This window comes from Molothrus aeneus, chromosome 2 (assembly GCF_037042795.1).
Source record: "Molothrus aeneus isolate 106 chromosome 2, BPBGC_Maene_1.0, whole genome shotgun sequence".
Taxonomy (NCBI): Eukaryota; Metazoa; Chordata; class Aves; order Passeriformes; family Icteridae; genus Molothrus; species Molothrus aeneus.
The window spans coordinates 27,580,996-27,649,689 of record NC_089647.1 but is presented as its reverse complement, the minus strand read 5'-3'; the positions used below and the strand labels follow the sequence as shown (position 1 = coordinate 27,649,689).

At 50.1% G+C, this 68,694-nt stretch overlaps 3 protein-coding genes and 1 long non-coding RNA gene across 15 annotated transcripts; 3 read left to right on the top strand and 1 right to left on the bottom strand.

Annotated features, from left to right (window-relative positions):
- Nucleotides 1-3,213: 3,213 nt before the first annotated feature.
- COPS7A (COP9 signalosome subunit 7A) lies at nt 3,214-6,467 on the bottom strand. Its single transcript, XM_066569791.1, has 8 exons — nt 6,267-6,467; nt 6,103-6,178; nt 5,494-5,582; nt 5,217-5,419; nt 4,646-4,751; nt 4,142-4,293; nt 3,961-4,026; nt 3,214-3,819 (listed from the first exon to the last, which is right to left on the bottom strand). The coding sequence occupies exons 1-7, from the start codon at nt 6,426-6,428 to the stop codon at nt 3,987-3,989; spliced, it is 828 nt and encodes a 275-aa protein (XP_066425888.1). The 5' UTR covers nt 6,429-6,467; the 3' UTR covers nt 3,214-3,819; nt 3,961-3,986.
- Nucleotides 6,468-14,338: 7,871 nt separating this feature from the next.
- Nucleotides 14,339-27,103, top strand: PIANP (PILR alpha associated neural protein). Of its 4 annotated transcripts, XM_066572176.1 has the most exons (7): nt 14,339-14,435; nt 14,744-14,923; nt 21,203-21,271; nt 21,411-22,000; nt 22,146-22,227; nt 22,463-22,690; nt 22,844-27,103. In XM_066572176.1, exons 3-7 carry the CDS (start codon nt 21,255-21,257, stop codon nt 22,863-22,865), a joined length of 939 nt encoding a protein of 312 aa, XP_066428273.1. In that variant the 5' UTR covers nt 14,339-14,435; nt 14,744-14,923; nt 21,203-21,254; the 3' UTR covers nt 22,866-27,103. The 4 variants fall into 4 exon arrangements, with proteins under 4 accessions (XP_066428273.1, XP_066428274.1, XP_066428277.1 ...); XM_066572177.1 differs by lacking the exon at nt 14,339-14,435 and having other exon boundaries at nt 14,650-14,923; nt 21,414-22,000; XM_066572180.1 differs by lacking the exon at nt 14,339-14,435 and having other exon boundaries at nt 14,650-14,923; nt 21,203-21,299; nt 21,414-22,000.
- A 12,048-nt stretch (nt 27,104-39,151) lies between these two features.
- LOC136569389 (uncharacterized) lies at nt 39,152-44,145 on the top strand. The gene is made up of 3 exons (XR_010785342.1): nt 39,152-39,251; nt 39,780-39,888; nt 43,819-44,145. It is a non-coding gene; the product is annotated as an uncharacterized lncRNA (long non-coding RNA).
- A 1,471-nt stretch (nt 44,146-45,616) lies between these two features.
- ZNF384 (zinc finger protein 384) lies at nt 45,617-68,221 on the top strand. 9 transcript variants are annotated; one of them, XM_066572172.1, is made up of 10 exons: nt 45,617-45,724; nt 46,113-46,182; nt 49,957-50,027; nt 50,167-50,407; nt 50,745-51,066; nt 63,128-63,352; nt 64,002-64,184; nt 64,970-65,048; nt 65,885-66,043; nt 66,203-68,221. In XM_066572172.1, the coding sequence occupies exons 3-10, from the start codon at nt 49,962-49,964 to the stop codon at nt 66,476-66,478; spliced, it is 1,551 nt and encodes a 516-aa protein (XP_066428269.1). In that variant the 5' UTR covers nt 45,617-45,724; nt 46,113-46,182; nt 49,957-49,961; the 3' UTR covers nt 66,479-68,221. The 9 variants fall into 9 exon arrangements, with proteins under 9 accessions (XP_066428269.1, XP_066428266.1, XP_066428271.1 ...); XM_066572169.1 differs by having other exon boundaries at nt 45,618-45,724; nt 46,113-46,161; XM_066572174.1 differs by having other exon boundaries at nt 45,618-45,724; nt 49,961-50,027.
- The last annotated feature ends 473 nt before the right edge of the window (nt 68,222-68,694 follow it).

The following is a 68,694-nucleotide window of genomic DNA, read 5'->3' as shown; positions in this document are numbered from 1 at the left end:
GACCATCTCTAACTCCAGAGTACCTCAGCCAGAGCAGTGCAGGATGGGGAGTACCTTAGAGAAGTCCTGCAGGGTGTCTGCCCAGCTGTGACACTTCTCCCCACCCTCCAGGTACAGCTGGGCACTGCTGCAGAAGCCAAGCTGCTGGCAGCAGCTGCCCAGCACCTTCACCACCTTCAAGAAGGGGAGCAGCAAGCTCCCCAGAGGAAATTGTGTCCCAAGAGTGCAATAATTACCAACATTAACACCAATCCCTGGTTACCTCTTGCCACGGGGCAGCTGGAGGTGGCTGCCAAAAGTTGGACATCAGTGATAGAGCAGTTCAGGTCCTCTCCTACCTCCTCCCTTTTCTGAACCCATGTGAAAGCCCCATGCAGGTACTCAAAGAGAGTTTGCAATGAATCACTGTGCAAGAGCTGTTAGACTTTCTGTGCTGGGGATGGCAGATCTCCTGCTCCTCATTTTGGGATGGACATTTCTCTGTACCCTCTTCTACAGCCCCCTAAACCTGATTCCTTTGCAGGGCTTAATGTGTCCAGATATTTCTGTTCTTCTCTACTCAGGTCTTTTTGGAAAAAAATGGGTTAAAACGTAAAGACATTTTAAAATGAAAACTTATAATGCTCAGTACTTACCTCACTCTTGCCATCTTCAAAGTGATTTATAAATGTTAACTAATTAATTAATCTTCACATCTTCTCCAACTGAAATTCAGAGTCACGGCTGAAGCGAGCAGAAAAACAGAACCTGTGGTTTTCAGGTGAAGGGCAAAGGCAAACCTATGCTCCTGCCCTCTGTTTGCCATCCAGCAAGGCAATTTGCAGCAATACTTTCATTCTGCACTGCAACCCTCTCATTTATTTTTCAGTCCTACCAAAGGTCTGAAGTAATCTTATGTGCTACCTCCAGGTTTCCTTTTCTTAATGGAGGTCTTAAAAGGTGCTTCCTTTGAAAAGTAAACAAAATGGAAGACTTTCAGAGCTGTGTTTAATCCCAAACTCTCCTAAAATCCATAACACAGCCAGCCTTGAGAGGGGGATACAGGCAAATAGGAAGGGGGAGCAAAGCCAGTATATGGCAAATGCTGCTCCCAGAGGATGAGCTGACCCTGGGACATGGTGGGGAGGCCATGGCTGTCAAATAACAAAGTTATGGCACAAGGACAGAGCCAGACTTGTGCCAGCTGGGACTGAGCTGTGAGGATCCAAGTCTGGGGCTTCAGTACAGCCTGGAGTGGTGAGCCCCACCAGTCCCACGCTGGTCCACACACTGGCTGCTGCCACCCACGTGGGAATTGGTGCTCCCAAGGCTGATGGCAGTGAGTGGCACAGAGCTCCGGCACTGCTCTGCCCGGCCTTTGCTGCACAGGGCGTCACACAAGCGCTGTCACACACAACCAGCCTGCAACTCTCAGTGCTGCCTTCCAACTCCACTCCTGGGCTCTGCAGCCTGGATTTAAACTGGATTCAGGGCATTGAAACTTGTGTCTAAAAGCCACAGTTTGGTTAAAGATAGCAAAGCCCAACAGACCAGAGAGGAGATGAGACACTCGGGGCAAGGAGCTGTTACAGCTGCTCCTCCTGAGCAGCAGTTTCTTGTGGGACACAAATATCCTCCTGCAGTACTGGTAACTTCAGCTCTCCCTGGAGGTGACACTGCTCCAGCCCAGCTCCCGCTGGACGCCAGCCAGTGGCTGTTAGGACACGTGCTGTGTCCGGCTGCTCAGCTCCATCCAAGCCCATTCTCATCACACCCCAATGGCTTTGCAAGCAGCAAATCCTTCAAAGGGTGTGAGGTGCCAGACATCTGGCAGGTGCTTGACAGTATCTCCTCAGCTCCAGAGCAGCCCTTCCCAGGGAGCTGAAGATCCGATACATATGGACATTTTTGTTCCTGCAGACAATCACAAATGCAGCGAGTGCCGTGCCTCTGCTCCCTGACAGAGACAGATGAAGGTGATGTGACGCAGAAGGAAAAAGGCTCAGGTGATTTAAACAAAAGCTGGAAGCTTTGTCACAATCCCTCCCAACAATTTATGGAGTACAGGATTCATCAGGGAGACTCCCAAATTCGTTAGGCCTCTCTAGGTGGGCATACACAACCCAGGCCCAGCTATCCCCTCATGTGCTCCAGCAGCCAGATCTGTGTCTCCCATCTGGACACCTTCGTACCAAAACTCTCCCACTTGGCACTTCTGGGCCAGGCAACTACAGCCAAGGTGCTTGATGCCTCGTGCAACAGAAGGGGGGAAGGTGTGGGGCTGCCTGAGCTCTTGGGAGATGCCAGCCAGTGAGAGCCATCACCCCAGGAGAGCTGGCATATCCTGTCCCCACCAGAGCCAGCTGGTATGCCCAGCCCTGCGACCACACACAGAGGAGCAAACAAAGCTGCTGGGAAGTTTTAGGAGTTCATGGCTTCGGGTGACAGGGCTTTCCCACTGACAGTCAGGGCTGTATTACAGCAGCCTGGAATTAGCAAAGCAGGGATATTGCATTGAACCTGCATTTTGTGGGGTTTGAGATCTGAGATGGCACCTTGTTACCACCGAAACAGGCACAGACTCACCCCCCTCCCCTTCACACCTACATTGCCTTGGCTCCAGCTCTCACCTGTCTGCACAGGGAGCTGACCCAGGAGAAAACCCACCCCAGCCAGTGAACCCAACAAGGCCCCATAGAGACAAAACTTCCAGTTTCCCTTCACTGGATTATTTTTTTTCCATGGTTTGCTCACACACAGGAACACAGGTTCAGGGAATCAAATTTTAGTCTTGGCACAAGGCACAGAACCAAGCGGGGGTGGGAGTCATGGTGTCAATTTACATTTACATCAGCTACATGTCATGGAGAGGCAGTGTGACACTGACACCCGTCTGACTCGGCTCCAAGCCAGCCCTGAGGAGGCATCCTTTGAAGAATCTGAGTTAGGTTTTTTCCTGGGCATCTCACAGGAGTCACTTTCACTGATTTGGATTTTTTTTTCCAACCAGACATCACCACCACCCGAGAACAGCTTGTGCAGCATCTATCCTGTGAGAACTCACACATGTGGGCATTGACTCTGTTACCTCCACCTGTCAGGCAAGTCCCGGGATCACAAGACACACAGTATTGACACAAATAAGGACTTTTTCTTCAGTGTCTGCACTTTCCTCTGAGACTACCTGAAAATCACCTTTTGAAGAGTCTAGAGGAAAATCAACCACACAAGGAACACTTTAAATAAGATTTATGATTCATTTCTGTTTTATGGACTCTCATCCCAATAGAGATACTACCTTTGAGAAGGGAACCTTTGAGAGGATATTCCACCCCAAAATGGGACAAAGGCTCTTAATGTCACAACTTATTTTGGAACCTCAAGAACTGGTGTACAATGCAAAGAGATGCCACCCACAGGAGCGCAGGTTTGTATAGGTATGTCCATAGATCTATATTTTTATTGTTTTCTATATATTTATAATATATTTATATATTTTTTTAAAAGAATCCCTTCAAAAACTACCCTCCCACCTAGCAAAACAAAGATTAAACAATCAAAGACAGTGTCCTGGAGCAAAGTATCCCAGGGGGTCTCATGGAGCCAGAACAACTGCTGCGCACCAGCACCCTCTTCCCAAGCTTTTTGATGCCCTGGGGGTGCCAAGGTGACTTTCACACCTTTATGGCTCCTGAAATTGGCCTGTCAAAAGACAGGGAGAGAGAAAGAGAGAAACACGTGGCTGTGGCGACGGGGGCTTGAGCGGTTGGGGAAACAGTAATGCGTACAACCTGAAGCTCAGAGTGTGAAATGCTGCGATGAAAAGGAGGGAGACGCTGCCTGCAAGGTTGGGAAAGGAGAAAGAAAAGAGAACAAACATGCAAGAGAGTTAGGTGGCAAGATGGATCTCGGAGAAGAGCTCAGAAGCATCACACTTGGGAACCCTGCTACCCCTCCATCCCCCAAATCTCTTCCTCTCACCCTCCCAGTTGTGAAGAGAGATCCAGCTAGTTTGACTTAGACCAAATCTTCGTGCTGCCCCGGAGCCTGTGGGCACAGGGAAAAAAAAAGAAAAATAAAAGTTCAAAGTGGTTCATATCTCACTTCCTTCCTAAGTGCACAGAGAAAGAAGTGCACTGATGTTCCCCCACACACTGCTCACCCCTTGGCTTTGGAGGTTTTCTTGCTCGCCTGGCGCTGGTTGGTGCCAGGGGCCGGCTCCCGGAGCTCCGTGAGGTGCTGCTCTGGGTCCTGGGACGTGGCTGCTGCAGCGGCTGCTGTCGTCACTTTAATGGTCTTCTTCAGGTTTGCCACCTGCAACAGCAGCAAAGCAAGAGCCAATGGGTTTCCCAAAGCTGGAGATTTTTTGGCTATGGATTTTTTTAGTTGCCCTCTGATTTTTTTTTAAATTTCTTTCTAAAGGAAGCCCTGGAGCTAAGAGCTGCAAGCTCCCATCAAGCAAAAGAGCCAACATCTGTCCAGGCCCCTGCACTGCAGAGGAGTATTAAGCTGATTTAGGACTCTTCTTCAGGCACAAGTCCCTGGGGGGTCTGGCCTGGGGAAAAGGCAATGCCTCACTTCAGCAAAGACTGTAACAACCACAGCATAGTGGCTCTAGCTATTTTAAGGCAGGGGCCTTTGGCTGCTCCCTGCTGCAGGCACTCACCTCGCTCTCGATCTGCTGCTTCAGGGCCAGCTGCTGCTCCTTGTGCTGGTTGGCCCGGCTGACCTGCTCCTCAATGCCCGACAGCACAACCTCGCAGCCCTGGCACCTGGAGAGGAGACACACCACTGAACAGGCCAGGGAATTGGCACGGCACAGACACAAACGTGACAGACAGCAGATTTCAACTCCAAAAACACTGGGAAGTGACAGCTATGCCAGGCAGGGAAGATACAGGGGCAGGAGTCTGATGTAATAATGCAGGAATTATGTCATTATCTGGGAGGGGGACACGTAACAAAGCCATGCTGGGTTAAGAACTACAGATAAACACTCAGGAAGCCTCCTGCCAGCAGCCAGCGCTGTGCAAAGGCTGCTGCGTCCCCATCAGCCCTCCAGACACAAACAGGGAATTATTTTTGGAAAATTACTTTCCATTGGAGTATGGGAAAGGGGATCGAGTAGGTCACCTCCCAACGCCACCCACCCTTAGCAACACACAAATGATCCAGGGAAGCCACCGGCTACTCCTGCAATCTTTTTGGGGTGTTAGTACTGGGGGCTTCCTCCTCACCACTCCTGCAATGTGCGGGTGATGGTGCTAAGCTCCTCCCTCCGGATGTCCCTCCCAATGCTGTAATCCACCTCCAGGCGCTGGTTCCGTTGATCCAAGCTCCCTCGCAGCACATCTGCATACACAGCCTCAATCACCAGGTCCTCCAGCTGCCGCACATTCTTCAGCTGCAACTGCTCCAGCAGCACTGAGTAGGGGATGCACTGTGGAAACATGATGGTAACTAGCACCAGACAATCCCAGTGGGAGGAGAATTCAGGAAAAACAGGGCCACTACCTTGATCTTGGCAGCCAGAGTGACGACTGACAGGTGCCTCAGTTTGTTCTTCTGGGCCTCTGTCAAGGGAGGGAGGTTTGCTGCTTCAGCTATCGTCAGGGGAAAGAATGGGATATTAGAATTTATGCCTCGTTTCCCAGTTCTGCACAGAAGCATCTGTACCACACCCGTCTCTTAAGACGTCTGCACACCAATCCCCCAAGTGGTGCTTCGTCTTGCCAAGCCGTCCCCATCAATTCTCAGCTCAAAAGACCTTTTCTGGGCAGCCTTTCTTCCTGCCACCCTCAACTCAGCCTTTCGAGCTGTCCCATGGTTATTTATGCGGGTCTGCACATCCCAATGGATATCCAAGTCTCTCCCCGGCCCCTCACAAACGCCTCTGTCAGGATGCTCTTTGCCAGGTGGCAAATGGCAGCGTCAATCTCCGCCAGGTACCCCGCGAGTCTGGGGGCCAAAGCACAACCGGGCGTGTGTCGGGCCGGGGGCTCAGCCCTGGCTGCACGGGGGTGCTGCCGGGGCAGGGAGGCCCCCTGCGCCCCGGCTCCCCGCGCGTTTCCCGCCCCGCGGGATCCCCACCCCCGGGCCGGGGGGCTCGGGACCCGGCCTCACCCAGGTAATCCGCGTAGGTGCCATAGGCGAAGATGGTGAGGAGGCGGAACACGGGGGAGAACTCGCTATCGGCCAGCTGCGGGGACACAGGGTCAGGCGGCGCCGCCAGGCCGCGGGCAGGGCCGGGCCGGGCCCGGCGGGGCCCCGGGGCGGGCGGCTCTCACCTCGCGGACGGCGGGCATGTCCAGCAGCTCCCCGAACACGTAGATGCCCGGGGCCTCCAGCACCTGGTGGATCAGGCTGGCGAGCGCGGCGCCGCGGGCCGCCTTGGCCAGCAGCAGGAACTGCTCCTGGCTCTGCCCCGTCACCTTGCCCTCGGCCGCCATGGCGGGGCCCGGCCCGGCCCGCCCGGCCCGGCCCGGCCCGGCCGCTCGCTCGCCCCCCGCAGCCCCGGCCCGGCCGCTCCCGGCCGGCCCCGCGCACCCGCCCCACACCGCCGGCGCACGGCGGCCGCTTCCGCGTGTGACGCGCACCCACCGCCCATTGGCGGAGCCGGCGGCTTGTCCCGCCCCCGCCGCTTCCCCATTGGCCGGGCCGGGCGCCGCGCGGCGGCGCAGTCCCGCCGCCAGGGCGCCCCCCGCTGGCGGGGCTGAGCGCTGCCGGCCGCGGCGGCGCCTCGTTCCTCCGCCGCATCCTCCGGCTAGCCCGGGCCATTCCCGGCCAGCCCGGGCCACTCCCAGTCTCCCTTGTCACCCTGCCATGGCAGCGTTCATGTCCCCGGGCCAGCACAGGCTGCGGTCTGCCTGGGCACACAGCGGCCACCGGCTGGTCTCCAGCCTTGGCCCTGCTGGTCCCAGGCACCAGCCAGCTCTCAGCTCCTTTCTGCACTGTTCTCATGCCCTGCCCTGCTCACCAGCAGCATCTGCTCACTGCTCTCTTATTTTTCATGACCCATCCTCTGTCGAAACTCCCCCAGTGAGATGTGTCCCAACAAGGCAATCAATGCCAGATGAACATCCATGTATTTATGGGTCTTGCCAGTCTGGTGAATAATCTGCTCTTCATCCCTACACCTGGAAATGTTCAAGGCCAGGATTGATGGTGCTCTGAGCAGCGTGGTCTAATAGCACACCTCCCTGCCTCCAGCAGGGGTGTTGGAACAAGATGATTTTTAAGGTCCCTTCCAACCCAAACCTTTCTGTGATTCTATGATTAATGTTGAAATAACTGGTGAGAAAACAGATGCACTACTATATGGCACGGTGTTTTTCACATCTCAATGATCTATTCTATAAGCATCACACCAGAATTAAAAGAGGTGCATGGAATACCTTGTGTGTGCCCACACATTGCTCTCGTTTTTGCTTTCACACCATTAAGATCTCACTATTTTGGGGATATGTAAATGTAAAAAATCTTATGTTGCAAATCACCATACTTATGTATTTAAGCTGTGCATTTCTTAAATCCCTGCATGCCTCCCCTCCTCTACTGCATTAATTTTTACCAAAAAAATGACTTTACTATCTGCTGAATCATTAACCATCGCACTTGTCAAGAAATGCATCCCTGATGCAGGCAGGGTATGGCCATAAAAAGATAGTTTAAATGCTCCACAAGGATAGAAATGTTTCTAGTGCACCTTAAGTACCTCTTGGTGGGTGTATGAGTTACAGCAATGCGGCCATTGCTGAGGGCACGCTTCCCTGTGCCAGGTGAGAGAGAATAGAGACTGGGGGTCATCTGGGGAAAAAAACACCCACACCTTCAGAGCTCTTCTCATCTTGTATAAATCACACAGTGAGCAGAGGTGAGTTGTGAGGGGACTGGGAGGAGTGCAGTCTGCGTGCATTTCAATAAGCAGTATTAAGCTGTTTGGCCAAGAGTTTCCAGTGCATCACCAATTCCTCATGGCTGGCTCCTTCAGAAACCCACAATGATTTTCCATGAAAGAAAAAGAGACTACAAATTGACGGGAGCCCGATACAGTCTATGCAGGTAGCATGGTTTTAAGATGTTAAAATCTTAGAGCCATCAGGGCAAGTTTGCACTCCAGCATATGATTGCCAGCAAGAGATTTGGGCTTCAGCTGGATCAGTTTAGCACATATTAAAGGCAGTTGACTTGTGCTTTGCCAGACTTCTGTAAGTGCAACATCTTGAAATAAATGTAACATCTTGAAGTCTTCATCTGGGTAAAGTCTACGTTTGTTAAGGTTTTACTTGCCAGTATCAACAACTCTCTTCTCTTGCTTTGACTCTAGTTCTTGTCACACAGCTGCTGTGGCTGAGTCATGGAGAAGGCTCCTTTGGGGTACAGTTCTGCTCCAAACACAATTTCAGAGCTAGAAAACATAACCCATGGCTGCCTTGGGGAGTTGGATCGTTGTCTCCCAAGCTCATTTGTAAAGCTCAGGGTCATCCTCTTCAGTCCCTAAGGCTCCTTTAGTGTTTGGTCTCCTCCTCAATGAGGCTACTGACAGAAGGAGGGAACAGTGAGGAGAGCCATGGTCAGTGTGAAAAACTGAACCTGCAACATTAATGATCGTGCCATGAAGATTATATGGACATCCCTTTAAACTAATTCCAGGCATAAGGAGCAAAACAGGTCTGAGTGCTGGGCCAGAGAAGCAAACGTGTGCCCTGAGAGGGGAGGGCACCCAAAAACCTTCAGTCCTCCTCTTGTAGGGCACATTTTCATTTATGTGAACCATTTTCATTTATCTGACCATTTTAGCTTTGAGATGTCACAGTCTCCTTTGCCTCAAAAATCTGAAGCTGAGCAAAGAAATTTCTCTGATCATCTTCCACTGGTAACTGAGCATGGGCACAGTCAATAAGCTCTCCTAGGAAAGTGCCTCACACCCAGTGGCTCAGGGGGATTGTTGGAAGCTACCCTAGGTCCTCAATGAACAGAGCAGTAAGGAGCATTTCCTATGCTCCAGTTGGTAAAATGGGACCAAGACACATTTTACCCAACAGGCATTTCTTCAGGAAGATCATGATGACCCAGGGAAGCAGGAAAGTTTATCTGTATTCTCAGAGCCAGCAATATTTGGCTTCTCCATGCAGCAGGATGAAAGGAGAGGCAGGGCAGGTAATGTTGGCTGAGAGCTGTGAAGGCAGGTTACAGGGCAATATTGACAAGGGCACCATCTCCTCCCTGCTTTTCCCTCCCTGTTTCTGTATTTAGGCTTGATTCACCATAGCCTCACACCTGCTGTCTTCACTTACACCAGTGCAGGGTGCATTCAAATCAGGTTCAAACGTAACCCTGCTGATTTGTAGTGTTTTATTACTCTCTTCCCCACCCCCTTGCTGGCTCCTTCCATCTCAGTTTTATCTCTCTATCGATCTGTTTCTCTCACACTCTCTGACACGCTTGATGCCTTTCATTATTAGTTAGATAAAGCCTGGCAGCCTGAGCATCTCAGATTACATGATGCTCTCTCTGTCTCCTCCTCCACTTTGGCCCCAGTTCCTATGGCCTGTGTGCTGGGTCCCCATATTTTTGTCTGCTTCTTTTTTATCCTGCATCAAGGGCAAAGACCAGAAGGTCCTTTAAGTGGCTCAGATCCTGCGCTCTCCAAATGAGAAGATCATCGTCTTCATGAGTGCAAAAGTCACGGGTAACATCTCCACAACTTAGCAAAACTTTGGCCTCATCCCTAGATTGGAGTGCTGGGTGTTGAAATTAAATCCCAGCCTCCTAGAGGCAGTAACTTCTGTGCTTTTGCTTTCCTCACAAAGCAAACACCTATCTTTATGGTCACAGGGAAACTGTGAAATGTGATTTTCATGTAACCAAAAGAGCCGAAAGTAGGAGGCGAAGAGTGCAGATGAAAGCAAGTCTGTACGACATTTCATAATTTTAAGATAAATCTTGTGACATGGAGACGTTCTGTGTTGTTATTTCGGAATGTTTGGGATTTCTGATCCTAGCTGTAACCACCCCCTAGCATCATCCCTCTCTTCTGATCTCGCTCTGATCTTTACAGAAAGAAACCTCCATTCTCTTTGTGCTACAGATCCACTTTCTTTCCTCTCTGCTCCCTGTCCCACTTTAAAGCTGTAGAGCTGTACGGGCTCATTCTGGGTTCTTCCTTTCTTCACCACCACAGAATCCAAATAACTTGTCAAAATGCTGAAGACATTTTTTTTCACCAGTCCCTCTCCAAACATAGCAGAGTCACATCTCATGAGACGATTTTTCACAACTGTGTGTAACACGGACTCTGAGACAAAAACACTGTAAGGACAAGGGAGGCTGGCATGACTCTCTTGGATACCAACATGATACAGAAGGCTTTTAACCCTTTAGTTTGTACTGGGCGAATGCACACAGGGGTTACACTTAAAATCAGCCCAGTATCGGCTGCTTGAGGGTAGCTGCATGATAATTCTTCCTCTGATCTGCTCTCACAGCCCTCAGGATTCTGCAGACCAGGAACTGTCTTCCAGACAGGCCTCCGGTTGTGATTCAAAGACTCCAGAAGAGAGAGGATCCTGCACTTCACTAGGTAGTTTGTTTCTGTGATTAATCACTCTCCAGTGACTGGCTCTTGTTATTCTCTGCCAGAATATTTGGTAGACTTTTCTCCAGGAAAGGAGTGATACTGCAAGCAAGTCATGTCTCGTTCTGCTTTTTGATATATTAAACAGGTTGACCTCTTTAAATTACTGAGATCTCCAGCCTTCAGATCACCTTTGATTCAAAGTTATTTTTAAAATATGGAGCATAAAGCGCTGAACAGTTTTCCAGCATGAAAACTGTCTTACTCAGACAGAGAGAGAGAGAGGTTTAATCGTCTCCTTGCTGCCATCCTCACTTCTGTCCTTACACAGACAGGAATCACTTCAGACTCATTCCAGCAGCCTGGACCACTGATTCTGTGTTCAGTTTTCTGCCTGTTACAATCCCCACATATTTTTCAGAGCACCTCTTTTCAGGATTGGAAGTTGTTCCCTGTAGACATGGGCATTTTTTTTTTCCTGTTCATGGCTGTACAATTTGCTCTCAACAGTCTTATAAGAAGTTTTACGAGAGTGACCACCTTACTGAAAGGGGCAGGTCACTCTGTCCTGGTCCTATCCTCATTATTTTTAAGACTCTAACAATATTTGTGCCCTCAGTAAATTGTGTCAGAATGAACTATATCTGCTCACCAAGCACTGAATAAAATGGTGAGTCATACCTGACCTGGGACTCATTCCTGGGCATCCACATGAGAAACACTGCCACTCAATGGTGGGCTTCCAGGGATGACCTCCTTTGTGTTTACAGGGCGTTAAATGGAGTTAACCAGCTCACTTAACCTCCTGCTCTGTTAATGTTGCATAACGCTTTTTTTTCTTATCAGCATGCTTTGGGAAATTAACACTTCCAGAAGCCTGGATAGATCTGAGCCATCACCTTTCCCAAACAAACCTGTAGTCACATCAAAGACTGACACGAACAAAACAAGTTTATGCAGCAAGATTAGTTTCCTCCAAACCAGGCTGATTGGCATTAACTGGAGAATCTCATATCAGCTCTTTGTTGCTTTGCCTAGAATTTTTCAGGTCTTCTGTTTGCTCTTTACAAATATTCACAGGGCACAGTTCTCTTCCAGTCTTCTGGGATGTCTCTGATATTCCAAAGCTTATTAACCCCTTGTTTGGTGAGCAGTAGGGCAGAGGAAACTGGGTTCTCTGTGGACTTTTTTCCTGTATGTTCTGTACTTTCCACTACCATACCTTCAGCAGGGGTCTCTTGATGAAACCCCTCCCATGGCTTGCCACCTCTGTGAGGGGCAATTTCTTCTACAGTCTACATCACTGGGCTCCCCCACCACTGTCTAACATTACATAGCTTTTTTACATAGCTCAGAGCTCTTTGTTACATTTCTAAAATGACACAGCTTTCCCAACATTTTCTGCTTAATTCTTTTGGCCTGCTGGATGGGCTGCTCTGACCTGTGGGGCTTTGCCCAGCAGCATGGTTACAGGCTCTGTTCCAGCACAGGCATTGGAAGCGTCTCCTTCCTCTGTCAGGCTGCTGGTTTTCATACAATTTGTTGGAGCTTATTTACCTTCTAGAATCTGGTCATTTTGTCAAATCCATGGCAACTAACAGACAGACAGATAGACAGGATTCTGCAGGTAGCAAGGCAACAACATGGGTCTCTCTTCCCTTAAGAAACATAAGGAAAAGCAGCATCAGTGGCCTGCCTGGGCTCAGGACTCCTGGGTGTAAATGATCTGTACGTGATCACTGCCAGACAGAAATAACAGCTAGTAACACCTGATTCCATCTCTCCCCTCAAATTTCCATGTAATTTTACATTAGCTTTCCTTTGAAAAGGAAACCAAACAAGCCATTCCATTTATACCACGTAAGAGTGAGGCACAAGTGACATCAGCCCTTGAGCTCTCTGTTCCCATCATCTCAAAAGCTTTCCTGACTCCCCCCACCACATCTACCAAGGTTTCCTTGGTCCCTAAAAAAATCCTGCTCTTTGTCCTCTCTCATATTTCTGGCTCCTTTTGCTGCCTTCTGTAGTTTTACTCTTCAGGGGGATTTTCAGTGTTTGCGTCATTTGGATTTTCACCCTTTAGCTGACCTTTCCCTGTTTGAAATTTCTCTTCTGTTTTGTGCTTCCCAATTATACTAAACACATTCGTCAGGATTTGAAAAGGTCAGAGAGAGCCTGTGTGCCTGATGTAGCCCCTTCCAGAGCTTTCTACCTTCTGCTACTTCCAGGTGAGAAAGCAGGGAGAGAAGCACGGAGAGCGAGACAAGCTGAGCGCTGACTTGTGCGGCTCCACCATGTCTGCACAGGGGGTTTCTTGGGATGAGACAGTGAGGGATCACTGAGCAAGGTTTGTGCAGATGATTTGTACAAGTCCTGGGAGAGCTGGAGATGAGAAGGCTGGAGTGTGACAGGAGCCTGGATAATCTCTGACAGGAAGCCCCATGTACATGAAAGGGACAAAAGGTGGGGGGTGTGCAGCCTGGTGACACACGGGGCTGCGGCATCTGACACAAACCTCGGCTGTGACACTGCTGCCGTCCTCCCACACCACGACCTCCTGGTGACAACAAGCCTTAACACAACCCCATCCTGATGCTGATCCTCCAAACAGACCGACATCACTCCCAAACATGTGAAACACCTGTTGACTCTCCTAAACATGCTCACAAATTCACACACAAGACTCAAATATCCTGTCATGGAAAGCTCCAAGCAGCCTGGTTCATTGGCACAGGAGCTTGCAGGAAGCCTAGTGAAGAACTGACTCAGACCCTTCAGATATGTGTCCAAAGTTGGCACAACCTGTTCTGGCCATCCTGCCGTGCTCAGGCTTGGTACTTTGTGTCCATTTGTCACCTGCTTCCATCCCTCATGCAGTGGCAGGTTGCTTCACAGCTCAGTGCTGTCTCTATTATTTCGTTCTAGTATTTTTTTTTCCCAGGGTCAGTCACAGTCTTTCCTCATCGCTTTATGATGAAAAGTTTGATTGTTTTTGAGGATCTGAGGAAATTACTGTCTTGCTTCCTCATATTTCAGGCCCTGGAGTAGAAACTGTCTCTCTGTCATTGACTTTCTTCTCTCGCCCGTTTGTTGCTCAGCTGCTCCCTTCTGATTTGGTCTGAGCTTTCTGTTTGGTTCTTGATGGTGGAGGGAGATGTTCCCTGTGAAACACTCGGCCCCTCAAAGGCACATCAGCTTCTTTCTTTAATTTTGCTGTCACATCCCTACCATTTCTAGACGCATCTCATCGATCCCTGGCAGAAACGCGCTTGGGGACGCGCTCAAAAGAGCCGGGTGATCCCTCAGCGGGTAAAACACACCTTGGAAGGATCCCCCTCCTCCCCCCCGCTTCCCCATCGCTCCTACCTCACCCATGTGTCCCAGGGGCTCTGCCCGTGAGGCTCGACCGAACCTCGCCGCCTGCCCCGCCGGGGGTGCGCCTCGCCGGGGCCACCCGTGCGTCTGCCGCCCCCCCCCCCGCCCGGTACCGCGGCGGCCACGGGGGCCCGGGGGCCCGCAGCCCGGGGATGATGGATGCGGGGACGGGGGACGGGGGGCGGGACCGAGGGGTGGCATGTCCCCGAGGGCACTGCTGCGGGGCGGAAAGGCGAGGGGCGGCGGGGATGAGCCCCGGGGGGCGGCCCGGGGGAGGGGGGATCCCGGGGGACCTCCGCCCCCAAGGACGGACCGGTCCGGGGGTGGCATTCGCCGGAGCGAGCTGGAGCGACGGGTCCCTTGGAGACACCTCTCTCCATGGCAACCTAATCGCTTCCTGTGAAGATCCCGAAATAACCGACGAGCCGGGGGAGCGGAGCCGAGCGGAGCGGAGCCGAGCGGAGCCGAGCCGGGCGGGCAGCGGCGGGGAGGCGGCGGGGGGCAGGTCCGGCGGGCAGGGAGCAGGGCTGCGGGAGCGCGGCGGGGCGGGCAGGGAGCGGGAGGAGCCTTGGCCGCCGGGGCAGGGGGCTCCGGGCCGGCGGGACGCGCTGCCCCCGCCCGGCCGTGCCCTGCCCGGCCGCCCCGGCGCCCCCCGCGGGCTGCAGCGGGGCCACGGTGCAGGGCGCGCCCGTGCCAGCAGCCATGGGGTTAACGGGAGGCAGCGAGCGAGAGAGACAGAGACGGAGAAAGAGGGGCTGGACCAGTCCTCGGCAGCTGTTTATTTCAAGGCATCTCTCGCTCCCTCTCCCTCAGCCAAGGCTCAGCCTCAGCAAACCTTCCTCCTCCTCCTCCTCCTCCTCCTCCTCCTCTTCCTCCTCCTCCTCCTCCTCTCCTTCCTTCGTCCTGGCCATGAGAAGCACGGGCAGCAGCAGCTGTGCTCCCCCAGCCCTGTGCTCCGCCGCCCCGGCTGCGCCCCACTCGTCTCCCCGCAAGGTAAGTTCATCCTCTCGGCCCGGGCTTGGGGGACAGAGTGGGGACGGGGCTGCAGGGGCGAGGGGGAGGGGGGCTGCATGCCCGTCTCCAAGTCATCTCTCCCCATCTCCTTCCCTGTGTCCTTTCTCCCCCTTTTTCTTTCCCCTTTCCCGATCTAGGTGCTCTGTCTCCTTCCAGCCGGCTGTCTCCTTCCTCCCCCCTCCTTTTCCTCCTCTTTTAGTCGGGGGCAGGGGATGCCTGAGGTGCCGGGAGGGAGGGGGCACAGCCGAGGGATCGCTGCCTCTTACCCTCCAGCTCCGGGCTCCATCACAGACCTGTTGTGCTGGAGCACTGGAGCCTGCGCTGAGGAAGGCTACTTCAGCCAAATTGGCGCAGCTGGAGAAAGAAAACAGAGGGGTCAATCCCACCTCCTGCCTGGCCAAGGGTGCACCATGCAAGAGAGAGCAATTCAGATGTGGAGACTCAGCACTTGGAGCACTTGGATACCCGGGAACAGTAGGAAACTGGGAGGCAGAACATTGTCAGACTCATGACATGTATTGCAGGCAGGCACTAGATGGCAGGGGACCGGCATCCTAGAGTGCTGCTTGGAATGGGGCCACACTCACAGTTCCCAAATGCAGGGAGACTTGAGCTCAGAGGACCATTGATGGGCTTCACACGCCCATTCCCTCGCTATGAAAACACCCAAATGCAGCATCACCCTTCCAGCCCTGCGTTCTGTCCCAGCCTAGGATCGCCATTCCCAGCCCATAAGAGCTCACCCTGGCAGCCTGGCACGGGAATTCCTATCAGCAAGTCACTGAACGCTGCAGGACCTGCACTGACTCAGGGCGAGCAGTGTCAGCCCCTCCGGGATCCTGCTGGATCCTCCTTGGTGCTGCCACCAGCCCTCTCAGCCTCAGACATCAGCCTGACGTGAGGCACTGCATTCCAGCTGCCAGCCCCTAAATTCAGCCAGCTCTGGGAGGTGCTGCTCCCAGCCCCATGCATAGCAGCAACTCTTTCCCTGGATGGGCTTGGCATCTCCACCACCAGCATTCGGATTCACAGTCCCAGCTGCCAAAACTCCTTCGAGTACAGCAGAATTGTCTCCCTGGGTCATCTGCTCTGGGATTCCTCCCTTTCCCTGTCCCCACCCAGCCAAATCCAGCAGGGCATATACATAACCCCTTTCCACCAACACCGGGGCTCCTGCTTCCTGCTGCCAGACCAGGAATGACCGCATCTCTGCCTCTTGGACCAGGAACTCCGGGGTGTTCATGGCCACTGAGAAAAAGACAGGTGTGGTGTGCCCAGGGCATCACGCAGTGTGGGGGGGTCTCGCTGCCAGTGCCTGAACTCGCTCTCCTCAGTGCTTGGAGAGAGCTGCTAGGTTCCGTGGTCCCAGATCACAGACTCCTATCAGTAGCTGTCACCACAGCCCTTGGTGCTGGCTGGGAGATTAAAAAATGACAGCCAACCGAGCATTCCTTCTCTGTAAGGAGGGCTGGGTCCTCCTCAGGTTTGTTTTGATTTTTTCATCACTATTTTGAGTGGAATCGTTGCAGTGGGGGAGCTGGGCAAAGCAAGGATTTGCATGAAGCTCTCGGTGCTGCGGGGTTGCTAATGGTGAGCGTTATTTCAGCCAGCATAAGTTTCATAATCTTGGCCCAGCTCTTGTGAATGTTCCATTTTTCAGGGTCATGAGCCTCTTTACCCTTCTTCCATCCCTTCCCCCTCTCCCCAAACTGGTTGGCAATTTCATTGTTCCAGTGGAATATATCCGTCATGTGAGGTCATCGCTGCATAAGGAGGGGTGATTGATTGCTTAGGTCGCTGGGGCCTGTCCCATGCTGGGCTTTGAATGCTGGTTTGGAGACCTTGAACCGGACTCTGTGCTCAAAGGCGAGGCGATGTGGGGTGCAGAGGGGCACGGTGATGCATTCCCGGCAGCTCGAGTCGCCGAGCAAACAGACTGCTGCATTCTGAACTAGCTGGAGCGCTCTGAGAGCAGACAGCTTCATTCCTAGAGGCACAGTATCACAGCAGTCAAGCTCTAGATGTTACAAAAATACAGATAGATCATCATCTGCCAGCTGAGCCAGACAGAATCGGGTGCAACTCTTCTCCCATCCCCGGATGGAAAGAGCCTCTACCCGCTCCTCACTAACGCGGCTTGTGTGCGCTTGGCTTCATCCAACTGCTCTCCAGTCAGAGCTGATCTCGGCCAGGCATCGAGAAAGCTGTGGTATTCTCAGATTTTAAGGCCAGAGGGACCATTTTGATCATCGAGACTGACCTACAGCAGAGCACAGGCCAGAGAATTTCACCAATTTAATTTCCTGCGCCAAGCCCATAACTTCTGATTGAACTGTAGCATCTCTTTTAGGAATAGAGCCAGGCAAAGGCTGCAGGCAGTAGGGAACACACCACCTGCCTAGGTGAATTGTGCTGGTGTGTGACCCTCTTTATTAATAGTATTGTTCCTCATTTGAATTTGTCAAACTTCAGCATTTTGTAACAGAAGGTTACAGATTGCACTTGATGCGAGGGAGCTACAGCACACGGCTGGCACCTTGGTTCTTTTATTCCTGTGATGCCTTTTTTATTTGGATAGGATTTCTCTATGGCATTAAGGTGTACAAGAATCCTGAACACGGAGAAGGAGTAAGCGAATCCTAGGGCTTTCCTGGGGCATAGTAGTATCTGAACTCCCGAGCTCAGGGTGTCACATTCAGGGTTTATTCAGAGCTCCCTGCTCTGAGCAGGAGTGCAGCAGGCTCTGCTCCTAGCCATTAGGTAGGATGTAAATTCCCAGCCCCTCCTTAGTGAACTGCTGTGTATGCTTTGGGGCATGCCTACTGAGATCTGCTCTCTCATGTCCCAGCTGTGGCCGGTCCATGCTGCAGGAGACTCACAAAGAGGGAGGAAGCACAGATGGGTGTGGGGAACAGCAGCAGGATTCATGCTTCCATCCTGCAATTGCATGAGAGCAGTTCCTAGCAGATTAGCCCCAGTCTGGAGTGATGGTGGGGTCCATATTCAGCAGCAAAGAACAGTGTAATTCTTACTCACTGCTTTCAAGCACCAAGATTCACAAACTGAGCTCAATGAAGTGCCCCGGGGAAATAGCTTTGTCATTCACACTCTGTCATCTGTGCATCACAGGACCGGAACGCTGAGTTGAAGGGTCTGTACCTAGAGTGAAAGTATACAGGTTTCCTGTTCAGATTCTGGGAGTAGCCCTGTCCAGTTTTATTGACATTAGACCTGGGAAACACATATGAAAGCAAGAGCCTTGCCATGAGGTACTGGTGCAGAAATTCAATCTCTCTGCTGTGGCACACAAAGGCTTCTTGAATGGTATAAGGTGGGATTTATACTCCCAGGTAGTGAGAGCACTAGCATCCCCTCCTCTGCTCTGAAGGTCTACCAGTTTATTCAGGATCCACACAGGGAGCTGCATCCAGAACTGAACGAAGGGCATGTGTTATTCTTGCCGTCCAACACAGCAGGGTCGGTGCCCAGGACACAATCCAGCTGCTGGTGGCTGACCGCAGAGTGCCCCAGACATGCTTTGTCTGCCTTTTAGTCAATAATCCACAGGGACATCCATGCTCCATTTCAAACATAAATGCTCCAAGCATGCTAGAATCCAGCCTGCACTGCCTGGTATTTTCACCTGAAACATTCCTTTGCTCCCACACCCTCTATGGCATGGGAGACACCTCTGTCCTGCTCCCAGCTCCTCCACAATCAGTCCAGGGTGCAGGACCTAGTCTTTGGCCATGACCTCATTAAGAAACCAGAACATGTGGATGGAGACCAACCAACTTTGCATCATCCCTGCACTCATCTGGAGCCACCTCTGGGGTGGGGACATTGGGAATCACCAGCTCTTCACTCTAGGCAGCAGAACCCATGCACAGCAGTATGTCCAGTGTGAGGCTTGCACCCCCATGTATGGGCTGTCCCCTCCCTGGCAACACGTGCACATGAGGCAGTCAGTGCTGGGGCTCAGCCCTCCTCAGCTCATTCCATATGTTATCTGCTCCACAGGCCTGAAATTGAGACAACCATGTGTGAAAGCCATCCAGGATTTGGCTCTGTAGGGTATCTAATTCCCAAGTTTTCAACCCTGGAAGTCCATAGACTGGGGTGTCATTGCTGGAGCTCACAATCTCAGCTTAGAAGAACAGCGATGTCTCCATTATGAGATCTCCCAACAAGCGAGGAGAGCGAGTAGAGTGCAGCAACCCCAGCATTCCTATCCCCAGGCACATTTCTGAGGGTAGAGCCATCTGTTAGGAGGAGTGCTAGAGCTTATAGGTGCACCACTACTGTGCCACACTTCCCTATGGGACTGGCACTGAGGTCTGCCTGCACCTGGAGAAGGTCACCCCTGCTGGGATGGCACTGCCCAGCCCCACATCTCCTGCTTCCTGATGCAAAACAGGCTCCTGCCCCAAAGACTTGAGCTGTGCCACAAGCAGGGCAGGCTCTTCATCCGAGGGAACTGATGTCCTGTGGTGAGTCCCAGGCATGGCCCCAGGCACTCTAAGCCATCTTCAAACCTCTCCTGCAACTTGTGTCCCCTCCAGCCTGGGGATTCACACAAGGAGGTCCTCCATGCTTGGAATTCCTTCCCTTTCAAAGTCCAAAATGAATTCTGTCATGGATTTCTGTTGCCAGACATGATCTTCCACGGCATCGTGATCATAATCCAGATGGCCAAGATCTCGCCAGTATCTGGGTTCAGAAGAAACTTGCTCCATTCTGCTGCCTCTCTGCAGAGCTGCATCTTAATACTGAGTCCCCTCCAAGGCTTAGAGGTTCAGGAGCAAAGAACAAAGAAATGCTGAGAATAGCTGCTCTTTTCTCCTCATCTTCATCTCAGGATCCCTCCAGAGACTGATCTTGCCCCAGAGGGAGGGGCAGGGCACATTAGCCAACAATTCTTTTTTTTTTTCTGTGAACTTTGTTTAAATATTTAACAGAAGGAAACTAAAAATATCGCCGGTTAATGCAGCAGGAGCTAGACAGCTACTTAGTCTTGGGTGCCCTTCCTCCTGGCCCTTCTTCTCAGGTGTACATCACAGCAAGCACTGGGTTCTTCCCTTAGGAAGAGGAAGCCTCCCACGCAGGAGGGGCTGCAGGTTTTGTTCAGGGCATGGGGTGAGCCGGGGCGGATGGCAGTAACCCTTTGGAAGCTGGGAGGTGCAGCTGGCTCAGGGCTGGAGGGACAGGCTTGGCCTCTGCATTGACTCCCACAGCCAAGCATGCCTGTTTCTCCATCCCGGCAGCCACAGGAGGGCATGACCGTGGGCTGTCGGCATTCATGCTCTCCTTTCCACGATGAAAGAGCAGGCTGAACATCTCGCATGATTTTTTTTTTCGTCCTGTGCGTGCGGTTGCAGAGAGGATGCGGGGTCAGGCACACAAGAGCTCACCGGGGAAGGGCCGGCACGGCGCTGTGCCCGGCCAAGGGAAGGGGCGGGAGCAGCAAGGGCAGCAGTGACGACACCGGGCTGATTCCGGACGGTGCTGAGCGTCCAGGGCAGAAATCCGGCTGAGAGGACCTAACCTCACTCCGTGCTTGTGTTGCTCAGCCGTGGGAGGCGGGAGAGAAAAGGGAGGAATAGGGGAGAAAGAGAGGGATGGGACAGCGCAGAGGACATTAAGACAAGGAGTGTGGGAAGGTAATTTCATGTTAGCTAAGAGGAAAGTAAATACTAAATATTTGATAGGCATATTTTTTCTCTTAAATTCTTTAGTGAGGCTGGACTTTTTCTCGCTGATTCACTCTTTCTCAGTCGTCTTGGTTTACCACTCCCATGCTTCCCTTCTCGCTCCCTCGCTCTGGCACACAATGAAGAGGCTCTTTTTTAATAAATGGATTACACACTCCACACTATAAATAAACACAGGAATTAAGATTCCAACTTGTTCCAGCGATAAGCAAACAAAGATGCTGAATCCCCCTCTCGGCCCTAAGACAGGAGAGTCCCCGGGGAAGCTGCGCATGTGCCTGGGCACGTGTGCTCCGGAGATCGCTCCCTGCTTTTGGGAGCATATATGCTAAGGCATGTGTTTCTGGGGGGACCTGGCATGGGGATGGGGACCATGCACCTCCCTGCATGGGGGGCATGGGAGCAGGAGAGGGTGCACGCGTGTGTGCATGGACTCCCCTTATCCTGCCAGCCAGGAGCTCACCTGGGGTGGCACACACTGCCTGCAAGGAGAGAGCCGTCACCACTGCGTGGGGGGACACTGACAGCCCTCCCTTTTGGTTCCCAGTGAAGAAGATGAGACAAGATCCTGACTGAGCAAAGACACTGTTGCATCTGAGATGGAGCCCAGTGCCTGGTAGGTTCACAGCTTCCCACACTGGCAGGTGAGGCGGGAAGAAAACAGGAGTGTGGGTGGTGGGCTGCTCCCGGCTGCTTGGCCTTTCAAAGGAGGAACGTTTAGATCAGGCTCTCTTCTTCTTCCCCCCGCCCCGCAGCAGGATGCCTCCACTCCTCTCCCGCATCCACTCCCTGCAGCTGTGGCATCTCCTCCTCGTCGTCTTGGCCGTCCCTCCTCCTGGCACATGGTCTCTTCGCTCTCGGGGCCCCGCAGCCCCTCGGCCTCTTTGCACCCGCCGCAGCCCCTCGGCCCCACGGTCCATTTGCATCTGGGAAAGGACCTCACAGCCGGAGCGGGATTCCCGCTCGGATTCCGGCTCGGATTCCCGCTCGGCCGTGCCGCGCCAGCGGGCGCTGCCCGTGCGGGGAGCGGAGCTGCGGCACGTGGTGCGGCTGAGGCGCCAGGCCGCGGGCGCCCGGCCCGCCACGCCCTCGGGCTTCGAGGACGGCATGCCCTCCTCCCAGTACCCCTGGGCCATCGTGTGGGGTCCCACGGTGTCGGATGAGGACGGAGGGGACACAAACTCAGCCAACCCGGGCTTCCCGCCGCTGGGATACACCTTCGTCTCGCCGCACGGGATGGCGACGGCGCAGCCCAACTCCCACTCGCTCCTGCACAACGCGGGGCTCAACCTGCGCGAGACCCCGGCCACCCTGCGGCCCTTCCTGTTCGGGCCCCGGGGGGAAGGTAAACCTGCACTCTGCTTCTTTCACTCCCAGTCCCCTGCAGGAGCAGCTCCTTCTGCAAAACTCATTGAGGACCTCCCTTGCCCTGCTGCTCCCTGGGGATCCGAGGGAGCGGCCATCACAAGCCCCACTCCTCTGTCTCGCAGGTGTGGACCCCCAGCTGTACGTCACCATCACCATCTCCATAATCATTGTCCTGGTTGCCACTGGAATCATATTCAAGTTCTGGTGAGTGGGGTTAGGGCCAATGGAGGCTCTCACTGGGCCGGTGTCCATAGGAAGACTGTGGGCTTGGGACCCATTTGTCCCAGCGTTGCAGATCTGGTGCTGCAATCCCTTGCAAGGTTTGGCACTCGGCCACGCTGGGCTCTAATGCTGAGTGTAGGGGGGTCCATCCCACAAACCTCTCTGTCATCAAGGGCTGAGGCTTGTCTCTTTACCTCACCCCTTGTTCTCTCCAAAGCTGGGACCGAAATCAGAAGCGCCGGCGTCACTCGGGGCAGCAGAGCAGTGGGAGGCAGCAGGAGAGCCAGCAGCCCCTCACAGACCTCTCCCCCACCACCGTCAGCATCCTGGGGCCCTACGGCGACCCCCTGACCCCCACACCTGAGACGGAGGAGTCCAGGCAGGGCCAGGAGGGTGCAGAGAAACTGGGTGGCCACGGGAAGAATGCAGCATTCCAGCTCAACCGGTGAGTGGCCAGTGAGCTGGGGCAGGAGGGGCTGGCAGGAGACAGGGGGACAGGCACACCGAGGCAGGGCAAAGGTGATGTTGGCTAGTGGGTGGCGGGGGGTGTTGGGGCAGTTTAAGCACTCATTAATTTCCAATTCCCTCTTTCCCCCAGAATCCCACTGGTGAACCTGTGACACTCCCGGGAGAGGCTGAGCTGGCTCCCCCACCCTCTGTCACCGCTGGCGAGCGCGGACTCTCCCCGCCTCTGCTGCCCCAGGAAAAAAAGCAACCTCCTTGTGCCACGGCCCACCACCATCACCACCTTTATTAACTAACCCCACCGGGATGTGCCTGGGCAAATGGACGAGCTGGGCCTCCCTAGCATCCTGCTGGGGACCCACCCTGCCCACGTGGGACAGGGTGATGAGAGAGCAGAATGGTGGGAGGGAAGACAGCTGGTGGTGGTGTGAAATCTTGACCTCCCCAGCCCCTCTTCTAGCATATGTGCACAGACACACTTGGATCTCCATGACTCTCTCACCAGTGCATGCCTGACATCGGGGGTAGGCAAGGTGGAAAGGCGTACCCCTGTCCCCGTGGGCCCTCACCCTCCGTGTGTCCCTTCTCATGTCGTGTGCTTTGCAGTGAATGTCTGGAGTTCAGTGGCTGCAGGATTGCCCGCCAGGTGACTCGGATGGTGGCAACTTCGTCTGTTCCTGAGACCTTGGCCCTCCTGAGAGTCCCAAGGGTGGGTGAAGCTTGGGCAGAAGAGGCTCACAGAGCACGTGGGCCCTCTCAACAACCCATTCCTTTGAAGGAAACATTATCTTCCCCCTAGATGGAAGATTTTCACATCTTTCCAGTTTCTTTCTGCCTAACACTCCTTTGGGTTTTTTTCTCTTCAGCTTGTATCTTTCTTCCTCTCTCCGTCCACAGTTTTTCCCCTCAGTTCCCACCCCCATGCCACATCTCTTCCCAGCTAAAGTTGAAAATTATTCCTTTAGCTTTCCAAATGTTTTGATCTTTGAAAGCCTCCTTGCTGTCCCTCTGCACTCCTTCAGCCTCCTTCAGTAAGGTTTTTCTGAATAATACCAGTCTGTGATGAGGCTTTCCAGAAAATCCGAGGTGAAACCCTCTGCTCACCGTGTTTCTTAGCAAGTGTCCTGCACACAGCTAAAGCATGGAATGCAGACATTGCTGGGCATGAGGAACTTGAATTTTGCTGGGCTCAGGAAGAGATTTGCTTTCGGATACTCCTGGCACGGGCAGCAAGGCAGCAGCCAGGACTCTGCACCTGGGATGACCAAGAGCAGTTTAGAGTTGATCTTGGGAACATTGGAAGGGTTGCCATGTACTGCTACTAGGTCTCTCTGGGGTCCAAGGTGACTGGAAACCCACGAGGCAGTGCTCACCAAGGGCATGACAGAGGCGTATCTGGGCTCCCAGATGAAGCTTCATTCAGTCCTCCAGCTGGTTAAAAACTGAAAGCAATGGCACAAGTCATCTGTCCAAATTGATTGCCTGCACATGTCCTTCAGGGCCCTGGTGGTCTGTGGGGCTGGAAGCCACACTGTCACTTACCTGTGTGAGCAAGATCCATGCATCTCCACCTCTTCCTAGGCATGGACACATGGGTGTCACTTTGAGGACGTGTGAGATGGCAAATTTCAGCTTAATGACAATAGTTCCTCTTAGCTTTTATGGACAACTTCAAATCAATCAAAACCCCACACTGACAACCTCTGAGGTGAAAAGATGCACATTTAGATAAGGCTGCCCCACAGTGTACAAACACCTTTAGTTGCTGGACTGATGTGGCCAGATGCAGGAAAATCACCCACAATTTGAAGGCCCTAATGCACTATACAAGGTCTCTGACAAAGTGATCTTGGAGAGAGGGAAGCAGCCTTTCATCCTTTATCTCTGCATAAAAAGCCTGTTCTTTATAGGACAAAGCACAGGGAATTTCATAAGAGGCCTGGTTCTGCCCGTTTACCCAGCTGAACCATTAGGTGTTCTCGGGTCCCATCTGACTCACTGTGAAGGGCATTTAAATCAGAGTGTAAATTACAATAAGCTTCCCAAAAACAGTAGAGATTTGGAGAAAATGACAGGTCAAATAAAATTACTGGCTTATTAAAAGCACAGAGTGGCTAAAAGATGTAGGTGGAAAAGGACTCTGGAGATCTCTAGTCTAAGCACAGGTTGATTCTGTGCTTACAGCAGGGGATATTAGTGCTTTACCGTAGATCGATCTGTTACTGAGCCTGTTCTTATTCAGGATCCATGCAAGGCTTGGGTGGACATTTAAGCTGCAGATGGATCTGGAAGGACCAGGTGGCAGTTCCTGCTCGCTGCCCCATTCATTGCTGTTCCCCCTCTCCCTGGCACGTCCCTGCTGGGGAAGGACATCTGCAGGAGGCTGCACTGCTGATTGCTGGCAATTTGCAATACCTTGAACTGGTTTAAGTAATTTTCCAGACCAGATTAATTAGATTGTTCTTTGATCAACAGCATTTGTTGAAACAAGGCCAGAGTTTAGACTCTTCCACTTCAATGGCTGTCCTTGGACTTTCCACATGCTGCATGGAGAGAAGGTTTGTAAGAAAGTGGCAGGGGACCACAGGAGGCATAGTGAGAACATTTTCCAACACTTGATGTGGGGAAGCCCTGTGCTCTCCTGGGAAGGCTTTTGTAAATTCTGCAAACAAATCAGATTTTGGTGGTTTGGGTTTTTTTCCTCCCCCTTTTACATGTCTCTGGTTTTGGTAAAAGTATCTCCAGGGAGAGAAACCTTTCGTGGATACTGTGGTAAGGGGAAAGCTGGTGGAGCTGTGTAGAGAAAACTCTTACAACAACAGAGGCTTGGGTATAATGAACACCTTTTGTAAGAACAATTTTCCTAGCCAAATATGTTTTTATGATAGTCATTCAATTTCTCACACAAAACAGGTTAGATACAGGGAAACTACTTCATTGTTCTGCCCAAGCATTCATTGCTATGCTTTGTCCCTGGAACAAAACACTCAGAACACATGTGGACACACAAGCTTCTTCCAGTTAATAAATAATCTCACTGGATCTGTTTTCCCCATGACTGGAGCCTTATAAACCATCTTCTACACAGACTGGAGCCAGAGCATGCCTGAAGTCTTTACCCTGGCCCAGGGTAATATTTTGTAGGATGTGCACATGGATGGGTTGACAGTACCGAGCCAGGGCAGAGGACAGCACCTTCTTAGTCACAGCCCATCAGGTTTCCCTGTCTTCTACATGAATGGAGGAGAAAGATTTTTTTCCTTTCCATTAGGAACAGAAAGTTTTTTCTTTCCATTAGAGAGAAAAGTGTGCAGGGAAACCAACTGTAAGTGTTCATAGTCTTGGGCTAATTCTGCCCAACATTTCTATGCTATTGAAAGGGGACATTCAGGTGGGCCAAGTGAGATGAAGTGACTGTGTCTCTGCTGAGCTCCTGCAGAGCCTTGGCTTTTTGAACACAAGGGTGGTCTCTCTGTGAGCACAGTGGAAGGGAGGGAAGTTCCTGCTTTGAAGCAGGCACTGAGGTCTCCTTCTCTTTACCCAAGAGAGTGGTATGACCACAAGGCCAAATCCTGCTTGGGCTTTCCCATCTGGTTGGTTGCAATTGGTAGGCAGGGGAGCAGACCTCTAGTGTGTGTTTCCACACCTTTCCTCCAGTCCACTTTCCAGGGGCTAACATCCAGCCAAGCATCCCAAAATTCAGAGAGGGCTATCTACCTCTTCCTCAATGGCACCCAAGTGCCCTTGCAAATCTGGTCCCTTCATTTCCCACTCCACTTCCCGATGAAGAAAAATGCTTGGAAAGGAGTGGTTTGTTCATTCCCTGCAAGTTCTCAAACAGGACCACCTTGAGACTGTTCTAAATTAAACTGTTTTGTTTTTCACTCTGACAAACCACTTCTGTGGCACAGCCTTAGAGCTGAGACCTGCAGCACAAAAGTCCTGGGTCAAACTCCAGCTCCCCAGCTGCATCCCTGCTAATGTCCCACTGTAGTCCTGGCCCTACCCTGGCAGGACCATAGAGAGAGGTCCCCTCCCTTCACCAACTGCTGGCTCTCTACTCCTCTTTTCCTGTTGTTTTCCCTCTCCCACTGTTTTCCCTCTTCCCACTCTTGTCCTGTACCATGGTCTCCCTCCTGGTTCTCTCTCCCTTCCTACTGTTTCACTTTCCCTGCTCCTCTCTTGTTGTCCCTTTGCCACTCAGTCTCGTTCTGCCCCACCCATCCTCCCCTCCAGCCTCCTCCTGCTCCTCTGCTCAGTCTCGCTCTTCCCCTCCCCTGCCCTTGTGCGCTGTGATATATATTTTTGTAGGATTTCTCTTCTCCTTGTGGTGAAATATTCAAATCTTGTGGGATGTTAGTTTCAACATTTTTAAATAAAACTTTGCAAAATATTGAAAGCAGACCTCTTGCATGCCACACTGGAAAAGCCAGGGCGGGATGAGAGGTGCACCCTGGGCAGATCCCATCGGGATGGGGGCTCACACTGCTGGCATCCCACATTCTCTTCTTGGGAGTAGAGGGGGCAACTTGGCCCCGCGTCCATCCTCCCTCGGTCTCTTTGCCGACTGAGGGGGCTCTTTGGCCAATGTCAGGCATTTCCATGGGAGGTGGTGCCTGGTGGAGGAGGAGCCCTTCTTCACTCCCACCCAAAGCAGCTGTCCTGCCTGTGGAGCTGCTGCCTCCAGGCACGGCCTGGGGCTGCTGGTCCCGCTGGGGGCCCGGGTGTCCGGGAGAGGTGACAGCAGCCGAGGGGAAGGGAGGGACATGCAGCCCTGCAGGCACACAAGCCTCCCTCACTCTGTTCCCCGCGGCTGCCTCCGCAATTTCTATTTACAGCCCTGCTGCCTCCCCTCCTGGCCACAGTGCTGCTGCTGCTGCTGCTGCTGGTTTCCAGGGCTGCTCTGTAATTAAGCATCCTTGTCTCCTGCAACTCCTCCACTTCCAGCGGCAATCGGGGCTGGGGCGCTCCAGCCTTGATGGCTGCTCCAAAGGGCTGCTCCCTGGCAATGACTGGAAGACTGCTGGGGATGGGGATGGTTCCCATCCCCTGCTCACTCTGCCCTGTCTGAATCCTTTGGGCACTGGAGGACCCTGATCCTCTGCTTTACTGTTGGAGGAAGGAGCAGGCTTCACAGACCAGACCTGGCCTGGGACTCTGGGGTTTCTGCCCACTGGAAGGACCCTTCCTGCTGCAGGGCCAGGCCCCTCCACATGGCACCCTGCACCCTGGACAGGATCTCTGTGGCTGGTGGTGGCCCCAGGCCCATAAGAGAGCAGACACACTCCTGTGGTGGCTGTCCTGGTGTACAGGCACACAAGAGGCTGGACAGCCCCTCTTCTGCCCCTGTGCTGAGTGTGGGAGGGCAGAGACTTTCACCCCTGTTCTTTAGGTGGAAGATCCTCTCCAGTCAACAGCTTTGGGGCTGGGCAAGCTGGAGAGACTTGACAGAGGTGGTGATGGGTTCTCATTGTGCTGAAATTGCACTCATGTACTCATCAGTGCACTGAGATGTTTTGCACAAACCTCATCTGCTTCCAGCCAGAGCTTCAGCCCTTCCTGCTGACTTCTCTCTGTCATCAGGTGCTTTTCCTCTGGTGCCCTCTCTGCACAGGCTGGGGCTGCAGGCACTCAGCCAAACACACCCTTTTTCACCAGGACTCACTCTCTGACTCACTGGAGAAGCTCCACAAGCTGCCCCTTATTCTTCTGGCTTCCTGAAACACTGACTCCCTGGTCTGGTCCCCTCCCCTCCCATCACCAGTCCCCACTACATCACTCCTATCCACCTGTCCATGTTGACTTCCCACCCTTCCAGTCAGGTTCCAGCCCTAACTCCTTTTCCAGCACCTCCATTCCTTTCCTGTCTGCAGCCTTGCCTCTTTCCCTAGCATCTCCCCCACATCCTGTTCTCCAGCAGGGAGCTAGCACTGGGAGTTGCATTCTGAATGAGGACAGCAGAGATGGGAGGAATGAATGCCATCATTTAAATCAAAGAAGAACATACAAAACCTCTACAATGACTTCAAGACACATAAAAATCACCCTAATGAGTGGCCAAAAACAAAGCATGAGGTGTTGCTGACTGCTGTGATTTCCTGGGAAAGAGAGTAGTTCAGAAAAGCATTTTGAAATCATCTCCAAAATCTGGGATTCCCTCCAGCTGAATGCCTTCTATAACCTGCTATAAATTATCCCATTATGGGGGCAAAAAAAAATCAGGCATCTGTCAGCTGGAAGAGTCTGTATTGCAGGGATGTGGCAGCAACCAACAACACTTGCTTACCTCCCCTGCTCAAGGACCTTCTCCAGAGTTGTGGCTGGAAGCTAGGACCCCATGTGCTCTGGCTCTTCCCCCCTCTCCAAGCCTGTGCTGCTGGATGTCATTCCTTAGTGCTCCTTTGCAGCACACCTTGTGAGAGAGCCATCCCAACACTGTGTGGGCATGAGGGGAGTGGTGGGAAAACACCTGTGGAGCTGTGGGCATCCCTGTGCTCCTCGAGAAGGGTGTGGAGCAGGCAAGGCAGTGTGGAGAAGCTGTGCTAACTCAAGTGTGAGCCTTTGTGCAGGGGGAATGGAGAGCTTCAGTCACAGGTAGCTCAGCACTCTACTAAAGGGACCTGCCTGTGTGGATGGCCATTTAATTAGGAGAAATGCACAACTTGAAACTGCCATAAAGAGTCGCCCTGAAACAAGCAATCTCTCATTTCAGCATCATGTAAAAGAGTTGAGTAGCTCCCTTGGTTCATTCCTGCTTTGATCCTCAGAGGCAGAATTGAATCTTTATTGAGGGCTGCTGTGTCTCCGAGTGCACATTGCGCTCAGTGAATAATAGGCCATTCAGTGACGCAGTCCACATTGATCCAAAGCCCAGCTTTCTCTGGGAGTGACCAGAATGCAAGCAAAACCATCTTCAGCCTCTGATCAATCCTCACAAGGGATCTGGCAGGGAAGCAAATGCCGGTTCCTGCTCCGGGGCCCTGTCCTGCCTCTCTGTGGCTCCTAGTTAGCGCTCCAGTGGCAGGAGAGCAGATGCTCCAGGGCAGCCAGTCTAGTTTGAAGCTCAGACTTTGTCGACAGCTGGACATACCACAAGGGTTCAACAAACAAGCAAGTAAACAAGCCTGGGGTGACTTGTTTTCTATCAGAGGAACATGGTGTGATGCCTACAGCATGCACTGGTCAAATCTGAGTTACAGCATAGCCTGGTGAGGGAGCCAGTTGGTTTCCTTGTTAGTTTAACTATGAAAAGATGCACCAGAACCACAGACATCGTGATTCTCTCGGGTGCTCTCTAAGCCTTGGTAAAGTGACACAGACTGCAGAAGCTTTCAGAGCTCTTCCCAAACCAAGGGGCTGTCAGTGGTGGGTGTCCTCTGCTAGTGTCAGGGGAGTCAATCTAGCCAGGTTAGGACACAGTTTTGCCTGAATAAGTTCATTAACCAAAACATGAATGCAGTGGTTAAATACACCTACAGTGGATGTTTGTGTTGGTTTTATTATGTGGATTCAGACATTTGGCAATACCAGGATGAGTTATCTAAACCTGAAGTGGTTTCTCTCCTATGCCTTTTTTTCTGCTTGGCCAATTCTTACGTGACATATTATACAAATCACACAAACATCACACAAATGAGATCCAACGCTCTGTGCACCCTGCGTTGGCTGGATACACAGCAGGAGCCCTAAGAGGTTCCTTTATAATGAGATTTCTCTTATATCCAGCATCAGGGCCTCCATGACAAAACTGAAGACCAGAAATACTGTCCTGGATAAGTGTGGGTTTCTTGTATCTACTCACATTGGCCAGCTTACCTGTAGCTCCCTATCCAGTGCAGTAATTCTGAGTGCAGGATATGGGGAAGAGACAGATTTTTCTCCTTGTACCTGCAAGTTAGAGGAGAGCTGGGACAAAAGGGTGACTAAGTATAACACTGCCTCTTTTGGTGGTTTTGGTGACAGTTCTTTGTTCCTACTCAGGCAGTCCTGCAGAGAGGAACAAATTGCCTAACTAAAATATAGGGAGCTGAGGCTGTCAAGCAAAGGCCTAAAGAGAGGTATGAAGGAGCAGGAATATGAAGGAGGACAGGAAAAGGCAGGGAGAGGAGAGAGTGGGCAGAAGCAGAAATTGTGGCTAGGATTAAATGATGGGGCTGGAAGGAGAAGTAGGGTCAAAGCAGGGATCAGAATAGAAATTTAGAGCTAGGGGGCACTGAAAGCCCTGGGTAAATGAAGACAAGGTGAGTGAAGCAGGGCTCTGGGAGCTCACAGGGACACCAGGGTGCTGCCAACACTGAAGCCCCAACTTAGCCTTAGCATTTACCCAGCTCTCCTGATCCTTCCAGCTGTTTCAGGAGCAGCAGTTGAATCCTCCCCTGCCTGCCTGCCTCCTGGGGAGGGAAGGGAAGGGAAAGCACATGCTTATGGGTCAGCCTCAGAGCTCAGCCTCACTGCTACAGTGCTGACCCAGCCCCTGTGTGAGAGATGCAGCACTGTCACAAAATGTTGGTCAGGGGCCGAAAGTCCCTGAAAAGTCTTTTGCAGGTTTAAAGGTCTAAGCCCTCTGATGTTTGCTCCACAGGATGACACATTCCCACTTAAGGGATGCTGTTCCCTCTTCTTGGTTCCTTATCTATGTTAGTTGTCTGGCCATCATTTTCCAGGAGCTGAGATGGAGTCCACTTCATGTGACCTACAGAGGTACCCAGAACTAAGCCATAGAGATCGTGCTCTGAACAACCACAGCTCTGAAACCACCAAAAATAAGGCTGTCAGAGTCTGCCCTTTTGCTCCCAGAGCCAGTCTTTTGGCCTCTGGCCTTTACCACTAAAGAGCAAGGACAGTACCACCTGGAGCAGTGCCTGGTGAGGGGGGAGTCCTTCACACTTGGAAATCTATGCACTGGAAAGCCCAGAAAGAATGATGCATGAAGAAAGTGCTTAGCAAAGCTGAAGCCAAGGACTCAAATGTGAAGGAAGGAGTGAGTAGTGGTATGAAACAGCGAGCACCATCCTCTGCACCAGAAGGGCCTGCTGGAAAAGAAGTGCGTGATAGCCTGACTCCAAGCATCTATCAGGATGGTGGATGAAGGAAGAAGCTGTGGTGTTTCACAACTTCTGAGCTCACTTTGCATCCTGGGTGGTTGCTGCCATTTGTTTTCTTCTTTGGTGATAATTGTACGTCGTTTCTGTGCACGGTTCACTGCACAGATGATTTCACACACCCGCCCGAGCTGTGCTTTATTGTACTTCGTTTAAATATGCGAAATTGTATGCAACTCCATGTGACGTCTTATGCAAATTGCTTCTTGTGTTACTGTGCATATTTGAAATTAATTTGAGTATGATCACAGCCCTGACTCTGAAGCCATTGTTTAGACTGAGCACTCACCCAGCTCCCCTGATCCTTCCAGTTATCTCAGGAGCAGCAGCCTGAGCCTCCCCCGCCTGCCTCAGCCTTGATCCAGAAGCAACGTGCACTGGAGGTGACACAGCTTAGATGAAGGTCATGTTCCAGGCCTCTGCTGAGTTTGCCACTTAGTGCAGCCAGAAACTGAGTATTTAGTGGGGAAGCTGGAGCACCAAACTCATGTCCCAGAAGGGTCTGCAGACATGTACTCATGGGGAGCAAATTTTAATCCCTGCAGAGCCAGGCTAGACTCTGCACAAGGACATGCTATCCAGTGGTTCAACAGCTCACCAAGGTATCCAAAGGCATCCAGGCTTAGAACAAAGCACTGGTGTTACAACATCAGGAATTAAGGTGCTTTCTGGAGAAGCTTGTTAACAATCTGCCCCTTCTGGCAGTGGGTCTGCAGATATAAGGCAAATGCTCTACACACAGGGGTTCCATGTTTTTAAAAAGATCAGATTCCATTAAGAACATCTACTAAACACACCAGCCATAACACAGGCAGCAATATATTTTCTATGCTAATCTCTGAACAACATTCAAGCCATTTCAGCAACATTCTTCATGCTAATTTTCCCTTTTCTCCTCTTCTTGGTTATGAGTCAGCAGCTAGGCTTGAAACCCCTAACCTTCATCGCTGAGGAATGATGTAGACCTCACTCTGGCAAGGCCTTAATCATCTGTTAAAGAACAGAACAGAGACAGTCAACCACTGAGCTTCCCGTAACTCCCGTTTTATCCCCGGCTCAGATAATCCACTGGAATCTGGAGTGAAGTGTTTCATGCAAGGATTTCTGTGCTGGGCAGTTGAGTGCAGGTGGGTGCTGGGAGGCAGGGGTGGCTGGAGCTGTGGGCCACATCCCAGGGCTGCTGGTGTCCAGGGCTGGCAGCAGAGAGGAGCAAGGCAGGCGGTGCTCCCAGGCAGGTGCAGCTGCTTCACTGCAGCACCCAGCCTGCAGCTGCTGTGGGAGAGCTGCTGTCAGCTTTCCCCTTGACAGGTGCTCCTGGGGCATCCCCTTCTCTCGTCCCCTTTTCCCATTCTGTGCCAAGGTGGTCTCATTCAAGTGACTGCACACTCTGAAAGGGTGATGGATGGACCCTGGCCAGTAATCAGTGCCCTGGCTGGGCACTGAGCCAGTGGGGGAGCTGGCCTCAAAGCCCCTGAGTGCCCAGCTCACTCTCCCCTGGGCTGCAGTGTGGAGGAGCCCTCTTCTGCTCATCAGAAATCCCCTCAGATCTGTGAGACACCCAGCCATCACTTGAAGCAATTGGTCTTGGGCCTGCCTGTCACAGACTGTCCCCTCCAATTTCTGTGCTTAGTTCTCTGCACGCTGGAGGCAGGAGGATGCACATCCTCACTCCCTGGGTAATTACAGCCCTACAGCACTCTGCAGTATCCCCAGGACACCATCCCACAGCCCCACTTCCAGGCAAGCCCCAGGCACCCAGCTTGGCTTGAGCTACTTTGAGGGCAAAGTCGTTATGAAAATGTCCTGCAATTGCATAAGAAGAGAGGACTGGCACAGATCTCCTGGCCTGAGGCAGGCAGCCCCACTGCATCCTCTTGCTCAGAGACTTCCAGTCCCACAACAAGTCATCTCCTGGCCTCACTGCTGCTGTTGAAAGGCTGTTCCAGATCCTTGCATTGGCAGGTGGGAAGCTCCTTCTAATTTCCATCCTCAGTGTACCCACGGCCCAGCTTGTGATAACTCATTCTTGTGCCAGCATTGTCCTCAGGCTTAAATTCAATGTCAAAACCCTTTGTTAACACAGAGTTAATGTTGCTTGGTGATAGCTCATTCATTCCCAGAACATTATGTTCATCAAAACGCAAACTTGTGGAAAAACAGGGCATTTAGAGCTAAAGTACATGCCCAGGCAACCTTACTTGTGCACCTTCTGAGCTGGCAGCTGCCAGAGGGACTGTGAGCTCTCTGTCTGCATTTACTGCGTCAGGTAGAAAGTGTTCTGTGATGATCAGTGGGAGCGTTACCTGGGACCAGAGGGGGTGAGGAAGGAGGGGAGAGCCAGTCCTTTGGGGGCAGGCAGGGTGGGGATTTTGGCTGCCAGCTCTGAGATGAAAGGCAAAGTGTTTCTGCCCATGGGGTACCGGGTTCTTTCAGTGCACCGCTTTCAAGGACAGAAGGAGATTACGTGTGATTAGGACATCCTGGGGTAAAGATTTCACCAGGCACTCCACTCTGCATCAGCACCGAAGGCAGCAACTTTCTGGCAAGTGACAGCTCATAAAAATGCAGCTGTGTGGCACCAGTGCTTTGGGAAGAGCACAGCAGTGCTCACTGAGGTCCTGACCCACTGCACTGCAGAGTCTCTGCGGTGGGGGAAAGCCATCTCCAGCAGCAAGCTGAGCTAGCCCAGCAGGTCTGGCACAACCACAGCTGGGGAGGGCTCCCGTGATGTTTGGCAGCATTGGGCTGTTTGCCCTTTTGTGCAGTTGCAGTCATGCTGTTTCTACCACAGAGGCTGCTGTGTCTAAGGTGAAGGATGCTAGGAGGATGCCACGAGCTTCAGCCCCATCCCAGGCTCCACATTAAGGGAATTCAGACCAGGATTGCCAGCACAGCTATAGAGCTGTACAGTGTACAAGAGCCAGGGCTGAAAATTTAGGAATTTTTAATACATGGTGATTGCATAAGTTTCAAGCACAGAAGCAAAGAATGGCCAGAGGAACTCCCTCTGTACACCACTACCTTGTTACCCATGCTGCTGCCATTTCCAGCTCACCTTTCTCACTGCATTAAAACATTAGTACTTTAGAAACTGCTAATGTTTAAAACAAATTTTCTTACAGTGTTTGCTGCTGGGTACGTATTTTCTAAAGAGTGACTTATAGGAAGTTCAACATGAAGGACAGCCACAAATCCTGCCCTAGACAGGCTGCTCAGCATCCTTCTGTGCAGCCAAGCATTATGCTGGGCTCCTATCTCCAGAAGTTTTAGGGGAGCAAGTAGCATTTCTCAAATTTATTCTCTACTTTCTGAAGTTTTTTGTATCTGTAGTGTGTGCAGTACCTTCCTTCTTGCTGACCCAAAAGGACAGCTGCCCACACTTGCCATAGCAAGGATGTGCAGGAAATGGAAGCTGATCTGGGGGGAGCAAAGGGCTGTCAGCTGGCAGGCCTGGAGGGCTCCACTCCAGAAAAAGGAGACAGGGAAGGAGCAAAGAGTGATTTCTCAGGTGGCAGCTGCTCCTCAGACAGAGCCAAGGCTTCTGCAACAGATGCTCACTCTGCCTGCAAGGCTGGAGGAAATGAAGCCCCAGGTGACCGTGGTGCTGTGAGAGTTCCTGGAAAACACAAGCATCCTTGCTAAAATGAGGCCCAGCAATGATGCAAAAGATTTTCTAGGAACTCTTGAGTATCTAGGTGAGACTGAGAACTGCCCTGAGGATGTGGAGATCATTATGCCAGCCTGTCTGGGAGGAGGAGCTCAGCCAGCTGAGTGGAGGAAGCACTTGAACCTGCAGAACGCTACTTGCTGCATCTCTGGACTCACCTGCCCTGATCCAAGGACTTGCTGCTTCCAGTGAGACACCAGGCAGGAAACATGTGCCCTTGGGTCCCACATTCCTCCAGGCAGAACACCTGGCCACAGCTGGACTCCCTAAAGCCCTGTCTAGAGAAGTTTCCATGTGGAGAATCAATAAATAATCCAGGAGCTTTTGGGTCTAGTAAGAGGGCCTAGGAACAAGTTTGCAACCGTTGTGCACTCAGCTTGAATAGTGGAAAAGTACCCAGAAAGCAGACAGCTCTGTGGAGTGTGAGGAACATAAGGATGGAGAGTACAAAATGAGAAAAGGACAGTGCTCTGTCAAACAGGCAGAACACGCTTATGGATACAGGCAGTTGGATCTGCTTGCCTCTGAAACAGAAGAAATGCATCAAATCCTGATGGGGTTCACCCACAAGTGCTGAGTGAGCCAGCAGAAGTCATTGCAAGGCCACTCTCAATAACTCTGGATTGGTCATAGCACCTGCGAGAAGTACCTGACACCTGGGGAAAGGAAACATCTCTCCTGTCTTCAAGAAGGGCAAGAAGGAGGATCCAGGGTCAATCAGCTTCACCTTGGTCCCTGAGAAGATGATGGAACAGGGCAATCCTGGAAATCATTTCCAGGCATGTGAGTGACCAGAAAATCATCAGGAATAGTCAGCACGAATTCATGCAGGGGAAGTCATGTTTGACCAACTTGATAACCTTCTATGATAAAAAGCCTCACCTTCAACAGAGCCTTTGACACTATCTCCCACAAAGTGCTCACAGACTGTTGCTGATGTATGGGCTGGATGAGCAAACTGTGAGGTGGCTGAAACCTGGCTGAATGGCCAGACACAGAGGGTGAGCAGGGGCACAAAGTCTAGCAGGAGGCCTGTACCCAGCATTGACTGCTGCTCATGGAGACCCTCTGGGTGATTCCTCAGCAGGGGCAGGCTGGACCAGATGACCTCCAGAGCTCCCTTTCAACCTCAGCCACTCAGTGATTCTGTGAAACCACTTAATGGAATGGTCTCTGATAAGTGCCACCCCAAGCTGTGCCTGGCTTTGCCTCAAGCAGCAGTAGCTGAATCTGGCTAAAACTGCAGCAGCTGTGTGACAGAACTGCAGCTCCCCAGCCTGCCCTGTGTCCCATGGCTGAGAACTCTGGCACAAATACAGTCATGTCTTCAGCAGATGGCAGGCTTAGCCTCTAACAAGGACAGAATGACTTCCCCATCCTAGAAAGAGGTGGAATGAGGGAAGGATGAAGCTGGTATGGGAGAAAGGGACACGATGGACAGGGAAACTCAGCAACTGGCTCTGCTTCTCATCAGGAGCTGTTCCTCCTGCCATATGGCTGTGTGCCTTGCCTGCTGGGGAAAAAGGAGTGTCCAGGTGTGTGATATGGGGGAGAAACAGTGGCAAGTTTGCAAGATGTGCTGTGACTAGCTAACACTGCTGCTGCTGAGCTTAGCTCTTTGTGAACTACAGCACAAGGAGGACAATGAAGTAACCCTGGGAGATAAGCTGTCTGCACTACAGTGAGAGGAAGCAAGGCAGCTGGTGAGTTCTCCCTGCTGATGTTGTAAACACATCTAAAAAAGTACTTCCCTGAACATGATGTTTACCTGAAGCTTGGGAGCCTTGCCCAGAGGGATCTGCTCCAGATGCTGTGAAAACTCTGGGATACAATAAAGGCGCAAGCGCTGCTGAAACCTAAAAAGCCACCCAGAGTGATGCAGCCCAAGCCTGTTAACTCTGAAAACCTCTCAGCATGTTTTAGTCCATAATGAATTCCAGAGGGGTTCACGGTGCACAGACTTGGTGCATCACTGATGTTACACTCTGTGAAAACACTTGTAGCAGACCGTCCTTCCACACTTTGCGGTGCTTACCCAAGGGGCTCCTGGCAGACTCTGTTATCCCTAGAAACCAAACAGCAGACTACTTGTCCTGGCTGGAATTGCCTCCTTCCCCTTCAGCTGGCCACAGCCCCCAGCCCCTCCACCCCAGCCTCTTTCTCATCCCTGTCAGGCAGCAGCTGCACGTATGAATTAGCTTCCCCTCCGATAGGCACTTCAAACCTGAAAAAACCCTCCAACTTCAATTCATCAGGAAGATCACATTAAGCCCATCTAATCTCGCTGTCTGACAGGGTAACTGCAGTGGCGGGCTGGGGGGTGTAGTAGATGTGATACGTCTTGACTCCAAAGCTTTTGATAGAGTGAAAAGCACAAACAGTGGGGAAAAAAACCACAGTTGGAATTTCCAAAAAAGATGCACACAATTGCCAAAAAGTATATACAGCTGGTTTGGGGAGATTGCAGTGTCAGGGTGGAAAGGCATTTTTCAACGGGGCTGTGGAAATCGGTAGATTCATTTTCATCAATGAGAGCTTAAGCTGTGTGGTAGAAAAAGCTTTTTAACTATCGAGCAATAAAATGCTGGACTAGATTGGCCAGGGAGCCTTGTCATTGTAGGCTGCTGAGAACAGGTTCAACCAATATCTGTCAGGAATGAGTTGTGCTTACTTAATCTTGTCGTCGGGTCAGGAGGCTGAATTACATGATTGCCTGAGGTCTCGTCCCAATTTCATTTCCCCCAATTAAATTAAATAAACCTCAGAAATCATTGTCAGAAGCAAGCTGCAGCAAGCTATACTTACTGCAACCCCCCACCCTCAGTCAAGTGTTAGATCAGCACTAATCCCATCCAGGTGTAAACCAGGTTCAAGACCTACCACTCTTTCTCCAACGTGAAAACCAGCACAATGAAACCCTTTCAGTTCTGCTGCAGGGGCATGTAGCACATTTACTTCAGACTGGCTTTTGTGTATTTCTCCAAAGAACCGAGCCTTTTCTGAGATGCTGGGTTTTAAACTTCCTTTCTGAGAGAGCTTATGGGAGCAGGCATTGTGTGGGAGAAGCACCAAGAAGTCACCTGCATAAAGAGCACAAGACTTTGGACTGATCTCTTACCCTTCAAGGAAAAACTCTTTGGGGGATGGAGCAGAAAAATGTGGGCTTGTGGGTCTGTGTTCAGCACATCTTTTCTTATAATGCTGTGCTTGTCGTGCTAACCTGCTCTGCCTGCCAAGGAAGCACAGCAAATTGCAGGGAGAGGTAAATCTGTGCAGCCTTAAAAAGAGCCAAACTCAGAAGAGAAAAGGACTGCCCAACTAAATCATGGCTGATCACCTTCCCTTCTATAATGGCTTATTTCACTGCCCACATCCCTGTGTATAAAATGGGTTTTTAGAGCTAAATTCATCCATTCCAGCCTTTTGCTAAGCTAAGGAAGGCTCCGTGTCCACTCATACGGTGAGCAAGGGTAGGCACAGAGACAGACTCTGTTATTCCAGCTCCCCCACACTGCTGCCAGCCCCGAGCCCACTTCTGAATATGACTGACAAATTGTATACAGCATCCTAAATAAGATTAACGTAATGATCTCTTTAAGGCTGTTGTCTTTGTGATCACGTCACATCGGGGCTTCATAATCACCTCGTGAATGATGAATGCACCCAGATCTGTCTCTTCCTCTGTCATTTCTAACCAGCGAATCTCTGTGTGTAAAAGACATTCCTGTTAGCAGGAGCAAAGAACAGGACCTTGCACTTCTCTGCTTCAGACTGTGAGTAATTCTCCTAAATGCATTTAATCAGCAAACTTCCTTTTCATGCTGCTTTTTGCTGAGCTAGAGCCATTACTGCAAGGAGAATTATTCCCAAGGCCAGTGACATTCCTCCATGGTGGCAGTTCCCTTTTGACTCCACACATCATCTGCCTCTCCCCGGCATTTTACCCACCTAAAATTCTGCTACTAATTCCTTTCACTTCAGCTTATCTAGCTGCCTTCCAGCCCTTACTGCAACAAATGACCTACTGAAATCCAACTAGATTAGATTTACCAATTTCTTTTTTCACCCAGGTAAGGGAAAGGAGGTAAAGAAAAGGATCAAGTTAAGGGCACACTGTGCTTTTGTTGATAAACCCATTTTGTATTTGATTCCATTTTCCACTTACTGCTGTAGCTTTAATTCTGTTTTCCTTCTGTAATTTGTTCTTAACCTTATACTCTGTTGAGAGTAGACTAATGGGTTTGCAGCTGCCCAGAGTACTTTGTTTTCTCTCTTCCTGAAATATAGCTCCTTTTTCCCAGGCCTGACATGCTTACTCTGAAGTTGATGGATATGCTGCAAATCTTTGCTCCCAAAACTGCTGCTTCCTCAGACAGCTTTGAAAAAAAAAAAAAAAACACAAATATCAAGGTAAGATGGTGAGCTCAAGTCTTGCTTTTTACAGAGCTTCTCAAGGTTTGCTTTTGCCTTAATACATCAAGTTACTGTTCTCCACCCTTTCTTCTATCCTCTTCTCCCACCTTTTTCAGCATCATCCTTCTTATTGAGAAATGACAGGAGGCAGCTGTAAAGACCCAGAGGTGTTTTAGCAGCACTGTGGTGAGCACTGAAGGTGGTGTGAGGAGTGCATCAGCTGAGCACCCATCCCTCTGCTCTCCTGGTGAGCTGAAAGCCACAGTTTAGCCTATCACAGAGGCAAGTTTCTCAAAAAGAGGGGGGCTGAGAAGTGGCTGTTTAACTCCTGAAAGGGAACAGAAATCCCCTGAAACTCATCACAGATTCTCTGACTGCAAAGCAACATGCAGACACCTAAACCAAGCATTTAAACCAGTTATTAAAGCCTCTCTGGTTCTGAAGAAGCAAGGGTTTTGTGTAGGGAGGGAACTCTTACATGTTGCAATATAGTTTTAAATGACATTTCAGCGATTGCTGCTGTTCAGAAAAACATGGGTGTCACAGCTTATGGAGTCACCCCCAAACCAACCAGATCTTGCTGTTAGGAGATTCATCTGTAGTATAAAATGGGACAAGTTGTGCTACAGAGGGTGGTGAGCCAGCTGGAGAAGAGACATTTGTGCAGAAAGGCTTTACAGATGCTAATGCTGCTGTCAGCACAGATGCATTTCCACGGGGCCAAACAAGCATACTGACCTTCTGGCTCCCAGCATTGTGAAGACACTGAACATTGGCTCTTGGCAGATCAGCAGCACAAAAACACTGACCCACACAAAAAGTCAGTTGAGAAGGGATTTCTAGAAGTCTCTAGTCCAATTCCCTGCTTATAGCAGGATAACTCCAAAGCTAGGTCAGCTTGCTTAGTGCCTTGCTCACACAACTTCCGAACATCTCCAAGGATGGAGCTATCCCAGTCTTTTAAGGCACATCTTCCCCTACTGAATTGCTCTCAAGGGGAAGAAATTTTTTCTTACACATGTTTAGAATTTCTTTGTCTCAACATCTGTCCTTTGTTTCTTGATCCATGTTTGCTGAAGAGTCTGGCTTCCCCTTGTCTACAGCTTTCCTTTAGGTAGGAGCAGACAGCAACTAGACACCCCCTCGGTCTTCCCTGTTTAACAAACCCAGCTCCCCCAGCCTTCTCCTTGTGCATTGTGTGCTCTACCCTCCACCGTGGGGGCCTTTTTCTGGCCATGCTGCAGCTGGGGTGTGATCTTCAGGAGGGGCCTCACACCTCTCAGGTGGGTGGGAATAATAATTTCCCTTGATCTGCTGACTACACCTTTGCTAATGCAGCCTAGGGGACCTTCATTGCTTGAAGGGCTCACTGCTGAATCACGTTTGAAATGCTTCTTGATAACTTTTGTGGGGATCTAATAAAATACAGGGGTTATTGCCACAGAGAACTTATCACCCTACTGGAGCAGGCTTTGCCTGTGCCCACTCAAGAGGGACCCTCTCAGGCACTTCTGATGTAACCGTGATTTTTGCCCTGTGCTGAAGGTCCTCAGTCATTCTTGCTGTCCTGACACATCTAATGAGTAATACTTTTTCCTCCTTCGAAATTATGAGATTTGTATTCATGGCACATTGGCCAGAAGTTTCAGTAACTAACTGCCCTTACTACACTACAGTGGCCAAATGAACTCAGCCTGGAGCCAAGGCTGATCCAATCACAGGTTGTTACATTCCTGCCCAACAGGGACCCACCTCCAAGTTCCCAGTCCTCCCAGTTTCTCCTGGTTCCAGAGAAACTTACTTTTTTCACTGAAAAAGGATTGCATTGTTGCTGCATGTGCTTCAAATTCCAGAGTGTATCCCAGGTGTGTGGTTTCTGCTCCTTGCCCTTAACAGAGCAAGATGCCACTATAATGAAATGATTCAAGCAACCAAGCATGTGCAGGATAACACGCATCTGTAACTCTCCATTACTGTGTATTTCTAAAAGCTTAAACAACACTAAGTAGAAAAGTTACCAAGCAGGGGAAAATGGAATCTATTTCCATGCAGCAGGAGAAAAAATAAAAAAACAACAAACCAACCAAAAAAAAAAAAAAACCAACCAAAAAACGAGCAAGAATGACGTGCTGAAATGCTCTCTGCTGTGTGCTGCCAGGGGATTTAATCAGCCGATTGCCAAAGAGATGTCAGTTCCCTGAAAAGAGTGAGGACAACATGCCTTGCTGAGAAATGTACTCTCAAGATTAAAATACCAGCTGCAGAATAAACCAAATATTGTCCTACAATCAGCTAAAAATTTGGGTGAGAATGAACAGCCGCCATCCTTAAAATGTGTGTCACTACATCATCACACCTTCCAAGTCTATCTGTCCATCTCTGCCTACTGGTCAGTACCCCCAACAAATTCAGGTACCACTTAAACCAGCTTAATGATGCCATGAGGGCTCATTAGGCCAGATTTACCAGCCCTAGAAGCCAGCCCAGCAGGATCCTATGACACAAAATACCACCTATGTTACCGGGGCAGCCACGGTGAGCAGTGCAGTTTACACCCAGACAGCAAACAAAAGGTGCTCAAGCACAAGAGAGTACAGTGGCACCACGGGAGGATGGTCTGTAATCACAACTGAAGGGCCAGGGGTGTGTGCTTTGTGTTGGGGTGGTGAAAAAAGAGAGAACTGGAGAAATCAGGAGAGTAGATAAAGAAGGAAAGTGCTGAGGTGGGAACGTGACAGTCAGATGTGATTGTGGAGGAGGCAACAAGGATGGGAGATGGAACAGGCAGCCAGCGTGGAGGTGTGTGTTTGCCACCCTCCCGGGCCAAAGCTGCACAGCAGAAGTTGTTACAAAGGTTGTGAGAGCGCAATTGTCGTGGTAACCGGCTGGCTTTCTCCACACATTTTCTTTTCTGAGCTTGTCAGGAGCTGGTGCCCTCAGCAGGAGGTGGGAACCCGGCTGTGTTATTCACATGACTCTGCTCCCAGGAGGGAGGCCCCACTAACCTCCACCTACCACCTGCTCCAGGGCTCTGCTACCTCCTGCAGCCACTTGGCATTGCTGCTGCCTTATTTCCTTGCTGCAGAGTTGTGAACCTCTCTGTCAGCCCCTGCCCAGCTCCCAGCCTGGGCTGGCGCAGCCTGGCCAGCCCTCCTCGCACAGATCCCAGCAAGTTGGATAGAGGGAGGCTGTACCAAATCTGGCCTTTCTAAAGAAATGAGCTGGTCTGGAGACTGGCCTGGGTGTCTCCACTATGCACATCACGTTACTTGCTGTGGGGCCAGCTCTCAGCCAAGCCTGTCTCTGTGCATGAGCACAGCATAAGGAGGGCACCTCTTCGCCCCACACTGCTCCTCCTGCCCCAGCACCAGTGGTTTTACACAGGCTTTTTTATTCACCACGCTCCTCAGCTGAGCCCAGCCTGCCAGAGTTATGAAATCCTAGAAGCCCTAAACACACACACACACACACACACACACATAAGACACAGGCATGTCTCACCAGGAGAAACTCGTGGTGGCAACCAGGATGCTCTTCCCTGGTGTGGAAAGGAGCAAGAGCTGCCAGCATAAGTAAAGGGAGGGAACAGAGAGCTGGGAAAGAAGGTAAGGAGATCAGCTGTACTCTCCAGAGACACACACCCGTGTTTCTCTGACTTTGCCTCCTTTGAAGGGAAGGAGATAAGACAAATCAAGTGTCTGTGGCAGATGTTAGTCACGCTGCCTCACGTGCTGCTGAAGGGTGCTCGGCAGTGCGGGGTGGGAGGGGGAGCAGAAAACTCCAGGCACCTTAAGAAAAATTAACCACTTTGTCCCAATCCTCAAGTGACACATTCCCTTGCCAGGTATAGGGCATTCTGACAAGCACTCCCTGTTATCAAGTCCAGGCCAGCCCTCTTCGAGGAGATTCACTCCTGTTTCTTCCTAGGCAGCATGCAGGGAGGAAGGACACTGGCAAAGAAGAGAGAAGTAAAAGAGATGTCAGTGCCAGGATGGAGCTCCTCTTCCAAGGCATAAGATTGAATACATTTGCTGCGTTGCAGAACGAGGAGGGAAATGTCACCTTCAGAGGTGATCTGACAATCACAAAAATAAATTACATGGAGGAGAGGAAAAAAAAAACCACAACAAGACGAGCATTTGTGAATATTCATGAGCAAGTCAAAACCCCCAAATTAACAAGGAAATTAATTTCCAAACTGATTAGGCTGCCAACTCCTTTTATTTAAATAAATCAACAATTGCATTCGCGTGACTCCTGCTGAAGAACGCAGAGCTAACCCTGACTCCTCCCGGTGGGAAGTTTGGTGCCGCCTGCGATGACCAAGAGCCCAGCAGGTTCTGGGGATGGGCAGGCGCTGTGGCCGGAGCCGCGGGCAGGTTTCCCTGTGCCCCTGCTCCGGATGCTGCGGTTCCACGATCGCCCGAACAGATCTAACCGCTGGCTGCTGTGCTTGTGCTCTCCCTGGTCCCACCCTCTTACTCATGCTGGCTCGGAAAAGCTGTTCCAGCATGCCAAGCTGGCAGAAAACTCACGCAACAATTAAAACCGGAGGTTTCTGTCAAGTCAGAGCACTGGAAGCGGCTCAGCCAAAGGCGCAGTCCCACAGGTGAGGGAGGTAACCCAGCCTGACCTGGAGGTGGGCCCAGCGCCAGAGTAGCGGAGCGAAGCCTGTCTTATTCTCGAGTGTCCGGAGCGGAGCGGAGCAGAGCAGAGCAGCACCAGCGCGGCTCGATGATTTGCTGGGGTGTCTGCAGTGCGCTGTGGGGCCGCCCAGCCGGCCGGGATAACGGAGTGCAGGAGCGGCTCCGAGCTGTGTCCCGCAGGAGCAGCCGGGCCGTGCCCCAGGCTCGGGGCACCGAGCGCCCACTGCTCCTCCCGCGGCGCGGCAGCGCCAGCGCACGGGAGGCAGCGGGAGGCTGCCAGACGGAGCTTGGGTGGGCTGAGGCTGTGAGGGAGTGCTCAGAACTGGAACGAGGGTGAGCTGCAGCCCCCGCCGGGGTCAGGTGCGCACGGTTACACACGCAAGGACAATCGGTGTCTGGGGGAGGTCACACGGAGCCGCGGGACAGGGTTACCCTGCTGCCCTCCGCGCCCAGCCCTGCCCTCCTGCTCCCGGCAGGCAGTGAGATGGTCCGGTTTGCCCATTCTGGCACAAGGCCAGCTGGCGGGAAGTCCTTTCTGTTGGCTCAGCAGGACAAACACGTTTAGCAGCATGCCAGGAAAAGCTCGAGCCAGCGCGGGCTGGGACCATCCCAGGCGCTGGCAGCCAAACTTTGAGACAACTCCCCTGGATCATCGTGGCGGGCCGGGACCGTCCCAGGTGCTGGCAGGCACAGCGCTCGGGAAAACTCCTCTGGAGCAGCCCCATCCCGCGCCGAGCCAGAGGCAGCGGCGGCGGCCGAATTACTCATTCACGGTGGCTCATGAATATTCATGAGGGCGACCGCCTCGCCCCCCCTTCGCTCGCCCGCGTCACGTGACGCCGCGAGGCCGGAAGCGGCCCTGCCGGCCGGGCTCGGGGACGCCGCGCGCCCGCCCGCCCCCCGCCCGCCCGCCACAGGCACTTCCGCCCTTCCGCCAGCCCGGGCTGCCCCGCGCGCCGGCGCTCTCCGCGCTTCCGGTAAACGCGCGCGCCCGATCCCCGCTCCGGCCGCGGCCACCACGCCGGCGCCCCCAGCCCGGGCAGCCTCCCCCGAGCCGCCGCCGCCGCTCCGCCGCCCCGTTTTCAAGCGAAACCGCTGATGACGCCGTTCCGCTCCTCTCGGCGACCCGGAAGCGCCGAGACGCGGCCCGCCCCCTGACCCGGAAGCTCCTCCCCGCTGTCTTTCCGGTGAGGAGGCCGCCGCCGCCGGAGCCGGGCCGGGGCCGCCGCTGGGGGGGAGCCCGGTAATGTGCGGGGCGGCGGGACCGCAGGCGGGGGGCCGGGCTGCGGGACTTCCGGGGCCGGGGCGATCTGGAAGCGGAAATGGAGGAGGGCGGGCTGTCTGTCTGTCTGTCCGCCCGCCCGTCTGTCCCGGCGTCGGGGGCTCCGCCACGGGGGAGCCGCGCTCCGGGCCGGCGCCGCCCTCAGCCGCCGCGGGGGGGACGCGCGTCCGGACCCCACGGGGAGCGCCTGCCCCGCTATGGCCGGGGTGCCCCGGCCCGCGGGCCCCGCGGAGCGCCGGCCGCTGCCATGCGGGGCCCCGGGCGCCCCGGTAACCCAGGCGGTTTATTTGCAGAGCCGGCCCTGGAAGGAGGAGAAATGCAAGAGGAGGGAGAGTGAGAGGGGTAAGGAGCTCCCGGAGCTGCGTGAGTGACCCCCGCCCCTCAGCCGGGGGCTGCCGCGGGCTGGGAGGAGATGGGAGATGGGACGGGCCGCGGGTCCCGGAGCTGGGGCCGGGAGGGCGTTTGGGCTGCAGGGAGCGGGAGCAGGGATTGAGCGCCTGGAAGGAGCTGGGGCGCAGGGTATGCCCGCTGCCAGGCACCTGTTCCAACAGAGGCTCGCCCGGTCGGGGTGGAGGCTGCACAAGTGTCGGGGAACGGCACCAAAGTTGTGTCTGTAGTCTGCGGGTTTGGGATCCAGGACTTTGTCCGGTACATTTGGAATATTCCTGATGTGTGTTCAAATGCGCTTATTCTAAAGGCGTAACAGTGTTTGAACTTTCTCTTGTTTATGATTACCAGGGAAGCATTTTTGCTTTTCTTGTAACAGCCTGCGTGGCTTTCTGCATCCTTAGTATTTTGCAGCAATTAAGCCTAAAAGCTCCTTGTCATTGAACAAAGATCTTGGGCGGACATAAAACAACAGTCTAAATTGTTCCCAAGCATTGCTCTCAGGGCCTTTTGTTGACTGCAAACTCCGTGCCGAATGGGAAATAAAAGCCAGGCATCTGGAGAATAAAGAAACCTGTGTTAAAAGTCAACCTCTGAATAAATGCCTGCACATCCAACCTTGACTGTGCCTTCCAGAAACACAGCCCCTATCTCACCGTGTACTTGCACGTGCTTTTATCTGTCTGTTTATGATGAAAGTGCTGAGCTGCCAAGAAGTATAAATGCAGCACATTAAGTATGCGATTCTGTGAGATCTAAACTCCAGATCCCTTGTCCCTTGTGAGTTCTCTGGTGCACTCGGTTGTTTATTTGGTGTATGTACATTTGTGGTGTGTACACAGAAAGTGTTTTTGGTTTACATCAGGAGGGTACGTTGACATCTGTCTGATACTAGACTGGTGAATAGGAAGAAGGTTCCATCTCTGGCCTGTTTGTGGAAGCTGGGATGATGAAGGCCCTGCAGTGGGAACGTGCTGTGGTACAGGGTTGAAGCTCCAGCCCATGTCTGGTAGTTATAGAGCAATTGGAAGGGTTACGAGCAGAGTTCTGGTAAAGTAAGTGTGAGCAGCGTCTCAGTGGGGGCTGCCAATAGGGGTGCATGTTTTCAAAATACCCTTTTAGCCTAAAAATGGGGTAGGGGAGGGACAGCTCTGGGTACTAGACCAGTAGGTTGGTGGAGGAATCTTACCTTTGTTTTCTGCCTTTGGAAGATTGGCTTGCTAGTGAAAGTGCATGAAAGCTTCAACTTTTACACCATTTCTCCTTTTTCTCCACATTCTTATAACTCCATCACACTTCAGCCTTTCAAGCCAGAAGTTTGAGGCCTGGTAGATAATACGGCCAAGCATTGAGATTTTTGGATGGGGAGGTGGATTCTGAGGGAGTCTCATGAAATCACTGTAGCCATCCTTTGAAGGATCAGTAAAAGCCGTGTTTGACTTGCACACACTCTAAGCTGAGCAAACAAAAGTTAGATTCTCTCTGAAGTTCTGGTGCAAGACAAGATGGAGACAAGCAGCCACTGCGTGCCATGGCCTCTGCTAGTCTGGATTTTGGAATCTGGAAATGGACTTGCCTTTTATTACTTGTTCTCTTGAAATAAGAAAGCTGTTTTAATTTTTTTTGCTTAAATTGGCATCTTTCTGTTTAACTCCTGAAGTTTGCAGTTGTATCCAAGGGAGTCTTGGACGACTACAAAGTTTCTCTGGAAAATGCATCTGATTATTATTATTATTATTATTATTATTATTATTATTATTATTATTATTATTATTATTATTATTATTATTATTATTATTATTATTATTATATGAGACTTTGTGGTTTTGGGCAGTCAGGTTCACTTTGGTGTTTTTGATGTGGAAGCTAAGCAAATAACTGCTTATTTCTTTTAAAAACAAAACAAAAACCAAGCAAAAAACCTCAAACTTGGAAATTCCAAACAAAATACCACTCTTGATTCAGGTGGTGCTCAATTGCCAAGGATGTGTTATCTCCTCCTGTGTGCCCATCCTGTGGAAGAAAAAAGTCATGTAATTAAGTGTTACATGCAAAGGGCTGTGCTGTGGGCAGTGTACTTAATAATTAATTTGGCTCAGAAAAGAAAGCAGAGGAAGGAAGGCAAGAATCTTGCCCCATCAGCCTCTGATTGAATCACAGCGTTGCAAATCCAGAGTAATTCAGTCAGGCAGTGAGCAGTCTGACTGCATGCCACCAACGTAAGGTAAATAATTTATCCTTAAGTGTGTTTATTGGTTGATTTGCAGTGAGTGAGTGAGGCAGGAGTACTTGGCCTTGCTGTTGCATGAGCAATTCATAAAAGCAAAATTATCGGGTAATTTGGTTCATTTAAATACTGCTTCTCCACATAGAGGAAAATTATCTTTGCATTTTGGCTCACACACAGCAATTCCACATGTATTTATTCTGTCTTTGATATACTTCTGTAGTGTGTTTCATGCTACTGGGGGCATCCCTCTGAGCTCCCCTGAGGATTGAGATAGACCCTTCAGAAGCAATATTGTTCAATTATTAGACCATAACAGAAATATGAGTAGGACAGTTTGCAGGTAGCTGCATAAAAAACCTACAGTGGTTGTGCTCTCTGCCAAATGTATTCTGAGCATAGTTTTTACCTACCACTTTTGCCATATTTGTTTCAGAAGAGATGTATCTGTTTTCAGAAAATATTGTTTTGTTAATTTCTTTAGGTTTTGAGTGGTGTTTTTGGAAGTGTAACAAACTTTGTCCGCTAATGGTATTACACAAAGGAATGTAAGGATTAGAAAGGAAAGTGCTTCTTCAGTCAGGTGTTCCCAAAGAGATTATACCTCTGTGCTCAGGAGACTCTCTTTTGGTGTCTAACTCGTCCTCTGAATGCAGGGAGAGTTGAGATGGAGCAGTGGGCACTTGGCTGGGGACAGATTCCTACAGAATTTTGTCCCAGAGATGGGAAGAGAATGGGCAATGGAGAGCCATGACATGATCTTGCTTGGAAATCGGGTATCTCAGGAGCAGGGGAATCAGGTTATTTTCCTACTGCTTAGTCTCATTGGAGGAGAGCAGGATTATTGAATGATATTTCTGTGTTTCTTTCAAGAGTGGGGCTGGGGTAGCAGCAGGAAGTTAGGAGCTCTGAGTTTGACTTCTTGGTCTGCTGTGGCTGTCTGTTATCTTGGGCAAGTCTGTTTCCCTCTCTCTGCCTGTCTTTCTTCCTGTGTAACATAATGCTAATGTCCCTTTGCTGCATCTGGGTGCTTAGTGTTGAGCTGGGGTGGAGGGACAGGCAAGGTCCAGCATTTTCACTGCCTGTGGGGTCAGACCGTCTGTGATGGTGAAAAACAGTTTTCATCTGTATTTGCCTGCTTGCACATGCACAGACTTCATTTATGCCATGTACTTGGGTGGATGATAATTGGGAAAATTTGGATGTGGGTTTCTAGTCAGTCCTGTGTTTTGCATGGCGGACTACTGGGCAAGGGGCATTTCAGATGGACCCAAGCCCATGGGAATAACAGGCACCTTTTTCCCCTGAAAATAATTTTTTAATTTGGGCAGATAGCTCAAAAGGGGGGAGAAGTTGCTCAAGAAAGACAGGGGAGATTAAGGAACTGTCACAGCATTATACTGAGTCAGTTCCATGTTGGAGTCTCTTTGAGTTTAATGGGTTTTTTTGTGTGTGTTTGTGTGTCTGTCTTCCTTATCCTCCATTCCTCTTCCCTTCCCCCTTCTTCTTCCCCCTGTGCCCAGCTAGGATGGAAGAATCTCATTTCAACTCCTCCCCGTACTTCTGGCCAGCAGTGCCCACCGTCTCGGGACAGGTAAGATCTCCCAGCCTGTTACGTTCAGGAGTTTACAATGCATGTTGCACATTGAGTCTTTCTGTTGCATTTCTTGCTCAGCCAAATGCTGGGCAAAGCTGTGCCAGGGTATGCTAAGACCTGTCCTCCCCCCGTTTAGATTGAGAACACCATGTTCATTAACAAGATGAAGGAGCAGCTATTGCCCACAGAGAAGGGCTGCAGCCTGGCTCCCCCCCACTACCCTGCCCTGCTGACAGTGCCCACCTCTGTGGCGCTGCCCACTGGGATCTCCATGGACTCGGACACCAAGCCGGAGCAGCTGACACCACACAGCCAAGCCCCCGTGACTCAGAACATCACCGTGGTACCAGTGCAGTCTGCTGGGCTCATGACAGCAGGTGGGGCACTCCAAAGGCTTCAGCAGTGTACAGAGGGGACCGTGGGATGGGGAAACACGAGGTCCTGGAGAATCCTTACTGGCCTGTAGATTATTCCTAGCCTTACTGATGGTGTGGACTGCCTTGGTGTGGTTTCACTGTGAATCTCTAGGCACTCCATACATCCACCCTCTTTTTGGAAGTTTGACTTCCAGCAGGGGAGACTGGGAATGCTGTGGGAAGGGAAGCTACCCTTCTGTTTGTGTTGTAGTCAAAAGTAGGTGCTTCTGTGGGATAAGGAGGTTGGGCATAATTGGAGATGTAATAACTGACTTCCTCCACCTTCCTTTATTTGCAGGTCCTGGTCTGGTGATAACTTCCCCGTCAGGTTCTCTGGTGACCACAGCCGCTTCTGCCCAGACCTTTCCCATCTCAGCTCCCATGATTGTCTCTGCGCTACCCCCTGGCTCCCAGGCAGCCCTGCAGGTGGTGCCAGACCTGTCCAAGAAAGGGACAACCACCCTCGCTGAAGGTGCTGGGGCTGGGGGAGTCGCCCCCAAACCACCCCGGGGCCGCAAGAAGAAACGATTGCAGGAGTCGGGGCTGCCAGAGATGAGCGACCCCTTTGTGCTGACAAACGAGGATGATGAGGACCAGCACAAGGATGGCAAGACATACAGGTGGGGAGTGGGGTTAAACCTTGACTGTAACATTGCATGGGGTGGGGGTGTAACCCTGCAGAGGGTTACATGGGGAGGAAGAGATCTATGCCTTGTACCTAGAGAGTCCCTGAGTAGAGAATCTTTGAGCTGCAAAAAGAGTTGAGTTTTCTTTCTGGTCAGGAATATTTACAAGCTGATGGGTTGACCCAAAACTGAGGATTTCCTTTCAGTGGACAATTTTGATTTCCTGAATATATAGTTGTTAGTGTTACTAGGTTAGTTAATGACCAGGATGTTATGGAGACTAAACTACATCCTTGCTGGCACAGCCAGGTAGTTTGGCTGGTGTACTGCAGAGTGCAGTGCTGGCTGGTGCAGCTGGAGCACTTCTGGTGTAGCTGAGAGCCCTGCTATAGCTGGGTGCTCCTCACTTAGAGCTCCAGTCTCTCCAGTGTAAAGACTGCAAACTGGAGACACACAGAGCAGAAAGTGAACTGTGGTGGTAGTGTCTGCTCCTGTGTGTATTGCCCCATGTGATCTCCTTCTATTGCAGCACTCCAAACAAAACAAGGAAAAAAATGTAATTCTGAATTAAATATTAAGGGTGTTTCTGAGCCCTAAGTGTGTCAGATAAGAAGGAGGAGAGTTCTGAGCCCTGAGGTTGGGTTTCTGAGTTTGGAGGGATGTGGCTTGAGTTTATGAGTGATGGGGAGTGGAGAGATAAGGTAGGAGGGAATACTTGAACCAGAGGATAAGCAGTGTGGGTGTTTTAGAAAAGGTGGGAACCAGACAGAGGAGAAAGTGGTAGGCAGTAAATGTGATGGTCTGTCTTAGGCAGGAAGCAGGAGCACTTTGGGGTGATTCAGTGATAGGTGTTTCTGGTTAATGATTAAGATAAATAAGAGGCAAAGTAGTAGCCAAATTGAAACAGAAATAGGAGATGGTCCCTAGGTCTTCTCACTTGCCTATAATGTGCTCAGGATCCCATATCAAACAGTTTTCCTTTTATCATCCTAGATGTTCTTTGTTTTGGTTCAGATTTAGTTACCCTTCTGGAATTATGCTTTTGGAATATGAAGGCATCTATATAAAATCTGTGTGCACACCCCAGGCATTTTTTCACTTTTAACTATAGCGTTTTTTTAATGTTTACATTTTTTTAATTAACACAGTTAAATGGGTACAAAAGCATAGCTTGGATCAGCCTTTTTATCTTAGCCAATGTCCCAGTTCTGCTTTGAAAATATAATCAGCGTATGGTGAGGAAGGGTGGGAGTGTTAGGTAGCTTGCTATTTGTAATCCCACCATTTATTTTGGGCCATAGCCACAGATCCACACTACTCAAGCTGCTTACAGTCTGGGTTGCTAATTAGGTTGTTAAATATGTATTTACAGGGGACACAATTGGCAGTGAACACTAGAATTAAAGCTGAACCAGGGCTTTAATTATAGCTCCTTGTTTACTTGTAAGTTTGGAAAAAAATGCCCAAGACCAGGTGGAGTGACTCAGCAGAAACTTTATGAACACACATAGTCTGCATAACAGCTCATGAAAAAGCCTTTGCAGGGAAAAAACAGATGAGTATGTATGTGGGCACATGTAATTTCTTAATGTTTAAGATTTCTTTATGTTTAATCTGAGTGTGATACCTCTTTCACCAGCTCCCACCCTAAGTATGCCTTCCTCGGAGCAGTGCTTAGGTGTGAGAGAGCTAAATTGAGATTTATTGAAGACCCCCAATAGTGGTGCTTCAGGAGGGAGTACTTCTGCCCTCCTTGAGATCTGCTCTTGGATGATGCATCCCACGTGCAAGTTTGGAACTAAAAATGGTTGTTGGAAAAATCAAGGAAAGCGCTATCTTCTCTTGGAGCTGTGGGAGAGAAGACCTTTGTGCAACATAGTAAAATCGTTTCTCTATAATATGCATATGAATAGACTCACAAGTTAAAACTTTGAGGAATGCTGGGATCCTTCTGTATTCTAGAGGATGATTTCAGTAGTTCCCGTCACTACAGTGTGCAGACATATGCTAGCTAAATTAAGACTGTGGGTGAAGTTCCTCTACTCCTGCTTCTTTCTCAGGCTGGAGGAGGAGTTGGTTTTGGCATTCATATGACTACGTTTGTATGATTTCACTGATTCCCATGATGAGACACTGAGAATAATGTACTCAGATTCCTGGAAGGAGTTGTACTACATCGATCAGTGTGTTTTGGTTTTTTTTTTTTAGTATCCAATTCCTAAAACTTGGGATTATTTTGTCAAACTTAATTATTCTTTTTAAGCTTTGTTTTTGAGCTCTGTGAGCTCTCTTGTCATGAGTGTCTGGGCAGGTGGCTAATATTTGTAATTTCTGACTCCTAGTGTGGTGATAAAGACAGAGTAAGGCCTTGAATGAGGAGCACAGCCAGGCAGATGTGGGAGGTGTTGGAGCATAAACCTTGATACATGTACTGCAGCTCATCCCATTCTCTACTAAATGTAGAGATGCCCGCTCAGCAAATAGCAACTGTTTCCTGCTGTATCATCTCTAGAAGTGAATTAGTAGGCTGCTGTGAAAGTGGTGGAAGAATCTCTATGACTAGGGGGTTTTTTTTGTAAGAAAAGGTGTGAAGCTTTTGCTAATGATGGCAATACTTGCAGATCTTCGACTTCTGTCCTTAGGGTTCCTCTGGCAGAGTCCTTGGTGCTTTGCATTGTGCTGCTGGAAGAATGCTTGCTCCTGCAGGGGACAGCATCTAACTCAGTCCTGTGAAGCATTTTCTTTCATGAGTAATGTCACTTCAGTCTTGTCTGGATTCATCGTCAGCTCTTTGTTAACCTTCCCTGACATCTTTGTATAATTTGCTTTTTCTTTGGAAAATGCTATCAGCATCAAGAGTCTTTCTAGAAAGATGATGGCAATGTAGAGCACATGGCTTCTTCCCAGTGCTTTAAATAGTGCTGAGGAAAAGGTAGCAAACAGGTCCTGGATACAGTAGGATTGGTTTTTAGTCCTGGTGTGGTGCCTGTACCTGTGCACTTTTAGAAGTCTGTGGTGTGATGTGATCAGTGGACAAGACTGATAAGGTGATTCAGCTGCTCTGGGCCAGATCATCAATTCTCTTTCTCTTGACAGTTCTCTAAGCAGTTTCTTTGTAAGAGGAAGAGAGCTCTGGATAGGCACTGCTAGGCTCTGATACTAAGTAAAATCCAGGATGAATACCAGTTTATAATCTGGAATATTTTGCAGACTGTGCTCTGGAGCCTCGGATACCAGCAGAAAGGTTGTTGGCTTGAGAAGGGCCTCATGTCATAGTGTAATCAACAAGCTCTGTCTTCTCCACTTCTGGTTTTGGGTTTTCCTTACTTTCACAGCAGGGAAGCTGGGAGACAATAAGCAGCTGAGGGACATAGGAAAATTCAGAGATGAGTCCAAGGTGCAAAAGTGTACAGAATCCTTAGTGAACAGAGCTGCAGAAGGTGAGGAAGCTGGATGGAGACCCTCATTAGAGAGCAAATTATGACACAATGAAGAGCACAATGGTGGTTTGAATACAGCATGTGGGTATCTTCTCAGACATGTCTTGTTTTAAGCCTGTTTGGATTTAGCATTACTGTTTAGTGAACTTCCCATAGTTTTGAATCAATTTGTAATGTGGTGGCTATGAGTTTAGTAAGTCACACATGTCTTTTTTATTGTTGAATTTGGCCAGTTTTAAGCTTGGAAAAAATCTGTTAAGCATGCTCTGAGATGATTTATAGTTTGCAGGTGGAAATATGTGAAGGAAATATTCTCTTTGAGGCTTCTTGAGGCTTGCACCACTCCAGGCACTCAGCAGACAGTCCATCTCCACAGAGGAGACAAATACAGCCTAACTTCTCTCAGTTTCTGTGTGAGGCTGGACTATATATCTACTCTTTCTGCAGTTCTAAGCATCTTCTAGAGTTGCACTGAAGGGCCAAACATGCTTTTCCTTCAGGCACAGCTGCTCCTCCTTCTGCTTCAGAAGGGGTCTCTAGTGCCCAGTGTGGACAGTAACCTCCCTCTCTGATGGACACAATAGCAAGGTGTGAGAAGACACTGCTTGGTTCAAATGTGATAGGGATGAGAATGAGGCATGGGCAGGGACTGGAGCTGTTTCTGCTGAGAAAATCTGGGAACTTGGTAGAGATGGGAATCAGAAAGGAGGAGAGAAAAGACAAGAGCCTACAAACTAGGGAATGCAACAGAGGATGTGATGAGGAGCCTCTTTGCAAGGGAGAGAGGGGAGAGCTAGCACAAGAATAAGCTATAAGCAGCCAAGACTGAGGGGTGGAGGAAGGAACCAGACCTGCTAGGTGCTGGTAAATGAGGTACCCAGAACTGGCAGAACAGAGAGGGACAAGAGTATGGGATGTGGACAGACAAACAGAAACACGAGCAAGAGGAGATAAGTGTTAGGTAACTGAGGGAATGAAGTAGCAAAGTGCCCTTGCAGTAGAGGATCAAGAGGCTGGGGCATGTGGGTAAAGAGCTTGGGTCTGGGCCTTGGTGCAGGAGAGGGGATTGTTCTGGGCTGGAAGGCTAGGGGCAAAAGGGGAATTAAGTTTGAAGTGTCAGGCAGAAAGGTTGACCACATTCCCTCCAAAGCCTAGAAATACTAAACCCAGTGTTTCTAAATTTTGCCATGGCTTTGATGTCAGCATAAGAATGTGACCTCCTCTGGCAAAGAACCTCATCTCCCTCTTAGGCTAGAAAAAGGTGAGAAAGTATTGTTGCTGTCATTTATCATCTTAGCTGCAGTGGCAGAGGTCTGTGCAATGGAATTTAAGATTGCTGATGACCAACGTGGGTGTCAGTGTGATGCCACATGTTGGAATTTCTGTTTGCTTTTTTTAACAAGTGGTTCCGTGAGCAGCGGAACTAATGATGCCTGGTTTCCAGCGGCTCTCTCCTGTGTGGATTCTCTGATGTCTAATCAAGGGTGAGCTTATTAGCCTTTCCCTCAGCAGAGGACTCCAAGAGAGTCTCTCTTCTTTCCTCAGCTGCATATTTTTGAGACTCGTCTTGATTTTTAAGATCCTTACCCCTTTTCCAGATTGGCTGGCATTGTCTTATGATCTCAGAGCTCCAAGGAATACTGTTGCACATGCACATTTACATACGCACATGCAGTTTGTACACATAATCCTTGCTTTGTATATAAATGCAGTGCTTGGAGCTTAGAAAATGACAATTTGACTGGCCACATGCCTGAGAGTATAATGAGGTAAAACTCTGTGTTATGGTAAGTTCTCTCCCTTCTGCTGAGATGTAACTGTGAGTGTGTGCATGCATGTGGTTTCCCTTGGCAGTTCCTCATAGTGCCAAACAGAAGGAATTGACAGGAGAAGTTCTGCAGTCACAAATTCTAATTTTGGCATCTTACTTGTCAATGGAATGAGTGTGTGCAAGGGAATGAGGAGGACAGTCACAGTTTCAGCTTGGGAGAGAGGGAACTTTAAAACTGTATTTTGTGCCTCTTATCTGATTACACCTTAATTTGGCCCTATTGAGTCAATGCGCTTTGATACCATCCTTGATTAGTTATTGGTGCATGATAGCCTGTCAGAGACCTGTATGTTTGCTCAACCTGAAAGGAATATTCTCTGAAAAGAAAATAAAATGCATTGACATGGGATTGTGGAATTGAGGGGGATGATCTGGGGAAGGCATTTGCTAGTATGAAGAGCTGTTGATTACACTTTCCTCTGCCACAGATTGCTGTGGTATCCTGCAGCCTTAGAGATAATCTTGCCTTGAAGTGTATGCAAGTATGAGTTAGGTTGAATCTTCAGTGGATTTGTATTTGTCTCAGGCTACAAATGACCATAGAGAGTTACCCTGAAATAATTGACATTGGGTGTTCCCAAAACCATAGTCTCAAGTATCATTGAACACTCCTCTGTTACAGGTCAGACCCTGTTCTGCTTTGCAGAAGTGTTGCAGCTCATTGGAGTAGCACAGAAATCTATAGGAGCAGTGATATGAATGTATGTAATAGGAATTTTCCTTTAAAGGAAAAAAAGAGGTCACAGATATCAGTTTGGCCACTTGGAATTAGTGTGTACGTCTCTCTTACTGGGTTTCACTGGGTCTTTTGTGATTCCCTTCCCTTACAAAACATAAACCAGGGACATTGTGGAGATAGATGAGTACTTATGGAGCACTGATATTTCTGTGGTGGGTACAGGAGATGAGTGATCTGCTTCACGAGGTTGGAATTGCATGTTGGAATTGGATGAGGCTTAAGGCTGTCCAGAGTGGTGATATAAGAAGCTGAATGCTTGCTTGTTCAGTATCTGTCTGTGCAACATAATAAGAGTGCAGTTCTGTGGAAACAGTCAATAAAGCTGTATCAGAACGCACCTGCATTGCAGAGCCAAATTATGGTGACATGGATGACCTTAATCCTGATGTTTCCAAATTTCCTAGTGCTTTTTAATGAGCCTTTTGTATTATTTTAATTTTAGCTCTTGCATGTTATCACTATAGTGGGAAGCACATTATTGTGTTTTATTGTTTTGTCGGTCTTTTATGCTAATGGTGACTGATTTCAAAAATTGGTAGACAGTGTCTTAGGCCTGATGTTCAATGATTTGGAGGTCAACAGAAAGTCACAGCTGATAATCTAAAGATAAAAACAATGCTGGTGGGTAGCTGTAAAGAAATGGGATCTTTATGTGGTTGTTAATTGTTCAGGCAAAATATATTTTAATACAGTCCCATGGAAGACTTAGCCTTTTGGTACAGCATGATGTCTCCAGCAGCCAGGGACTGAGGTCCAGATGTTTGGACGCAATGGCAAACATTATCAGACAGAAGTGTTTTGTTGGACTATTGAATGTCTCTGGTCTAAAGATAAGGAATATGGAGGAACGGTATCCTGGAAAGCAATGACTGTGGAAAAGACTTTTAGGAATTAAGTGACATCATGAAAGCTCCCAATGCAAGACTGCGACGGAAAAAGTTTAAGGTGCAACTGTTGAAAGCAAAAATCATTGAGTCATTAAAAGAACACAGGGAATTTGTGAATTATGCTGAAATACCACAAAATTCTGGGTCAGGTATTTTTAGGGTCATTTGGAAAAATGGACAAAATGCAGGAATGCCCTCAAATCTGGGAACTGGGAAAGTGCCATATGATGAGAGCATTTTGAACTGTTCTTTGCCTTGCCAGTATATGAGAGTATGCTTTTCTGCAGCCTTACCAAGCCACCAGGTGACAGAAGGACTGTGGAAGTAAGTTGACCAAGATCTCTGAGCATAGCTGATAGATTTGTTACACACTCCAGTAGTGTAAACTGTGCAGTGGAAGCACAGCATTGGCTTGGGAATAGGAGCTGATGCTGGGTGTGCCAGTGTGGAAGCAGAGATACAATTCCTATGCCTTCATTTGGCATCTTTGTACTCACTGGCTTTATTTGGGTGTTGCCCAAGTGTACCTGTGTATCTTGGATGTTAGTTTTGTCTCCTTTCCCCTCCTCTTACAAAATATTAACAAGAGGTCACAGCTATCAGTTTGGCCACTTGCAATTAGTGAGTACGTCTCTCTCACTGTGTTTCACAGTAACACTTAAAAAATGGGGCAATGTGAGGGTCAAGCATTTATCATGAACTGTGCATCCATTATTATGCTATGCTTGCATTAGTTACTTCATTAACTCTGCATTGCAAAGGCAGGACATTTCCTTCCTTTTTAAATGAACTGCTGACTCTGACAGCCTAAACTTATCATCTAGTCTAACTTCAGACTATCCTGGTTTGATTTTTAGTTTTACTGATGGTCTGACTTGTATATGTTGCCTAACAGAAGGAGCAAGGACTCAATTAACTTGTAAGACCACTCTCAGTAGATACTAGGAATTCGAATTCTCAGAGCCATATAAAGCTTACATAGTTTTCACAACTGTGATACTGATTAATTAAGCACTTGATTGAAAAAGGCTGTTAATCCATGTTGGGCAAATTTTACTATGAGCTGGTATTTCAGATGGCATTTTATCTCCTAACAGCATCTGATGAATGAGGCGGAACATTCCATGAAAAGTGGAAAAATATACAGCACTGTGTGCCACAGAGTTGTAGTCTGGTTGCTATAGGCATCATTTTCTTTATGACTCAGTGTGGTGACTTTCATATGGGAGTAGAATTAGAATTGTACATCCACCTTTTGCTGGCATTTCATGATTTTTGAGAGTGTCTTTGTGTAACATGAACATTTTTTGAATGTCTTTATTTCCTATAAAAAAAGAAAGCATTGTAAACATTGGAAGGGGTTACTTTTGATCTCTGGCATATGGCTGAGTGCTAATTTAACTGTTGATATGAACCTCTGTTTTATTAAGGATATTTTCTCCAAGGCTGTCTGAATTTTCAGAGCCATAACAAGGAGCTGCAGGGGATGTTGTGTCACACCATCAATGGGAATGCTGCAGTCATTTCTGTTTCTTGCTGTCAGAAAGAATGCAGCCAAAGGAGGGGTAGTTTAGAAGCACAGTGGGGAGACTATTAAAAATGGATATTAAACAGAGGGGGGGTAGAAATCAATTATTTCATATAGTGTTTCATTCATGCTTAGCAAGGAGCACTCCCTATTTTTCCTCTCCCCAGCCAGAATTTCACTGAAGTAGAACACTGAAATGCTGCTAGTGTCAGATGGGATATTCTCATTATCCATATAGATTTAACATTTTTTTTAATCCATATTTGCCCACTAGAGGGCTGATTGCATCTTCCCCTTTAATATTTGATGTTGTCTGAAGCAGAATGCAAAGCCCTTAATTAAATGGATCATTTGTTCCCATGAAAAAGCCTGATACCACACAATATAAAATTCTGAAATGCAGCTTTCTGTTATATTCCAGGGCTTTTTTTAACTCATAAGGCTCATGAATTTGTTAATGCTGCATAACATTCTTGCTCTCTCAGGGTTGATGCTAATTAGATGATTAGAAAATGAGTTCTTGCAAGATTTTAATTCTAAATGTTGTCTGAAAAACAATATCAGAATGTCTATAGCTGCTAAATTCAGACAACAGGCATTGGTTGGTTTGTTCGTTTGAGGGTTTTGTTTTGATTTTGGGGGTTTTGGGGAGGGTAAGGTTTTGGGGGGTTCTGTTATTGTTGTTGAGGCCTGTTTTGGCTAATAATCAGGTTTATCATTGTCATGCAAGTGCCACTGATATTTTGAAAACTTCTTTATAATTTTAGTTTGAAAATAGAAAAGGACATGCAGTCTGTTTCTCTTCATTAAAGTTTATTTTAGAGAATTTCTGACCTGAAGGCAGATACCTGGCAAAGCAAATAAGTAAAGGAAAGGGTGCACAGGAGTTATGGAAGATAAAGTTGATGGCTTTATGGCACTATAGATTTAATGCATGGGACTACTTGGACTTGATGGCACGGTAAAGTTCATTAATTTTTCAGAGCAGAATAGACTCTTTAAAATATAGAGTCCCGTGTACAGCACAGAAAAGATTAGTGCCCAGCATTCTCTTTTAACTAGAGCAGAACCCTTAGAAGAGTATTTCTCTCAGAAAGGTATCTGGATTCTGATTTTAGGGGCCAAGTGATTGAGACCATATTGTAGCCTCCAAGCCTTGTTCCAAAGATGCATTATTCTCATGGCTGGAAAAGGCCTGTTTCCTCTTTTTTCCACTTCTGGTGTCAGTTGTTGTTCCTTGTTATATCTGACTTGTTCATAAAATAAGCCCCTAGTAATTGATATTTTTCTCCCTTCATAGATTTATTTGGCTGTTGACCAAGTTATCTTTTAAGCTTTACTCCAAACCTAGATCAACTGGAGTCAGTGAATCTTTCCTGCAAAGCCAATTTTCCACATGCCATCATTCTTTAAGTTTGCTGAGCCTGTGTGGGTTTTTCAGTAATTGTTGAGGACATTGACTACAGAATTAGACATGCTGTTGGCAAGAACAGTCATTCCCCTCCTGTATACAAAAAGGATACCTGCTATTCCCCTTTGTTTTGGTGAGCCATGTTAGCACAGCATCCCACTGGGAGCTTGTTCTCAATTGAATGGTTCCTTATCAGAGGGCCAATGCTGTGGAACGGGGTTCAATTGAGAGTAATGGAAGTCAGCATCTGCTGAGAAGGAGCTTGCTAAAAGTCAAGCTTGGGATTATGCTGTAATTGCTTGCGGTAGCAGGGAACTGGACTTCGCGACTCAAATGTATTTTTCAGTTCAGTGTTCACCTCAGAGTTATTTCTAACGTTTCAAGGGTACACAGTCCTCATCATGTAAGTATGATTTGATTACTGCAGAATATATATGCTCTATTCAAGTCTAGCATTCCAGGAAGTCTGGAACAAACTGTGCAACTTGAGATTGTTTGGTTTAAAAACCAAGAGCTACTTTTTTTAAAAAAAGATGATGCTGATGTACCTTTTTACTCCTTATATCTTTAGTTGATGTAGGGATAAACAATCAAATTGCTTCTGTGTGTTGATTCCAGCAGGGATTGGGACGTGTGTGTGTATTGAGGAGGGATTTGTGTAAGGATGTGTACTTAGTTTGCATGTTCTGTTAGGGCTTGCAATTAAAATGGATTAAGAGAAAGATGAAGGTAGGACACGTGGGAACAACTGTTAAGAGATGATAATGAATGTAAAAGAGCAAAGGTGGAGAGGAGGGAAATGTTATGACAGGTGTGTGTTAGAGTGCTTGCGAGGGAGGCATGGCTTCCAGCTAAATGGCTGGGAATCAAGCTGTGGCTCAGAAGGGCCTGTGGAAGTGAAGGTAGGTGCTGGATAAATACTGCTTACATGACATACCCTAATCAGACTGCACACATCATAAAGCTTCTGGCTCCAACAGAGTCACAACAGTAGATGTAATGAAGTATCCTCCTGAGAGGAGAAGGATATGGGGAAGAGCAGGATCAGCTCTGTGGCTTGTAATACCTGCAGAGACTTTTGTTGCTGAGCAGTTTTGTAAACACTATAAAACTCAAGAAATTCCCAGACAAAACCACTGTGAACGTTGAATTCATGTTAACCAGCCTTCCTCTGGCTGGCATCTCTTCTCTCATATGTGACCCTGGAAGTTACATGTGGAGATTCTATTTTGTCTTTAATGTAAATGAAAAACCTAAATTCAGATAAACCTTTACTCTGCCCCTTGTTTGATGCACAGCAGGGGTGGGGAAGAAATGGAAGAAAGAACTTGGATGCAGCTTCTATCTCTCTGTCAAATTAACAACCACGAAAGCTTTTACCATCTTGAACTGTAAAGCAGTATGAGCTTCTCTTAACAGCCTGGTGTTGTAGTGGAGGAACAGTTTTTAACAGCAGCATCCGTAGCAGAGCGATGCCAACTGCTTCTTCTTGTTCAGAGAGTCTGTGTGTTAACAAATACATTTCTGATCGTTATGGGAACAGATGGATCCAAACGTCCAGACAAAACATTTTGCATCACATCAGTAAGACTGAAATGATGAAAGCCCACTAGACCAATGAAATACCACATTTGATATCCAGAGCATCTTTGTGAGACCCACTAGGAAAGCAGCACTGCTGTTATTCTCAGCATTTTGTATCCTAAATATTTGAGCATCTTCTCCAGAAATGGGAGCAGAGTTAAGTGGATTTGGCCATTTCTGCTCTCACAGACTTCACAGCACATGGAATTAACTTCTAATACAAACTATAACCTGGGATTTCCAGGTTTTCCAAGTTTTTTTTTTACTGAAATAAATAATAGATTAACAAAGTGGGGGTTTTGTCTGGGAATTATTCCTATCCCCTTAGGATTGCTGTTGGAAAATTTTCAGAGTGCTGCCCTGCCTCTCTTGCAAGCCAGTTGGTTTCTTCCAACACCTTCACTTGTCTGGCTGGGAAGTATTTGTTCTGTTACACCAGTTCCCAGCTTAAATTTGTTCCCCTGGGACTGAACCACTCACAGCCAAGCAGTGTCCCAGGTGAAACCTCCCCAGTACCACATAGTGGGAAAATGCCCCTACTTCACTCAGTGTGGAAGATCCCATCCAGTTAGAGTTGATCCATATTGGGGCTTATCCCCGTGTGACCCTGTCTCTTCCCCTCGCCCCGGTCCCAGGTGCCGGATGTGTTCGCTGACCTTCTACTCCAAGTCGGAGATGCAGATCCACTCCAAGTCCCATACGGAGACAAAGCCACACAAGTGTCCTCACTGCTCCAAGAGCTTCGCCAACAGCTCCTACCTGGCCCAGCACATTCGTATCCACTCAGGGGCCAAGCCCTACACGTGCAGCTACTGCCAGAAGGCCTTCCGCCAGCTCTCCCACCTGCAGCAGCACACACGGTAAGGGCTGGAGGAGGCTGGGGCCCTCTGCACTGCATGTTGCCGTCATCCCAGCATGCTGTGAGCACCTCCGTGGGCGACTGCCTGGGCAGACCTGGCTGGTTGTGGCAGGCTGCTCAGGTCGTGCGCGCGGCAGAGCGGCAGTAGCGGTACCGGACGCGTGAGCCTGGTGCCCGGCTGTGAGGGGCTGGGCGCGCTCAGGTTAGCGCTGCTCCGCCGGAGAGGCGCCGGCAGCGGAGTGACGCTTTCTGACAGGAGCCAGGGCTGGTTGTGCCAGTGTGAGAGTAGAGCGGGCATAGGAGGACTGTTCCCTGTCACCCCAGCGTAGTTCTGCCAAACATCTCAAGTCCAGGCTTGCAGCCCCCCCTGCTGTTTCAGCCACAGGCTTCCCACACACAGCTCTGCCAATGCCCCTCAGTCCAAGCTCTATAGTTGCTCTCTCTGGATCCTCCCCCGGTGCAGACAGACCATGGTCTCTTGAATCCAAGGGGAGCACAGTTTGAGACCAAGAGAGCTCATGCTGTGGTCGGAGTTCCTTCACATAGCAGATAGCGTGGTGCTGTCCCACCCCCTTTGTGCCCTCATTCCATCAGCACTAGCCAGATGGCGGTCATGTCCAACTGCTGCTGCTCCTCCTCCTCTTCGGCAGGATCCACTCCAAGCTCCACACGGCGATTGTCAAGCCGCACAAGTGTCCTCACTGCTCCAAGAGCTTCGCCAACACATCCTACCTGGCCCAGCACCTCCGCATCCACTCGGGGGCCAAGCCCTACACCTGCCGCTACTGCCAGAAGGCCTTCCGCCAGCTCTCCCACCTGCAGCAGCACACACGGTAAGGGCCAGAGGAGGCTGGGGGCCTGGCCCTGGTCCCCCCGCGCTGCCGGCATGCACCTCTGGAGCACGCGCGCCAAGCATGCGGGGGGCGGGCGGGGAATGCGGCCGGCTGCACCCCCAGAAGGAGGTGAGCCACCTGAGTGGACGGAGTGGAGGCTGCGCAGGAGACACTGACCACGTCAGGGCTGAGGTGGGCACGTGCTGTCCCTGGGGATCCTTGGTCTTGCACCGCGGGCGGCACAGAGAGAGAGCCATAGAGAGAGAGGCATTGGCTGTAGGGGATCCCAGCCTGGCACCACGGGGGTTGGACTGAGTGTGTGGAAGCTGCTCCTGGCATTGCAGGGGGACAGGGACAGGTTAACACTGTAGGTAAACTCAGCCTGTTACTTAAAAGGAAAAGTGTTGGTGTGTCTATCCTGGAAGGAACAGAGCTGCTTTCTTGTACTGTGGAAGCAAGAGAACAGATTTCTCTTGGTCATTTAGGACTCCTGAGTTTGGAGCAGGGAGCCTGGACCTCCAGACCCCTTCCCATTTTTAGGTAGCTCGCATGCTGAGCTGTCCAGGCGTTCCTAAGCTCTTGCTCCTCAATCCTAGTCACTCTGAAATCTGCTTGATTGTCTGTCTTCAACTTCTAACTGGACATGGGAGCTGGGCAGAGCTCTCTTTGTCCAGCTAGAACAGCATCCGGAGGCAACATCATCCCCTTCACACAGCAGCAGGCCCTGGCAGTCTGCCCTGTCTGCCTGCTCATTGCCTCCTGTTTGTGCTCTTCCTCCTCAACAGTATCCACACCGGGGACCGACCCTACAAATGTGCTCACCCTGGGTGTGAAAAGGCTTTCACCCAGCTTTCCAACTTGCAGGTAAGGGGCTGGGTGTGTCCTGCTTGCCGGCAGGGGTTGGCAAGGGTTCCAGTTGTAGAGGAGGTGGAGGAAGTGGGGCAGATGGGAGGAGAGTAAAAGAATGCAGAAAGCTATTGAAGCCCGGGGCAGGGAAGAGATTCCTGACTTGTGGCACTAGTGGCCCAAAGAAGTCACATAAATGGTTGCATCCTGTAAAATTAACTTGACTTGAAAGTGGTGAGACCTTAGTGAAGTTCCCCCCATCTGTTTTGCAGTTTTCTAACTTAGCTGGGGCAAGACTTTTGTGAAATGTTACACCCAATAAAGTCTGGGTATCTGGGTGGGTTTTTTGTTTGTTTTACAATGAAATGGAGGGTGTAAGGGTAGGGATATAGGAAGCAGAGGTGGTGTGTCCTGTTGCAGTACCCTGGAGGAGGGGGACTGTAGAGTGTGCCAAAGAGCAAAGAGCCGTAAACACCTGCAAGCAGTTAAAGCAAATCCTGCCCTGAAGGTATTAGATGCAGGGAGCAGATGTATAGAGGGGCAGAAAAGGAGAGACCAGGAAAAGACTGAGAGTTGCATGGAAACTGGGAAGATGGGGGTTGTGAAGCATTAAGAGTCTCTGCTCTTCAAATGCCTAGTATGCATGAGAGGGAAGGGCATGTGTGGGGAGGGTGTGGTGGACTGGAGGGGCAAGTTCTGTCCCTATGCTAGGAGCCAGGTTTACCTTCCTGAGCAGCCAGGAGCTTGGGGCCTGGCTGTAAGGGGTGTTTGAGGTGAAGCCATCTCCAGTAATAATACTTGCTTTCTTCCTCACGCTTGCTTTCTCTTTCCTGCCTGCTGCTGCCACCCCCCAGTCCCACAGACGGCAGCACAACAAAGACAAACCTTTCAAGTGCCACAACTGCCACCGTGCATACACGGATGCTGCCTCACTGGAGGTGCACCTGGCTACGCACACGGTGAAACACGCCAAGGTCTACACCTGCTCCATCTGCAGCCGGGCCTACACCTCGGTGAGTGCTTGCTGCCCTGGGCTACAGAAGTGGTCAGCTTCCCAGGAGCAGCTTCTGTAGATCCAATGGGAGCAGTCCCCTGAGTTGCCGTGTCCCTCCCTATTGGCTTTGGCTCTTGGAGCATCGTTCCCTCCTCTGATGCGCTCCCTCCCGTTGCAGGAGACGTACCTGATGAAGCACATGCGGAAACACAACATCCCTGACCCACAGCAGCAGGTGGTTCAGGCACAAGCCCAGGCCTCGCAGCAGCAGCAGCACTTCCAGCCGCAGGGCGGGGGGGCAGCAGGGGGCCCTTCTGGAGACACTAACCAACCCAACCCTCCCCCCCAGTGCTCCTTTGACCTGACTCCTTACAAGACTTCAGAGCATCACAAGGACATCTGCCTCACTGTCAGCACCAGCGCCATCCAAGTGGAGCACCTCTCCAGCTCCTAGAGAGACCTCAACCCAGGGAGCAGAACGCCTCTTGTGCATAGCCTGTGCCAGGGGCACCGCTTGTGCAGCGGCCCTCCTCGTGCAACAGTTTCTGGCCTCTCCTCCTGCAGCAGCCTCTTCTGGCTGTGTAACCCTGTTCATGGCAGCCCCTTGCACAACAGCCTGTCTCAAGGGGGTGCTCCTTCTGTGCAACAGCCTGCCTGGTAGGAGGATGCTTCCTTGTGCAAGAGCCCCTTTCCTGTGCTGGGATCACTTCCTCATGCAAGAGCCCCTCCTTTGAAACCCAAAGAAAGGCCCCTGTTTTGCCTTCTCTCTCACTGTAGGATGCGTACGAAGCGAGGTTGCGTGTTGTGACACGCGTGGTGGATGGGATGGAGAGACGGCCCTTGTATATACGGGGGCTTGGACACGTGTTTTTAGCAGGCCACAGAAGAATGTGGCATGGTTCACAGCTGGATGGGGTTCTTTGAGGATTGCCTTGAGTGTCTAAGAGAGAAATATCCATTCCTGTCTCTCCTGCTTGTGAAAGGGAGGAGGGGTCGCTCGTCCTGCCCCAAGGACTGGATGGGAGAAACCTTCTCCCCAGTGGAAGGTGAGACCAGTGGAGGGGGGAGAGGTGAGGCATGTTCTCTGGGATGGACAGGTGCCTACACTGCCTAAGGGCTGTGGAGTATTGCATTCTTTCTCCTCCCCTAGTGGAGAGCAGTAGAGAGGAGTCTGTCTGAACTGGCTGCTGCCTCTCTCTCACAGCTGTCTGAGCAGCACAATGGCCCCATAGGAATGTGGGTTCCTGCTCATTGCCCTTCCTGCCTGTTGTGGATGATATCCTAGCAGCTTGTACTCCTCCTCCTCTCCCTCCTGCTTTTCCCCTCCTCAGAAAAGCCTGCAGGCATCAACAACAAACCAAAAAGCACCTGGAGGGAGGGTAAGAGACTGCCAAAATAATCATCACCCTTCTCTCTACTTCCTTTCCTGAAAGGCGGAATGACAGCAGTTCTGACACTCACATACCTGTCCTGCCCCCAGTTTCCCAAAGGGAAAGAGGAGGAGGAGGAGGAGGAGGAATAGACCAGTCTTTTCAAGGGGCTGGCAGGAAGCAGGGAAAGGCTAGCTTCTCCTGCTCATCTCTTGCCAGAGTGCTCTCCCAGGCTCCCTCTTGCCAAGACGGGCTGGACTCACATGGCAGTGGTGGCCTCTTCTGGACCCTAGTCATGGGAGAGAATCCCCAAAAGGTGGACAGTGGAGAGAAGGGGATGAAGATCCCCACAGAGAGACCAATCTAATGAGAAGGGGGAGCCAACAAGAATAAACTGAAGGCCCCTTGAATTTATATATATATATATATATAAATATCTATTCCCCACCCCTGGCCCGCTCTGTCCTTGCTGTAACTGTTTCTATCTCTGTGTTTATAAAACGCATTATCCTGGCGAATTTTTATTTTCAATCTTCGTTTGTTTTTCCCTTTCTCTTCGTCTTCAATTCTCCTTCCTCTTTTTTTTTTTTTTAATTGGTCCACATGACTGCTAGTCTTGTGTGTTACTTATTAGTTTCTTTGGATCATGGAGGCTGACTTGGAAGAGAATGAGAAGGCAAGGGAAAAAGCATGTGTTGTTGGGTTTTAAAATCAGTCATTCACCCAAAGCCTATAGAATCCCAGACTTCTGTATGAACAACCAATAGGGGCTTCTATTTTATTTTTTTTAACTACCCTGTATAGAAATAAATTGGTGTAAAAGGCTCCTTGAAGGTGCTGCTGCGAGCAGCCTGCCCCTGTGACGTGTGTTCCTTCCCCCTGCAGCTGAGCCCTGCAGCAGCCTCTAGCTGCCCTGACTCTGGAGGGGCCGTGTGGGCAGGCACGAGGGCAGCACGTCCCTGCCTTTGGCACTTTGCGCTTTGCACAAGGACAGCGAGGAGCTCTGCACCTGGGGAGCCTGTGGCAGAAACCTTTTCTCTGGTTTAGTCACCAGGGTTGGCTGCAAACAGGTGGAGTGCTTGGTAGGTGCACAGGCTAGGCTAGAAGGAGCTGTCTGGTTTGACTCCTGCATTTCACAGGTGACATTTCAATCCATTTAGCCTGTACTGAGAGTAGCCAAGAACTGACGAGTATTGAAACTGTGTTGACAAAATGCATTGGCTTGATTTTGAGGCACTGGGACACAAAATCCATTGGTAGCCTGCTGCAAGGGCTTCATGTTTTCACTGTTTAAATATTT

What these genes read in the sequence shown, in the direction of transcription:
- PIANP (XM_066572176.1), top strand. An exon ending in GTTCGGGCCCCGGGGGGAAG is followed by an intron (nt 22,001 to 22,145) that starts GTAAACCTGCAC and finishes TCTGTCTCGCAG; the next exon opens with GTGTGGACCCCCAGCTGTAC. An exon ending in GCAGCATTCCAGCTCAACCG is followed by an intron (nt 22,691 to 22,843) that starts GTGAGTGGCCAG and finishes TCTTTCCCCCAG; the next exon opens with AATCCCACTGGTGAACCTGT.
- COPS7A (XM_066569791.1), bottom strand. Translation starts at nt 6,428, where the DNA reads ATGGCGGCCGAGGGCAAGGTGACGGGGCAGAGCCAGGAGCAGTTCCTG. An exon ending in ACATGCCCGCCGTCCGCGAG is followed by an intron (nt 6,179 to 6,266) that starts GTGAGAGCCGCC and finishes GTGTCCCCGCAG; the next exon opens with CTGGCCGATAGCGAGTTCTC. An exon ending in CTCTGGCTGCCAAGATCAAG is followed by an intron (nt 5,420 to 5,493) that starts GTAGTGGCCCTG and finishes ATGTTTCCACAG; the next exon opens with TGCATCCCCTACTCAGTGCT.
- ZNF384 (XM_066572167.1), top strand. Translation starts at nt 47,209, where the DNA reads ATGTCTGGTAGTTATAGAGCAATTGGAAGGGTTACGAGCAGAGTTCTG. An exon ending in TGCCCACCGTCTCGGGACAG is followed by an intron (nt 50,028 to 50,166) that starts GTAAGATCTCCC and finishes CCCCCCGTTTAG; the next exon opens with ATTGAGAACACCATGTTCAT. An exon ending in CACCTGCAGCAGCACACACG is followed by an intron (nt 64,185 to 64,969) that starts GTAAGGGCCAGA and finishes CCTCCTCAACAG; the next exon opens with TATCCACACCGGGGACCGAC.